Source organism: Prunus avium, chromosome 2, assembly GCF_965620075.1.
Source record: "Prunus avium chromosome 2, drPruAviu1.hap1.1, whole genome shotgun sequence".
Taxonomy (NCBI): domain Eukaryota; kingdom Viridiplantae; phylum Streptophyta; class Magnoliopsida; order Rosales; family Rosaceae; genus Prunus; species Prunus avium.
Window position 1 is genome coordinate 40330247 of NC_142285.1, and position 57097 is coordinate 40387343.

The following is a 57097-nucleotide window of genomic DNA, read 5'->3' on the forward strand; positions in this document are numbered from 1 at the left end:
CTCTAACTAGTCACAACTATAAACAATCTTTGTATGCAATTTCAAATTTGAACAACTAAAGCATCACCCATTCTTATTACGTACCCATGAAAGATACCGGTTTGTAACTCATACGTTTCCACGTCTTGACTTGATGGAAAAATCTAGAAGCAGTAAATAATATTTGTATGCAGTCTATAGTCGGAGGTAAAAGTACGTTTTAGAGTCCCAACAAAATCCTTCATAATCCACATCAACATTCAAATAGGGGAACCCAATACAAGAAGTACCAAAACCAATAAATTATAATAAAAAAAACTTTAAAGAAAACATAAGATATATTGGGTTCAAGAGCATTATAACATAAAATAGATTTAAGTGAGAAAATATTCTCTCATAACACATTTGACATGTTATGCTAACATTCAATGTCTATATTAACATCATACATGATATCATAACATGTCAAAATATTATGAATTTGGGTACATAATAGATAAGTAATAGGGGCTTGACATACATACATAACTAATTAAAGTATGATGCACCTAAATAATCATGATTAATCATTTTACACCGGAGGAACAAACATTTTAAATAATCATGATTAATCTTTAGGTCAATTTGTATTTATTTGTTATGACATGAATTTTTTATAAATATATTTTATATATTCAAATATGTGTGTTTGTTTTTCCTTTAGAACTCTAATTGATGCTATTGTTATCCTTGAGTAAAAAAAGATAACCAACGGTAAAGTTATCTGGACTCCCGAAATATTATGGTCGCTCACAAATGTGGAAATTTATTTACAAGGGCTTGCGGCTATTAAATAAGCCAGAGACAAACAATTCGGACAAGCCTACCTTTAGAGAGCAATTTGAGACATTGGTTGAAATGATCCTTCATGATCGACATGACTCGTATTTGGAGTTAGATCATTTTCTCAAACTAGTCACTGCCACTAAAAAACCTGAGTAAGCAAGCTCTCTATCTATCTCTCTATATAGTATATATTATTTTATTATTTTCTCTGACTAGTCACAATTATAAACAATCTTTGTATGCAGTCTATAGTCGGAGGTAAAAGTACGTGTTAGAGTCCCAACAAATCCCTTCACAATCCACATCACCGTCCAAATTGGGGAACCCAATCCAAGAAGTACCAAAACCAATAAAAATTACAGTAAAAAAAACTTTAAAGTAAACATAAGATACATCGGTTTCAAGAGCATTATAACATAAAATAGATTCAAGTGAGAAAATATTCTCTCATAACACATTTGACATGTTATGCTAGCATTCAAAGTCTATATTAACATCATACATGATATCATAACATGTCAAACCACTATGGATTTGGGTACATAATACATAAGTAATAGGGCTTGACATACATACATAACTAATCAAAGTATGATGCGCACGAACAGGACTCACGACCTATCAAAGGCAACAATTACATGCCGAAGGCAATTGCTGAAACTCTTAAAAATTACAGAACCTAGAATCATGGACATGTGTCGCCACCACAACAACTTGTACGAAGTCCCAAATCAAAACTTTAGACAAACTCCCATTTTCACTTTTCTATAAAATAGGAATAGTGCCCAGGTAAAAAGGGGTAACTATTTTTTACCTTTACCGTTACTTTGCCAAAGTTACCACTTACTCCACACAAGCCGACTGAAGTATCGAGAGCCTTCGGCAGGCACCACATCGGTGTCCGAAGCTTGACGATCGCTCCTTCTTCATTTTCTTCTGCAGAACCCCTCCGTACCAAGGATTTTAAACTTTCTTGCCCTACCGAAGATCTAACACTCCATCTAAGTTCACCTTCCCAAAAAGTGCATCAACAACATCAATTAGAGTTCTGAAGGTAAAAAAAACAAAAACAAACACACAGAGTTCAATATATAAAATATATTTATAAAAAATTCATATCATACCAACTAAATAAAAACTGACCTAAAGATATTTTTATATTGATATGTTATTCTATCATTCTTTAAAGGATCCTCCCACCGCTTATACATCTTTGTCAGAGCCTCCAGATTGCACCTCGTAAGTTGTTTATTCATATCGCTCAAAGGTTTGACCTTTTGTGAAATAATATAGGCATAACTTTTCCTTGGAGCATCGGCACCTCCGACCATATTATGAGGTAAAGCTGCGTGATAAATAGGAAGAAACAGAAAAACCAATTTGCGATTAGTATCGAAATAATCTTAACCAAATATGAAAGAAGTTGCCCGAATTTAAAGTTTATAGTAATAATAACAAACTAATTTGCAATTTACACTGAATTTGGGTGGGCTTTTTAATTCTTTAAACCAATTTTGAGTTTGCATAAACAAGTAGGGGATTGCAAAGCGTATGAAAAATACAAACTTAATCAAATTAGAGTTAGGAGTTCCTAGGCTAATGTTGAATGATTGAATCTGAACTGCTTCAAATTCACAATTCCACAAAACAGACGACTTAAGTTGAAGGCACATCAGATGAACAACATTTCATTAAAAACCCTAACTTAATTTAAACAAAAACCCAGAGAAGGCAACATCAGCTGCATAAACACTAAGGTTAAAATGATAGATCTAACCTTCGCTGGGTTCGGGCCTGTCTTTTGATGTTTGGATAATTTTTGTCTTGCCTCTATTTGGGCACTCCCTTGCGAAATGGCCAGAATCACCGCATTGGTAGAAGCCATCGGAACCACAACCACTGCAGGAGCCGCCCTCATAGCAGTCCCTAGACATATGCCCAGGCTCCTCTGCCACCTCTACCCACTCCATCGTTAAACCCATACCCACCTCTGCCACCTTGGTCCCTACCACCACCACTACCTCCTTTGCCACTTCTACCCACTCTGCCTCTTCCATCGCCATCGTTAAACCCATACTTGCCGCCACCGCCTAGGCCCCTACCACCACCATGGCCTTCACCATAGCCATCACCGCCATACCCACTGCCTCCTCTGCCACCTCTACCCATTCTGCCTCTTCCATCGCCACCATTAAAACCATACTCGCCGCTACCTGGGCCTCTACCACCACCATGGCCTCCACCATAGCCATCGCCGCCATACCCACCGCCTCCTCTACCACCTCTAACCACTACACCTCTTCCACCGCCACCACAGCTTCCCTGAACGGGACCCTCCTCCACCCGAGTCACGTTAACGGTCTTTCATTGGATCTGAAACTCCCCGTCGCCGCCATCGTTGGAGGAGATGAAGCCGAACCCCTTATGGTCATTGAACCAGTTCACGGTACTGCTCAGCCTCTCACTCATCTTTGTCTCTGAAATTTCTCTATGTGACTCTTAAACCCTAACCGTAACAAATAGGAGGAATATGTATGCCTTTTCTTTCTGGTCTGAAAGAGTACATATGTATGAAATATATTAGTGGAAATGGGTAAAAGACAAGAGTCATTTCCTGTCCATACTGGTAAGAAAAATAAAAAAGATGTCCTAAATTTCCCCATAAATCAAGCAATGATGTCTTAAATGTCCTAAATTTCCCCAAATCACCAAAGCACACTAATGAAATTATTATTAAAACAAAATGACAAAGAAAGGCTTAGCACACCTAGATCAGGTGGATATAAAGAGCGATGAAACCTCTAAAACCAAACCCCAAGCCGAACCTTGAATCTGCAAATGTAAAACATAAACCAGAAATTCAGACCTACAAAACAAATTGAAAATTATAGGAAGAAGAGATCAACAATTAAACGAAGAAAAGAGGTTTACATGCTGTGAGCCTGAAGCTTATAGGGAGAGGAGTGCGGTCTGTGGCTAGTTAAGGTTTTTGGGATCTTAAATGACTTTTGTTTGGCCACTAGTAAATCGACAACGCAGATTGGATATTGCTTCCCTATTAGCTATGTAAAAGTTACCACATGCTCAATTCAATTTCGTGTTAATGTTTAGAAAGAATTATATACTATCCATGGGAGCAAATTTCGTCCCCGAGAATATTCGATCGATTGATTCCCCTTTCTTCTTCGTCGTCTCTTTCTCCCTACAAAATAGATTGGAATAAGAGGACCACACTCGGGGGGTGTTGGCCAAAGGCCTTGCGATGCCTAAGTTAGTTCAACTGATTCGTAGAGAAACAATAGCTAAAAAGGGTACATAGATATATGTATGGTGTGAACCAGGAGGTCGGAGCCATGTGTGGTGGCATGTAGGAGATGAGGATTGATTGTTGGGCAGTCCAACTGTGTCTGGGCTTCCTTCTTGGATTTGGGCTACCAATTGGAGTGGGCTTTTAACTATTCTTGGAGTTGGGTTCCCAGTAGGAATGGGCTTGCGACTCCTTCTTGACCTAGGATGCCCAACCTATATAAATGCAAGGCTTCTCTTCATTCTTCTTCACATCGCAAACTTAACTTCTCTACTTTTTAGCTTGAGAGAGATCTTGGAGAATTTGTACTGGTTGTCGAAGAGAGGAGTTGCTGTGCATCCCAAGTTAAGTCGAGCAAGTATATTTTTCCTTCGTCTTCTCTTTTTCGCGGCGAGGACCAGCTGGGTGGGACTAGGTTGGTTGTCGTCGTGACTGGTGGCTGAAGACGGTTTGAGCAGCGGTGGCCGCTGGCGGTTGCTGAGCGAGTATCGGGAGGAAGTTGGTGGTCTGCCCCCTGCCCAGGATGTTGAGAGATGGAAGCAGATGGTCCATACTCTGATGATCTACTAGCTAGGCAGGAGGAGTGTTCTGCCGGACTCCCTTAAAAAAGGAAGGTTGATTGCAAGTCTTCAAGAAATGGAGTCGCGACTTCACGTGCGAATGATGTATCTCCGTTGAGGAAGAAATAAGTAGGAGTTGCTCCCCCTTCATCTGATAGGGTTAAGCACCTCGTTGGCGCAGAGAACAAGAAGGTTGGCGCTATGCGAAACACTCGGGATGTTCCACTCAAGCCTCCTGTTGACAAGCTTGGAAACCGTGATCTGCTTCATGAAGTGGTCCGCTCGCGAACTAGTTCACCTGCCGAGAGGCAAAGAGATGTTGGTATTCCTCTCCGAAGTTCGAGTCATCTGCACCAGTCAAGGGATGAAGATCGAACTGGGAGGTGTGCTCATCTGCTCAACTATCGCGATCCAGCTGTTGAGTCACGAGCAGTCAAGTGTGGAGTTGATTCAACATCGTTCCAAGGATGGCAAAGGCTGGAGATTTTTCCAGCATCCTCATCGGCGCGTTTCCTGCGACTGGTGGCGGAGCTCCGTATCGACGTCTGCTGCTCCGACATCGTTGAGTCTGATGTTGTTGTCCGTGAGGTCAAGCGACGAACAGAAGTTGTCGATTTGACTATTGCAACATTTGGTAGTGTCGCGCTGGTTGCGGATTGCACAGCCATGGGTGCCTAGAAAAAATTCCACCGGGTTGTGGTGATTGTTTTTGGCTTGTTTTTCTTGGTGGGGCCTCTCATCATGATGATTTGAGGATTTCAGAAGAAACTGATGATGAGAATGAAATGGATTTTATTTTTTATTCATGTATGATGTTAGAATAATTTGTTTCCTTTTTTATTTTATTTTTTGGGTCAAAACACCGGCCAAGATGTCAAAAATCCGGGGATAACTCCTATTCTTGTTGGGAAATCATATATTCCTTCGGTAAATAGGTTTGACGCTATAAAACTAAAACTTTATGCAAACAGATTGTTAGTAAACTAATTTATAGCGTCGAAACCCCAATGTATTTTGGAAAGATAAATAATAAAAGAAAATATTTTCCTAGTCAAGTAAATAATTATCTTGATATATTATGACAAATGAAGTAATTATAGTGTAGAAAAATTTATATGAAAAAAGAAAGGAAAAAGAAAGTTTAGATTGGTTTCCGGTTTTAATTATAAGAAGTTCAAGTTGGAATATGGAACCGACTCCCTAACAAAATTTGATTGCATTGAATTGAAGAATCGTCGATTCTGTCCTTGCTTGGTAAGTTTTGGTGAATCATACTCCTATTTTTGTTGGGAAATCATATATTCCTTTTGTAAATAGGTTTGTTTTCCTAGGGCTCGTTTAGTACGTTAGATTGTACTGACTAATTTATATCGGATAGTATTAATCTGTTCCAGAGAGTACTGACTATTTATCCATAATATTATAAGGTGTTCGGTGCTGTTCCGAATAAATAATCTGACTAAATTATACTGTGTTTGATGCTGTTCCGGATAACTGGAGAAGAGAGAGAAATTTCAATATAAAAGCCCAAATATATGCTTTCTTCACCAATTTTGTTTCCTAATTGCATTCTGATTTAAACCAAACAGAAATTTTCCCTAATCAGATTAAAGATAGTAGTTATCTGATTAGATTAGTTGTGTCATTAGTTACTGTTGTAACTTGTAAGTAATTAGTTAGTGCTGTTGTAACAGCTAGTACAGGTGGCTTTATCTATTGTAAAGATTAGTCAGATGCTAAGCTGTCAAGGCTAATATAAAAACGCTTTTGTAATGATTCTTTATTAATCAATCAATCACAATTTCCTTTATGGTATCATACGCCGCCTGTTCGATCCTCTCCAACTTTTCTTCCAAACAGTGATTTTCCCATCAACCAAACAGTTTTCTTCTGCTCCAATTCTCTTATAATCAACTTCAAAATGCTTAAGTATTCAACAAAACTAAGAATCGACAAAATCAAATTGAATACATGGGTAGGCAAAATCAAGCATTAAACCTGAAAATTGAATCAAATCTGATGCAAAGATTCTAATGAGCAACTAATGTAAGTTGGGAAGGGTGAAATTGGGCATGTATCACTCTTTTTAAAAGTATTATTTTCATTAACTGCAGATTCAAGTTTAGGCAACTCCAATGGCATCCACTACTGTTATCATCCACTGAAAGGCCCCACTTATTATACAGTGTGTTTATTCATCTCAACATGGAGGAAACATCAAGTTGGACAGAGGACTTCAGACAGATGATACAGAGGGATGTTGAGGTTAGGGACACAGTTCTTGGGGTGGATTACTTCTCAGATGTTTACAACTTGAAAGGACCCCAGTACTTTGAAGAGAATGCACTGGGGGCATTCCTGTATTCTGCAAATGCCATTTCGGATCTGAATGATTATATCCGGAAGGCCTTCAAGCAATATATGGTATACGAATATTACTTTGTATAATGCAATTAGTTTGTTTAATTTATTTGTATAATATTAATTGTTATTATTCAATCATTGCAGAAAGAGGAGGAAAAACAGAAGAAACTTATGGTATTAACATAAACCTATAAATTGATTTGGTTTTTTTTTTTTTTTAAATTTAAAATTTTAAAATAATAAAATTATATATTAATGTCTACTAATATCAGCCTAATATGTGCTTTTATTCTTTTATTATTATTATTATTTTTTTTTTCAGACAGTGGAGCAAATATTTGATATGCTCATTCCCTTCTTCCCGCACGTGCTTATTGATGTGTATGATTTCCTCGTAAAGAGGGCCATTCCACTTTCTTCATTTGAATTAGTAATAGGTATATATGTATAGAGTGCTGATTTTCTCACTTCCCTTTCGTCCATTTACACTCACTAAACATAATGACTTGGATCCAAAAAACCTAAACACAATGGCTGCCTGTTTTGAGTTTAAATACTTGCTATTCCATATATAAACTGTCATTTTGAACAATATCATGTAGGCGACGACCACCAAGTCATTATAATTCTCTTGAACCCTTTCAGCAGCAGCAAAGGTTTGTCCTGCATCCGTCTTCCTCCCTTGGAGACATCCGAGACTCACTTCGAGGGATCAGATGGCATCCGATCCCCCTCAAAGGTTATGTTGAATCCGGACGCATTCTTCCCTGGTGACTAGCGTATTTTTTTCACTGGATATGCGACATGGTGAATTGCAGTTTTTTTACAGAGGCCAAGTCGTCTATGCAGCTGATTACTATTATGGAGCGATTATATCGTTTGGCCTTAATTTGTGTTGTGAGCGATTATATCTTTCGGCCTCAGTGAGTTGATGATATTTTGGGTTCTTTACATATGATTCTCCGAATTGTGTATTTAGCAATTTTATAAGTGTTATCTCACATGTCTCGAATGTTCTCCTTCTGCCAAAAAGCTAGAACAAATTTTAGTTAAAAACATGATATCTGATAAATATAAATTGAAGCATAAAAAGAATGGAATATATAAATTGAAGCATAAATATGAACTGTACAAATTTTAGGTCACTACTTGTTTTAGCAAAGAAAGTGTACCTGTGTTTGGCACTCAGCTTCGACTTGCTATCAATAATCTTTTACCATTCACGCAGTGTATATCCGTACGTAACAGCGGAATATCTCAGATTTCTAATTCCTTAACCAAGTAGAATTTTCCTTTTATTGGTAGTAATTTTTTAATTTCAAAGTATCCATTTTGTTATAGTTTTTAACTCTTCGCATTGCTCCAGGCTGATAACTGGAGCTCTGCAGGTGGCTGAGGGTTCACACTTGATCTTTGATGAGACCCAGCAGTTGGAAGCTAGGACTCTAAACTCTGTAGGGGTTGAAAATGCAAGAGTGCTTAAAACTCTATGGAGTTGCAAAAGGTGATTTTTCTGTTGTAGTTTTCTTTATGTATTTACCGCTTAGTGCACCAAGATTGGAAAACTCTGCTTTCGTGGTAAACAATGCATTCATTCCTGAGAATTTTAAAAGATTTGTGCTTCATGAGATTATTAGGTCGTCCATATGTAGCAGTACTTGATACAATTTTGAAAAATAAATTACCAGTTTTTTCATACATCTTGCAAAATAAATGACCAGGAATGATATTGTTTGTTCAAAATCCATTTCAGAGACTTGCGTTTGATTAGTTTGTACTTCTTTTATCCACTTTCAGAAAATGACTTATATGGCAAACTTAAGATTTATTATGGCCCCAAATTTTAAGAGCACCAGAAAGTTCTTATGAACTCTATTTGCAATCAATGCCTATCTTTGGTCAAGTGGTGCCGGAACTAGGAGCAAATTCAATTCATGATCAAGGTTCTGCTCCTATACATTGATCTGGAAATGGTAAACAACATGATATGAGATAAATATAATGTTGCCAGTACATCTTTGCGCTGCAACACACATAAAATAAGCAAATCAAACTTCTACATGAATATTGAAGTAGATGAACTTTCTTGTCTAATTCCATCTAACACTTTTTTCATACATCTTTCAAATTAAGATTAATGTGTCAGTCATTAATCACAACTGACAAGTTAAACCTATCCCACTCCATTCAACTACTTGTATCACTATCTCCGCATTTAAGCACCAGGTCTTCAATCTCTGTTTTGTTAAATAACATAAGCTGTAACAGACAAAAGTTTCCTACATTAGGTCACCCAAGTGTCTTAAGCATGTCAGGATACTGTGTGGGGTAAGGGAATACAAGTTTAGGCTTCAAAACTTGTACAAATTTATAGCTTCAAAACCCTAATCTATTTTGGAAAGATAAATAATAAAAGAAAATATTTTCCTAATCAAGTAAATGATTATCTTGATATATTATGACAAACGGAGTAATTATAGTGTAGAAAGATTTATATGAAAAAAGGAAGGAAAAGGAAAGTTTGGATTGGTTTTCCGGTTTAATTATAAGAAGTTCACGTTGGACTGTGAAACCGACTCCCTAAACAAAATTTGATTGCATTGAATTGAAGAATCGTCGATTCCGTCCTTGCTTGGTAAGTTTTGGTGAATCATACTCCTATTCTTGTTGGGAAATCATATATTCCTTTCGTAAATAGGTTTGTTTTCTATTGTTCTAGGGAATATGTCTGTATAAGATAGTCTTTTCGGGGTGAAAGAAAATCATAACTTTGAGGGTGTGTGAAGTGAAAAACCCTAACTAGCCAGAGAGTAGCCTCACTACAATCACACTGCCGCCCTCCTCTCTCTTCTCTCAGTTCCTTCACTTCTTCTCCCAATAAGCTTCCGGCTCACACCAGGTAAATCTCTTGTCTTCATTTAATTGTTGATCTCTTCTTCCTATAATTTTCAATTTGTTTTGTATATCTGAATTTCTAATTCTTGTTCTAGACAGAGTGACGGTTCGGCTTGGGGTTTGGTTTTAGAGGTTTCCTCTCTCTTTTTCTCTCCCGCTGACCCAGGTGATGAGCCTTTGTTTGTCGGTGTGTTTTAATAATAATTTAATTAGTGTGCTTTGATTTGGTTATTTCTGGCCTTGTTTGACTGTTTTAATTTGTAATTTCCTTTCTTCGCTTGATTTCTCTCCCGCAAATTAGTTTTTTCTTTTTCTTACCAGTATGGATGGGGAAGGATCTGCTTCAGGAAGTGGTAGTGCGCTACCGATCTTTGATTTGAATGCTCTACTTGGGAGGCGTACGCTGAATAAGCACTTCGAGACAGAGAATCCCTTTGATAATAATAAAATCACTCCCTTTTATCAGAGAATTTTTGGGTCAGTTTATTTTATTTTATTTATCAGAAAGGCATGCGTATATATTATTAACTGTGTGTGTGGGTGTTTTTTTATACTCCAGATCTCTCATTGAGGCTATTTCTATAATCGAGTCAAGCGGGATCACTCGTGGTTACCTCCAGCCCGATCAAATCATGGTTGGTGGTGGCCCGTGTACGAGGGCTTGGCTGTTAAATGAACCAGAGGAGGACAATCCGACCGCGCCTACCTACAGAGAGCAGTTTGATTCCCTAGTACGGATGATCCTTGGTGAACGAGACTTCTCGAACTTGGAGTTGAATCATTTTCTCCACATCACAGCTTCTGCTGCTTCTGGACGACAGAGTTTGTAAGCAAGCTATTTAATAACTTTTTTCTTATATTTTATTTAAATCTGTTCATATAGGAGCGTGCACTAAGTAGGCCAAAGCACACACAAAGACAGATGAAATAAATAAACCCGGAAAAAATGATACGTAATTCACCTTAATGCATGAATTTCAATATAAAAGCCCAAATATAGGTTGAGGGCACATGCACATGCTTTCTTCACCAATTTTGTTTCCTAATTGCATTCTGATTTAAACCAAACAGAAATTTTCCCTAATCAGATTGAAGATAGTAGTTATCTGATCAGATTAGTTGTGTCATTAGTTACTGTTGTAACTTGTAAGTAATTAGTTAGTGCAGGTGGCTTTATCTATTGTATAGATTAGTTAGATGCTAAGCTGTCAAGGCTAATATAAAAACGCTTCTGTAATTATACGCCTGTTCGATCCTCTCTAACTTTTCTTCCAAACAGTGATTTTCCCATCAACCAAACAGTTTTCTTCCGCTCCAATTCTCTTATAATCAACTTCAAAATGCTTAAGTATTCAACAAAACTAAGAATCGACAAAATGAAATTGAATACATGTGTAGGCAAAATCAAGCATTAAACCTGAAAATTGAATCAAATCTGATGCAAAGATTCTAATGAGCAAAATTGAAAAAGAGAAGACCAAATCAGAACACAACAATCAAGTGAACTACTTGAGCCAATTAATGTAAGTTGGGAAGGGTGAAATTGGGCATGTATCACTCTTTTTAAAAGTGTTATTTTCATTAACTGCAGATTCAATTTTAGGCAACTCCAATGGCATCCAGCACTGTTGTCATCCGATGAATTGCCCCAGTTAGTATACTGTCTGTTTATTCATCTCAACATGAAGGGAACATCAAGTTGGAAAGAGGACTTCAGACAGATGATACAGAGGGATGTTGAGGTTAGGGACACAGTTCTTGGGGTGGATTACTTCTCAGATGTTTACAACTTGGAAGGACCCCAGTACTATGAAGAGAATGCACTGGGGGCATTCCTGTATTCTGCAAATGCCATTTCGGATGTGAATGATTATATCCGGAAGTCCTTCAAGCAATATATGGTATACGAATATTACTTTGTATAATGCAATTAGTTTGTTTAATTTATTTGTATAATATTAATTGTTATTGTTCAATCATTGCAGAAAGATGAGGAAAAAGAGAAGAAACTTATGGTATTAACATAAACCTATAAATTGATTTGTTTGTTTGTTTGTTTTTTAAATAATAAAATTATATATTAATGTCTACTAATATAATTTTTTTTTTTTGGCAGTCAGTGGATCAAATATTTGATATGCTTATTTCCTTCTTCCCGCACATGCTTATTGATGTGTATGATTTCCTTGTAAAGAGGGGCATTCCAATCGACACTGTAATTTGATTGATGCAGGGGCAAAGTTTAATGTCTAGGAAATGAGTCTTTATAGTTTCTTCTGAAGATTTATGCTACTTTTAAGTCTCCATATGTGTATTAATATGGATCCTTCCAGATTCAAGTACCAATTACCGAGGGGCTACTTTGTAAACTTCCAGAGGTTCTTCTGTAAACTTTGTTTTTCAGAATTTAGACTTCAAGGCAATAGACCCGAAAAACATATTCCGCCCTTTTTAATTCTTGCTTTTGTGGCGTGCTTTCTAACATATTCTAGTAATTTCTGTAAGAGATAATTTCACTTGTCACCACATATTGTTTGTGGATCGTATCTGACTAGTAGCTTGATAAGATTTCTTTTTTGTTTTTGCTTTTTTGGTGAGATGTACTTTCTTCATTTGAATCAGTAATGGGTATATATGTATAGGGTGCTGATTTTCTCACTTCCCTTTCGTCCATTTACACTCACTTTGAAGCCATACAATAATGTCTGTTTATTTCAACTTCTACCTAAAACATAATGACTTGGATCCAAAAAAACTAAACATAATGGCTGCCTATTTTGAGTTTAAATACTTGCTATCCCATATGTAAACTGTCATTTTGAACAACATAAAATTATTGCCAGGAAGTTGATGAGTACGGCAGCTTTTACAAAGGAAATATGGTTTTAATAATATTATCATTATTTAATAATGGAATATGCATTTATTATTTGGTATGATTCACCAAAAGTTACCTCTCATGCTCATGATCCCAAACCAATTGGCAAAGTCTAAACAAACACTGTTCTATAGCGTTTGTGAAGGAAAAATCTACAAGAATATTCAGACTATTGAATTCCCAGAACCAATGCCTAAAACCGACATTAGAGAGAATAGGTACTTTTGTTGCCCTGGATTTGGTTGGTTGGCCATTGTAGATTGTTATCATGTAGGCGACGACCACCAAGTCATTATAACTCTCTTGAACCCTTTCTGCAGCAGCAAAGGGTTGTCCTGCATCCGTCTTCCTCCCTTGGAGACATCCGAGACTCAATTCGAGGGATCAGATGGCATCCGATCCCCCTCAAAGGTTATGTTGTCCGCTGATCCAGCTTTGAATCCGGACGGTTTTACGGTTATAGCATTCTTCCCTGGTGACTAGCGTATTTTTTTCACTGGAGCAGGACGGAAGTATTTGGCGTGATATGCGACATGGTGAATTGCAGTTTTTTGACGCTACTTTTTACAGAGGCCAAGTCGTCTATGCAGCTGATTACTATTATGGAGCGATTATATACCTTACTTTGTGGTGGGAGCCGTCGAAGATGGAATATTCTGTTATACGCAGACGTTATCCAGCACAATCTTATTCCAAAACCATGACTTTTGTCCACCATGTATGTTGTGAAATCAACTAAAGGGGACCTTTTACATGTTCGAAGATTTTGCGAATTGAAGAAAGACGACGAAGGATCCTCCTCCTATGGGGTGTACATCACCACACACTTGATGGTTTTCAAGGTACTACTCAACCATGAAAATGAAGATCAATTTGTATTGGAGGAACATGTGGAGTATGTTGAGCTGAAAAGCCTTGGGGATGAGGCTCTCTTCGTCGGGGACAATTATTTGTGTATTCGTTTTGGCTTCCAACTTTGGTGGTTGTCAACCAAACGACATATACAATACGGATGATTCCACCAATTTAGGATGATATCTGATGAGACCAAGTTGGAAGCTAGGACTCTCAACTCTGTCGGGGTTGAAAATGCAAGAGTGCTTAAAACTCTATGGAGTTGCACCAATTTTGCAAAATATATGACTAGTTTTTTCATACATCTTGCAAAATAAATGACCAGGAATGATATTGTTTGTTCAAAATCCATTTCAGAGACTTGCGTTTGATTAGTTTGTACTTCTTTTATCCACTTTCAGAAAATGACTTATATGGCAAACTTAAGATTTATTATGGCCCCAAATTTTAAGAGCACCAGAAAGTTCTTATGAACTCTATTTGCAGTCAATGCCTATCTTTGGTCAAGTGGTGCCGGAACTAGGAGCATATTCAAGTCATGACCAAGGTTCTGCTCCTACATTGATCTGGAAATGGTAAACAACATGATATGAGATCAATATAATGTTGCCAGTACATCTTTGCGCTGCAACACACATAACATACGCAAATCAAACTTCTTACATGAATATTGAAGTAGATGAACTTTCTTGTCTAATTCCATCTAACACTTTTTTCATACATCTTTCAAATTAAGATTAATGTGTCAGTCATTAATCACAACTGACAAGTTAAACCTATCCCACTCCATTCAACTACTTGTATCACTATCTCCGCATTTAAGCACCAGGTCTTCAATCTCTGTTTTGTTAAATAACATAAGCTGTAACAGACGAAAGTTTCCTACATTGGGTCACCCAAGTGTCTCAAGCACGTCAGGATACTGTGTGGGGTAAGGGAATACAAGTTTAGGCTTCAAAACTTGTACAAATTTATAGCTTCAAAACCCTAATCTATTTTGGAAAGATAAATAATAAAAGAAAATATTTTCCTAATCAAGTAAATGATTATCTTGATATATTATGACAAACGGAGTAATTATAGTGTAGAAAGATTTATATGAAAAAAGAAAGGAAAAGGAAAGTTTAGATTGGTTTTCCGGTTTTAATTATAAGAAGTTCACGTTGGACTGTGAAACCGACTCCCTAAACAAAATTTGATTGCATTGAATTGAAGAATCGTCGATTCCGTCCTTGCTTGGTAAGTTTTGGTGAATCATACTCCTATTCTTATTGGGAAATCATATATTCCTTTCGTAAATAGGTTTGTTTTCTATTGTTCCAGGGAATATGTCTGTATAAGATAGTCCTTTCGGGGTGAAAAAAAATCATAACTTTGAGGGTGTGTGAAGTGAAAAACCCTAACTAGCCAGAGAGTAGCCTCACTACAATCACGCTGCCGCCCTCCTCTCTCTTCTCTCAGTTTCTTCACTTCTTCTCCCGATAAGCTTCCGGCTCACACCAGGTAAACCTCTTGTCTTCGTTTAATTGTTGATCTCTTCTTCCTATAATTTTCGATTTGTTTTGTATATCTGAATTTCTGATTCATGTTTTACACAGAGTGAAGGTTCGGCTTGGGGTTTGGTTTTAGAGGTTTCCTCTCTCTTTTTCTCTCCCGCTGACCCAGGTGATGAGCCTTTGTTTGTCGTTGTGTTTTAATAATAATTTAGTTAGTGTGCTTTGATTTGGTTATTTCTGGCCTTGGTTGACTGTTTTAATTTGTAATTTCTTTTCTTCGCTTGATTTCTGAGGAAAATTAGGACATCTTTTTTCACATTTGGTCATGATTATCTCGGTGCAAATTGCAAATTAGTTTTTTCTTTTTCTTACCAGTATGGATGGGAAAGGATCTGCTTCAGGAAGTGTTAGTGCGCCACGGACTCTTAATTTCAATACTATATTTAAAAATAGGCTTACGCTGAATAAGTTCTTAGAGACAAAGAATCCCTTTGATAATGATAAAATCACTCCCATTTATCAGAGAATTTTCAGGTCAGTTTATTTTATTTTATTTTATTTATGAGAAAGGCATGCGTATATATTATTAACTGTGTGTGTGGGTGTTTTTCTATACTGAAGATCTCTCATTGGGGCTATTTCTGAACTCGAGTCAAGAGGGATCACTCGTGGTTACCTCGAGCCCCATCAAATCATGGTTGGTGGTGGCCCTTATTTTGAGTCTATGAAGGCTTGGCTGTTAAATAGACCAGAGGAGGACAATCCGACAGCGCCTACCTACAGAGAGCAGTTTGATTCCCTAGTACGGATGATCCTTGGTGAACGAGACTTCTCGAACTTGGAGTTGAATCATTTTCTCCACATCACAGCTTCTGCTGCTTCTGGACGACAGAGTTTGTAAGCAAGCTATTTAATAACTTTTTTCTTATATTTTATTTAAATCTGTTCATATAGGAGCGTGCACTAAGTAGGCCAAAGCACACACAAAGACAGATGAAATAAATAAACCCGGAAAAAATGATACGTAATTCACCTTAATGCTTGAATTTCAATATAAAAGCCCAAATATAGGTTGAGGGCACATGCACATGCACATGCTTTCTTCACCAATTTTGTTTCCTAATTGCATTCTGATTTAAACCAAACAGAAATTTTCCCTAATCAGATTAAAGATAGTAGTTATCTGATTAGATTAGTTGTGTCATTAGTTACTGTTGTAACTTGTAAGTAATTAGTTAGTTAGATGCTAAGCTGTCAAGGCTAATATAAAAACGCTTCTGTAATTATACGCCTGTTCGATCCTCTCTAACTTTTCTTCCAAACAGTGATTTTCCCATCAACCAAACAGTTTTCTTCCGCTCCAATTCTCTTATAATCAACTTCAAAATGCTTAAGTATTCAACAAAACTGAGAATCGACAAAATCAAATTGAATACATGCGTAGGCAAAATCAAGCATTAAACCTGAAAATTGAATCAAATCTGATGCAAAGATTCTAACGAGCAAAATTGAAAAAGAGACCAAATTAGAACACAACAATCAAGTGAACTAGTTCAGCCAATTAATGTAAGTTGGGAAGGGTGAAATTGGGCATGTATCACTCTTTTTAAAAGCGTTATTTTCATTAACTGCAGATTCAGTTGTAGGCAACTCCAATGGCATCCACTACTGTTATCATCCACTGAATTGCGCCAGTTAGTATACCGTCTGTTTATTCATCTCAACAGGAAGGGAACATCAAGTTGGAAAGAGGACTTCAGACAGATGATACAGAGGGATGTTGAGGTTAGGGACACAGTTCTTGGGGTGGATTACTTCTCAGATGTTTACAACTTGAAAGGACCCCAGTACTTTGAAGAGAATGCACTGGGGGCATTCCTGTATTCTGCAATTGCCATTTCGGATCTGAATGATCATGTCCAGAAGGCCTTCAACCAATATATGGTATACGAATATTTCTTTGTATAATAGTTTGTATAATGCAATTAGTTTGTTTAATTTATTTGTATAATATTCATTGTTATTATTCAATCATTGCAGAGAAATGAGGAAAAAGGGAAGAAACTTATGGTATTAACATAAACCTATAAATTGATTTGTTTGTTTGTTTGTATTTTTTTAAATAATAAAATGATATATTAATGTCTACTAATATTAGCCTAACATGTGCTTTTATTCTTTTTTTTTTTTTTTTTTTTTTTTTTTTTGCAGACAATGGAGCAAATATTTGATAGGCTTATTTCCTTCTTCCCGCACTTGCTTATTGATGTGTATGATTTCCTTGTAAAGAAGGGCCTTCCAATTGACAATGTAATTTGATTGATGCAGGGGCAAAGTTTAATGTCTAGGAAATGAGTCTTTATAGTTTCTTCCGAAGATTTATGCTACTTTTGGTGAGATGTACTTTCTTCATTTGAATCAGTAATACCCTATATGTGTATAGGGTGCTGATTTTCTCACTTCCCCTTCGTCCATTTACACTCACTTTGAAGCCATACAATAATGTCTGTTTATTTCAACTTCTGCCTAAACATAATGACTTGGATCCAAAAAACACTAAACATAATGGCTGCCTGTTTTGAGTTTAAATACTTGCTATCCCATATGTAAACTGTCATTTTGAACAACATAAAATTATTGCCAGGAAGTTGATGAGTACGGCAGCTTTTACAAAGGAAATATGGTTTTAATAATATTATCATTATTTAATAATGGAATATGCATTTATTATTTGGTATGATTCACCAAAAGTTACCTCTCATGCTCATGATCCCAAACCAATTGGCAAAGTCTAAACAAACACTGTTCTATAGCGTTTGTGAAGGAAAAATCTACAAGAATATTCAGACTATTGAATTCCCAGAACCAATGCCTAAAACCGACATTAGAGAGAATAGGTACTTTTGTTGCCCTGGATTTGGTTGGTTGGCCATTGTAGATTGTTATCATGTAGGCGACGACCACCAAGTCATTATAACTCTCTTGAACCCTTTCTGCAGCAGCAAAGGGTTGTCCTGCATCCGTCTTCCTCCCTTGGAGACATCCGAGACTCAATTCGAGGGATCAGATGGCATCCGATCCCCCTCAAAGGTTATGTTGTCCGCTGATCCAGCTTTGAATCCAGACGGTTTTACGGTTATAGCATTCTTCCCTGGTGACTAGCGTATTTTTTTCACTGGAGCAGGACGGAAGTATTTGGCGTGATATGCGACATGGTGAATTGCAGTTTTTTGACGCTATTTTTCACAGAGGCCAAGTCGTCTATGCAGCTGATTACTATTATGGAGCGATTATATACCTTACTTTGTGGTGGGAGCCGTCGAAGATGGAATATTCTGTTATACGCAGACGTTATCCAGCACAATCTTATTCCAAAACCATGACTTTTGTCCACCATGTATGTTGTGAAATCAACTAAAGGGGACCTTTTACATGTTCGAAGATTTTGCGAATTGAAGAAAGACGACGAAGGATCCTCCTCCTATGGGGAGTACATCAACACACACTTGATGGTTTTCAAGGTACTACTCAACGATGAAAATGAAGATCAATTTGTATCGGAGGAACATGTGGAGTATGTTGTGCTGAAAGGCCTTGGGGATGAGGCTCTCTTCGTTGGGGACAATTATTTGTGTATTCGTTTTGGCTTCCAACTTTGGTGGTTGTCAACCAAACGACATATACAATACAGATGATTCCACCAATTTAGGATGATATCTGATGAGACCAAGTTGGAAGCTAGGACTCTCAACTCTGTCGGGGTTGAAAATGCAAGAGTGCTTAAAACTCTATGGAGTTGCAAAAGGTGATTTTTCTGTTGTAGTTTTCTTTATGTATTACCGCTTAGTGCACCAAGATTGGAAAACTCTGCTTGCATGGTAAACAATGCATTCATTCCTGAGAATTTTAAAAGAATTTGTGCTTCATGAGATTATTAGCTCGTCCATATACATATGTAGCAGTACTTGATACAATTTTGCAAAATAAATGACCAGGAATGATATTGTTTGTTCAAAATCCATTTCAGAGACTTGCGTTTGATTAGTTTGTACTTCTTTTATCCACTTTCAGAAAATGACTTATACGGCAAACTTCTTACATGAATATTGAAGTAGATGAACTTTCTTGTCTAATTCCATCTAACACTTTTTTCATACATCTTTCAAATTAAGATTAATGTGTCAGTCATTAATCACAACTGACAAGTTAAACCTATCCCACTCCATTCAACTACTTGTATCACTATCTCCGCATTTAAGCACCAGGTCTTCAATCTCTGTTTTGTTAAATAACATAAGCTGTAACAGACGAAAGTTTCCTACATTAGGTCACCCAAGTGTCTTAAGCATGTCAGGATACTGTGTGGGGTAAGGGAATACAAGTTTAGGCGGTCTCACCAATTATCCCATTTTTGGTCCTCTAGATATAAGAATTTCTCCATAAGCGACCTTTTGTTCAACTTTTATGGCATCGTGGGTAGCAAGAACTGCAGAGATAATATGCTCCCATCTCAGTTTCTTATTAGATTAAATGGTGAACATAAATCATAGTAGTAAAAAGGAGCACAAAACATCAGCGCAGGGAGAGGAAAAGACAAATATATATGGATAGGTACCACAAGTCTTATAAAAGAAGATAGCTGCTTCTTTTCGAGTCCTTCCAGCAGTTAGGTGGTCCAGGGATTCTACTTGAGGGGCTCCCGCTGTGTCGAAATGTGATTTCAATAACCTGCAAGCATGTAGGTACAAGGAGAAGATGCAATCATGTAACCAAAACTGAAAGATACTTATGGACCAGGCAATGCAACATATCTTAAGGACTAACATACCTTCTAATAGAATCAGTTGTTTTGTCAAGAGGCTGATCGTTGATTGGTTTTTGGGTTTGTGTTGGTCCCGTTTCCACAAAGAAATCTGCAAAAATGGTCATGCTAGCTGGTGATTGAAATCCTACTCAAACATATCTTAAGGACTAAACCCCTAGGTTTAGTTGCTGCAACAGTAAATGATTGGTAGGTCAAATACCTATCTCTGATGTCGGGCCATGTTCATGTAACCTTGACAACTCGAAATTTACATCAGGGTGATTCACCTCAAATACGGGTTCAAGTCTAACACTGCTATGTCCAGATGCAGAATAAGGCCTTTTCCGGTTGGATCTGTTCACAGTCAGTACTTCATCACAGGGTTTAAGAGAAGCAAAAAGACTATAATTGCATGTGACATATCAAGATATACCAAAGAAAGAATTTATCACAGGGTTGATAGAAATTTTTTGCTAACCTTCCTGAATTGGCTTCTGAAGGAATTGCCTGCCCAGATGCTGAGCTCGGGATGGATCTTACATCATCTTTACATTCCAGAAAAAGCAAACTAGTTAAAATATCAGTGCATATGCTTGAAGTACTTCTCAAAGAGAAGCAAGGTATGCAACGTATTAAATAAATTCAATCGTACCAGAATTTCCAGGGGTTACCATTGGGTTAGCATCAGTTCCCCCTAAACCATTGTTCTCAAGATTGGCTGTCAGTCCTTCCAGGACTACCTGTGCTGGGTCACTGTTGCCTCTTGTCATACCAGAATGTCGTCGTTGCTTATCTATAGAAGTCTCTAAGGACTGGGAGCCAACTCCACTATAATCTTCAAAAGGCTTCACATTTCAACACATTGCAACTTGTTAGACATGAGCTTAATTGATTTCTTAGAAAACGAGAAAAGTAATAGAAGGTGGATTTGCTTAGATATCCTACTGGATCTTCATATTGTTGTCTTCCAGGCAGTGTTGATGACGATGGTTCTGGGGGCAGGGGTGGGGTGGTCCGTTCTGCACACAGATTAATAGTTAAGGTATTCTTTCTATTACTTGAATAATTCATGAGGAATCTCTCAAAATGAACTACGACTATAACTGACCAGAAGGAGAGGCATGGGGAGTTCGGGTACTTTTCATCCACAGGTCGAGGAGAGGACGTGGATAATATATGTCTCTACTTCCAGTTGTAAATAAATCACCAATTAGTACAATAGGTGGCAGCTCCATGAGGTTAACTATCTTCATAGTTGCCATTACATCTGTCCGCTGCAACACACATAGCATATGCAAATTAAAGTTCTTACATGAATATTGAAGTAGATTAACTTTCTTGTCTAATTCTATCTAAAAGTTGTTGCATACATCTTTCAAATTATGATCAATGCTCATTCCATTAATCACAACTGACAAGCTAAACCTAACCCAGTCCATTCAACTTTTAGTTAGTATGCATGCATGTAGTTTCCCCTGCTTGTCACATTAAGCTTGGTGGTTAAACTTCACCTGTAAATAGAATGGGAGACCGAAGATCAACCTTAGAGAGCAAGGACAAACCTTTCGTTTTCTTCCTCTTCTCGAAACTATGTCTGAAGAATTTTGAAGCCAAGATTGGTATAAATGACCAGGAATGATTGTTTGTTCAAAATCCATTGCAGAGGCTTGCGTTCTTCTTGTTTTCCTTCTTATAGGCCCCTGTCTCTCTTGAACCTGCTTCATCCGCACTTTCTAAATTGATTAGTTTGTAATTTTATCCACTTTCAGAAGAGATTTATATGGCAAACATAAGATTTATTATGCTACCTGTCTAAATTCCTGGCATTCCTCTGGCTGATTGACCTGTTGTTCTGGATGTTGATCATCTTGGATTGTATCAGCTGTGGGAGGTCTTCAGATTAGCATGCATATATAACTAAACCTTTCCCCTAATTTCTATGTTGGAATTTCTTTCTCAAGTACAAGAAACTTAAAAAGTAACCAAATGCAGGCACCAAGTTGATAGACATTAAAAGAATCATTTTAAGTGGATGAATAACAGAATCATGTGAAAAGTATCTAATTCAAGCTTATTCCCATACAAAATACTACTAGAATGATAAGCAGGTAGCAGTGTAGCATTCATGAACATAGTTTTCTTACAAGATGAATTTATAAACTGAGGGACAAGAATTTCATATTTGCAATTACGTAACTTGCATTAACCTAATTGCACAATGAAATATATAGACATTTAAAACAATGTGGAAAAGGAAAAAGCTTCAGGTCGACTTACTTGTCGGTTGCCAATTTCTAAATTCATCTATATTCAGAAAATTGAAAAATTACCCTCTAGGTAAAGGAATGTGCTGACCTTTTTGATGTTCATCTCGAGGAGGTGAAGGAGGAATGTGAATCTGTGTGTGCTCTCCTGACGTGAAGTTCAACTGTGTCTCCTCGTCCCCTTCAATGTCAAATCTGCCATTTACATAGAATAGAACTATAAGACAATGACTACGAAAGCATGGGGTTTTGTGATTCAAAAAGGAAAACATGGGGTTTTGTTGTAGGAGGAATGAAACACAACTCACCTCTCCAAGCGACTGTACAAATATGCATCAGCCTGACATGAGTCAAAACGTTCAGGTAAGGTGATATTCTCGGCCTCAGCTGAATAAGAGGATGATATAGGTTAGCATGTAAGTAAGATTTGGAAATACGTGGTCAAAAGACTCAAAACTTAGACCACTATGAAGAAGGCATATTAAAAGAATGACAGAACCTTGATGGAACTGTTGAGGTGGATCTTCCTCGCCTGCATCATTGTTAACATACTGTTCGTCCACACTATCAAGTCGCTGCAAGGGTAGCACAGAATAAGTAAATGAGTAACTGTTTCTTTAGAGGACTCCATCAATTTAGAAATTTCTGTATGGAGTTCATACGTAGGCATCTTCCTACCACATATAATAACTATAAGCAAAACAGTGGAGACAGCATGTCCTTTCTAATGTAACTACATCAACATGAGGGTGAGCCTTGTCGCATCAGAATAGGAACAAAAACTTCAACTAGGTGTCATTAATAGTGGTATAACCTCCATCGAACAGAAACTACATTTCTCCCTAGAATGTCACATCATCACTCAGGTAGCAGGTCTAGAAGCACAAATTATTAACTGCGCATTGGTTATGAAGGAGAAATGCTTCTATGAAACTTATTTTTATTCACTAAAGAATTGCAATTGCACTCTCCAAATTACTTATGATCCACAGTTAAATCATAAAAGACAAACAATGAAAATAGTTTAATAATTAGCGCACATGAACTTGGCAAAAGAATGAGCTCTAGTAGCACTGGCACCACTCGAAAGGGAAAAAAATGAGAGCTCAAAGGCCATGAACTTGAAAATATTTCGTCATTTGGATGCTTGCAGAGTTTTTCGATACTTACCATAGCAAAATAGGAGGTTTGCTGGAACATGGTGGTGGCGCCGTTGGAAAAATTAAGCATTCCTTCAATATCTATGTCTTCATTCTCAGGCAGAGTTACAGCTTCTTTCCTACAAACATGGAGACGCACCCAAAACAAAACCCACAGTTAATCGAGTTAATTGACAATCCTACCCTCCAGCATGGGTGTGGTGGGTACGTTCTACTTTGCAATACCACGAAACATGGAGACACACCCAAAACAAAACCCACAGTTAATCGAGTCAATTGACAATCCTACCCCTCCAGCATGGGTGTGGGTACTTTCTACTTTGCAATACCACGATAAATCACAAGTTGGTAGTGAAATAAAGAAAAACCCAAAAGCCATTCTAACATGGGCCATTTCTAACATGCGCCGTTTCTAAAACTTTTGGCCATTGAAGAAGAAGACGACGAAGCGGCGACTGACCTGGCTTGAGATTTCCCTTTGGGGAGGACAGTGGGGTCCGCAACAGATTTCGCCTTCCATGCTTCGTTTATTTCGACCTAGAACAACACCGATAGGAAAAATCAATTAAACAAACATAGAATATAATGCCATTGGTTAATCAGAAATAGGAAGATATTTCCAGTATTTACCAGAAGACGAGTCACGTCATCTGTACGGAAAAGAGAGCAATACAAAAATATAAGTCAGAAATAAATATTCAGAAACTGGGAATCAATATGTTCAGAACTTAAACCAAAAGAAAAGAAGGATCGGACGGTCACCGTAGAGTAGTTTAACTTTTCGTTCGTACACGATGACGACTCCACCTGAAAACGCATTTGACGAAATGAATTGGTGAGCTACTGGATATGGAAGCAGAGACTAAAAACGAAGAGAATACAGAGAGAGAGAGAGAGAGAGTTTGGCTACCCATGAGAATGCCGGAGAGTCTGAGAGCCATGGGAACTGAAGGATTCAAAATCTCCTCGCTGCAAACAAAAAATCATGAAAATCTACATCGGATTTAGCTGAATGAAAAACAGTGAAAACAATTTGAAAAACTCAAAATTAATAGAAACAAAAACTAAACCAGATCTTGATGATATCGAGCTTATCGAGCTTCCTCCGGTTGATTTTGGCGTGCATTGTCGCCGCCATCCTTCGTTACAAAACGAAGAGAGTTCCATTTGCAAGCGCAATTGTAAATCCAAAGAAAAGTTAATTTCTAAAACAAACGACATGGGAAAAAAAATCCCAGAAACAAAGAGGTTTACTCGAAGAACCCAAACAGACAGAACGATCAAAACGCATGAAAAACAGAGCTATGAAGAAATTCGCATATATTTAAACAATAGATTCAACGAAACTCGTGTGCAAAATGAATGAAGCAGATAATGCATTACCAGATTTGGCCCAGAGGAGCTTTACGAGCTAGTAGCTGATGCGAGTAGAACATTTTGCCGTCGGTGAGAGAAGTACGACGGCAAAAGAGAGAGGTAACGAGTAAGACGAAGCCGAAGAGATTTTAGAGAAAAAGGTTATGAATGAAGATAGAGATGAGAGAGATGAGAAGGAAGGAGCTAAGCCAGAATGGCTGTGGGTGTGAGTGTGTGTGTGTGTTTGAGTGTCCTTTGGTTCTCTGAATATTAACTGATTGTATGCGCGCCAGAACGCGGAGGCAACTTTTGCAGGGGAGAGCCCGATTTCGTGTGATGTTATAACTGATGAAATGACCTATAGGTGTTGGCATTTTGCGTGCTACAACAGTGAAAACGGACAGATGGACGGATTGAAATTACGATTTTAAACTCGGTTGTGTAAATGTTGATTTTTTATGTAAGTAAGCAAGTGTTGCTAGAAAAGTCGGTTAATATGGAACCCAAAGAATCATCTAGTAACTTTTACACGCTAGTTTCTTATTTATGTGCCTTCATTGCCACGTGGCTGATCTGCCAAATCCTTAGGCTTGGGCTTGGGTCATCACCAACCACAAATGGTTTCAAAAGCCTAATACGGGCCATGATCCATGAAGATGACAAACAAGCCCTAACACACGGGCACACCCACCCAGGACGAGCACGAGCTAACCATCTCGACTATTCTAACGAGTAATTTTTCAATGTGACTGTAACACCATCGCGAAAAGCATTTTGGAAGTGTTGTTGATGGAGAAAAATTTAGTTGTAATGAGGATAACATTATTTTGTTGTTCCCGATCAATAATACCGTGATATATGGAAGTATTGTCACGAATATCACAATATTATTAATCAGAGATAGCAAAATAGTAATATCCTTGTTTTATTGAAGTCTTTCTTCACTTAACAATATGACGGACTAGACATACACAAACCTTCATTAAAGGTCCGACTCATTTAATGAACAATTTCACTCTGCAAACTTCTGAAAGTCTCTCTCTCCACCTTATTCTATGAGATTGTAACCTACTCGCCAATGACTCTTTGACTGACACCACACCTCATATTGCTTTTCTTTATATTTTGCAAGGAATTTTGGATACTACGACATATTTAATTCTAACAAAACTATTATTATTTTTTATTTTACATATATATAAACTAGTGTATTTAAAAATTATTGTATAACCCCCTCATTTGACATCAATAAGGCTTGATATAGGAAAGTAAGCATCCTCCAAATTTGTTAAGTTGGGTTGTTTTCCCAGGCTTGTTGAGTTGTGAAGTCTTTCCACATGCTAATTACCAAATTTGTTAAGTAAGCATCCTCCAAATTAGTTAGAAGCCTTCTAAAACTTTTGATTTGGGAGGTAGGCATGAAGTAGAGAAATTATCAAGGCCACTGTTATATCGACATATGATATTATTAATTTATATATTATAATATGAGTGAAAAATAAAATTAATATGTCATGAATTTAATATACAATATTAATAAATAAGTACACATGTAATAGTTACACTAAAAATTTTCCTGAAGATTATCTTACAATTATTTTTCCCATTTGGCACCAACTGCTTCCATATGTACTGACGCTTATTAGTGAACTTGATGTAGGATGAAATATGGTCACTTATGGCACTAGGAAAAGAAAGAAGGCGTATCGTTGGGATTTTCTAATTGATTGAAGAAGAATTAGAGTGAAGAAGAATTGGAGCGAAGAAGTGAAAAGGGACATAGCAGGAATTTGCAGATTTTTCGTCCGAGCTCCAATTAGGACGCAAAATACCATTTCGGAAAGGGAACGATGCCACGAGTCAAACTCACAGCTTTGCTGTGATGTATGATGGATTTTGGCATTCTGAGGTCGTTTGGCCTTCCAAAACTGCATTCAAAGGTTCGTAGTTAATTTTCGGAATAAATTCTTTTTTTCAGTTTTAATGTAATAACTCCCCTAGCAGTTCAAAGGTTGAGAGTTGTGTATTTAGACAGGTTTGTCTAACGTTTTTGAACATCTCAGATTTTAATCAAAATTATCCCAAGAGAATTTCTCTTAGTTTCTGGTGGAATCCAGATTTCTTGTTACTCAAGGTTTTCGTTTGAAACCTTTGTTGCTTGTGCTGCGTCAAGTGGTATCAGAGTGGGTCTCTCCCGTCTCGGTATTATTGGTTTGTCTTATCAGAGTAGGTTTTGCTTGACTCGAGGTGCCTCCAATGGCTCGTCCAGACGAAGAAGATAGGACCCGTGGAGACAGGGAACCAATCACTCTTAGAGAATTTGATGTTGCAGTTGTTCCATACTTCATGGGGAGCGACTGGATCGAAGGCTTTCTTCAATGGGTTGCAGACATAGAGGAAATATTTGATTCAATAGCGATCCCAGAGGAGAAGATGGTGGAAATTGTTGCATCCAGTTTAGAAGACGATGTTGCTTTTTGGTGGGATCAGTTGCGAAAATCTAGGAAGCAACAAGGTAAAAATTCTATCAGTTCTTGGCATTGGATGAAGAGACTTCTTGTGAAAAAATTCTTTCCTTTTGAATATAATATATATTTATTAAGGAATGGTTACAAGATTGTTCAACCCAATATCATGGTGGGTCTAGAAAAGATGGAGGAAGTTCTCGAAAAGGAAGAAACTGTGATGGATGCTATATTAATTGAAGATCCAATCATCCATAAGATGAAGGAAGAGATTCAAGAAAAACAAGATATTGAGCTTATTGAAACTCCTGTTGTTGTTGAAATATATATTTCAAAAGATGAAGAACAACAATTGGATTCCTCTGAAATTAAAGGCATGGATGAATGATTCATCATGAATCTGTATTTGGAGAAGAAAATAATTCATACAAGGAGTTTGATTCTCAACTAGCATATTCTAATCTTGTTTATGGAATTAATTATATGATTATTCCATCCAAATATGAGCAAGTCCTAATTCTACAAATTGAAGAGTTTATCTACACATCAAGTTCTATGCCTACTCAAGTTCATTTTAACGAGAACTCGAGGTCGAGTTCTTTACAAGTGAAGGAGTCTGATGTAGGACGAAATATGGTCACTTATGGCACTAGGAAAAGAAGGAAGGCGTATCGTTGGGATTTTCTAATTGATTGAAGAAGAATTAGAGTGAAGAAGAATTGGAGCGAAGAAGTGAAAAGGGACATAGCAGGAATTTGCAGATTTTTCGTCCGAGCTCCAATTAGGACGCAAAATACCATTTCGGAAAGGGAACGATGCCACGAGTCAAACTCACAGCTTTGCTGTGATGTATGATGGATTTTGGCATTCTGAGGTCGTTTGGCCTTCCAAAACCGCATTCAAAGTTTCGTAGTTAATTTTCGGAATAAATTCTGTTTTTCAGTTTTAATGTAATAACTCCCCTAGCAGTTCAAAGGTTGAGAGTTGTGTATTTAGACAGGTTTGTCTAACGTTTTTGAACATCTCAGATTTTAATCAAAATTATCCCAAGAGAATTTCTCTTAGTTTCTGGTGGAATCCAAATTTCTTGTTACTCAAGGTTTTCGTTTGAAACGTTTGTTGTTTGTGCTGCGTCAGAACTCTCATAATTTAATTATCTTTTGGCTGTCACTATATGTGTTTTATTTGTTGATTTTTTATTTGATTGATGTTTTATTTGTTGATTGATTGTTAAATCTTCCTTTTAACTTTTTAGTACCCACCCTATATAAATATTTATCGTTGGCGAGGCAAAGGACAAAAGCCCGTGAATCCAACGACGTGGTTGAGTGGTGGGACCCACAGAATCACGTGAGTAACCGCCTGTATGTGCCAGCGCAAATGCTATTGTCCTTCTCCTCCTCGCACAGAACTCCTCCTCCATCATTCAGACAATTCACAAATCTCCAGCCCTGTTATCCAATGGAGAAAAAACTAGTACAAGTTTCAGAGCAAGAGGTTCGCATAGATTTTGCACTCAACTGCAAATGCCGAGCTAACGTGCGCCTGACCTCCCTCTGCGCCACCGCCCCCGTAGCCTTCAAGGTCCAGACATCTTCGCCTCACAAGTTCCTCGTCAAACCACCCACCGGTTTAATCCCTCCGTTATGCCACGTTACCGTCCAGGTCATCCTCAAGGCTCAGGCCCAGCTTCCGCCCACCTTTCCTCGCTCGCCGTCAGACCGATTCCTCATCAGAACCGCCGAGTTCACCCGCGACTCCGAGTCCGAGTCAATCAACCAGTGGTTCTCCTCCTGTTCCCGCGGCTCCACTCACGACCTCAAGCTCAAGGTTGCCTTCGTGGGCCCCTTTCTTCTGCGCCACGCTGTCACTTGCGGGGACTACGACGCCGCCCGGAATATAATCAAGCGGCAGAGAACGATTCTCGCCGAGTTTCCACCCGAAGATGCTGATTCGCTCCTTCGAGTTGCGACCGAGTTGGTGAACCCGGAGGACATGATTAACTTGCTACTCGAAGCTGGATTGAGGATCGACGCACGTGCAAGGTCCGATCAAGTAAATTACGAGGTGGATTCCAAATGGGCATCCAACGGACACGAGGAGCCACACGTGGCAGCGGCGTGCGATCGATTGGATTATGGTATTGGGTGCAGGGATGGAGTATGTGATCACCGCCGTTCGATCCAAGATGCTGCTTGTTGTGATAAGGATGTAAGTAGGTTTACAAAAACAAAAACCTTAATTTTGTTGGGTTTGATTTGAGCCCAAAGACATGGGTTTCGATTCTGGTTAATATGAGGCCCAATTGAATTTCATATGGATTTTGTTCTTTTTTAATTGAAACAAGCCATAGTGCGAACCATTTTAAATTAACTAAGGTGAAGGGATACGAATTTAGGTGCAAACGGGCGGACTATGTGACGAAGAATAATGCTTTGATCTTTGATTATGATACATTTTTGGCCATGCAGAAGCTAGAAATGGGAGAACTAGTATTGATGGCGGCAAGACGAGGAGATTTGAAGCAAGTTGAAGTGCTGTTGCAAAATGGCGCGGATATAAACTGCTGTGATCAATATGGCTTGACAGCCCTGCACGCCTCAGCCATTAAAGGCCACAAGGATATAGCTCTGATGCTCATCGAATTTGGGTTGGAATTGGAATGCCGAGACAGCGAAGGGCATGGGCCCTTGCATTTGGCTGTTGTTGGCGGGAGCTTGGAGACCGTTGAGATGTTGGTTCAGAATGGGGCTAACGTCAATGCCAAGAGCAACAGCGGCGCCACCCCTCTGTACATGGCGACGGCGATGGGGTATGATGATATCACCGAGTTTCTTATTAGCAGAGGAGGTTAAATAGTTAATGGAGCAAATGATTGGCAATTAACATCTTAATTAGAAAATGGTTTGCAATTTACATTTATTTAGCATGCATACTTGAATTAGGACATTTGTTCTATATAGTGAGTTCTACCGAAGCTTGACTCCCTATAGAATAATTGGTATAAATAAATGAATAAAACATTTCATTATCATGCCCTGTGTTTCAATTAGATTAAAGGAAAAAGATGGACGGAGTCAATTTCATAGTATTGGCGCTATTAACTAGGAAACTTCACTCTTTTGTATTTTTTTCAATTTGCTTTTGATTGTTTATTGTGAATTTGTTGCAACTAATTTCATAATTTCTGATTAAAATAAATAAATATAGATAAAAGCCAAATAAAATGAAATCTCCCTGCAACCGTTATTTTGAAGTTGACCTCTCACTCCACTGCACTGACTGCTTCGCAAAAATGTACGCCTTACTCCTCCTGCTTCTCCTGTTCTTCACAAACCCAGCCTCACCTTCCTCCTTCCCAGATCGTTTTACCAAATCCCTATCCGCCAATCTTCTGAAACACAAATCCCAAGAATACCTCGAGGTGGGCCATCCCCTACCGTTCGATCAGCTGACCCCATCCTGCTCCCACCGAGTCCTCACGCACTCCTTCGCCAACACCATGAATGGCCCTGCCTTCTCCACCGACTACTCCCCGCCATTCGATTGCCCATCTCCCTGGTCCCACATCGCCCTCGAGTTTCGCGCCAAATGCAAAGGCGAGCAGTACGACCGGATAGTCGGCTTGTGGCTCGGCGGCGCGGAGCTCCTCCGCACCAGCACGGCCGAGCCGACAGAAAAAGGAATCTTCTGGAAGGTTCGAAAGGACATCACCAGATACTACTCTCTCCTCGCGCGCTGCGACCTCAACCTCACGATGATGCTCGAGAACGTCGTTGACCACGTCTACACCGGCGTTTACCACGTCGAAGTCCATTTCCTCTATTACAACCAAAACGTCGCCGTTACGCTTAACCCCGTGATGAGGGTTGCTTCGATAATCCCATATCAAAATTTGGGAACTGTTGCTTACGAACCGGCCGATTTGATCTTTCCGATATCCGATAACGGAGATAAAGGATGCTGGTTCCGAATCGAGAGCGAATCGGATTTCCACTCCAAGGAAATCCGGATCCCGCGGAACACACGACGACTCGTACTGGAGCTGTACGTGTCGTTTCACGGAAACGACGAGTTTTGGTACTCGAACCCGCCAAGTTTATACATCACAACGAACAACTTAGCGACCGGGCGCGGCAACGGAGCTTACAGAGAGGTTTTCGTGACAGTCGACGGCGAATTGGTGGGTTCGGAAGTTCCATTTCCGGTGGTGTTCACCGGCGGCATCAACCCTTTGTTTTGGGAACCGGTGGTGGCGATCGGAGCCTTCGACCTTCCTTCGTACGATTTGGAATTGACGCCGTTTCTGGAGAAGCTTCTAGATGGGAAAGCTCATAGCTTTGGAATTGGAGTGGCTGATGGGATTTCATATTGGCTTGTGGATGCCAATTTGCACATTTGGTTGGACCATCAATCAAAAACAGTGAAGGCCAAATCAAGCGTTTTGCCTCCGCCTCCTGCTATTGTAGTGAATCGAGGTACCCAGTTTAAACAGCTTGATGGGGTTTTTAAGATCAGAGCAGAGAGAAGCAGTGAATTTGTGGGATGGGTTAAGTCCAGTTCAGGCAACTACACCACCACATTCTCCCAGCGGTACAATTTCAAGAGCTCGATTCGATTCGCAAAGAACGGGACTTATAAATTGGTGAAGCAGAAAGTCAAGGCCAAAAGGGAAGTGAAGGTTGTGAATGAGAAAGGTGTGGTGGTGCTTAGGAACAGAGTTAGGAGGAGGTACCCTATCAATGTCATCACCGCTACTTTACCTGGGTCTCACAAGGACACTTATGTGTTAGTCACAAACATGTCACATTCGATGAAGGAGAAGAGCTTGCATGGAGACTATTCGACTCGGGTTTATAACAGTCAGGATTCAAGAGGGTGGATGGAGGTGAAGGATCACTCTGTTCTCTCTGGAACTGCAAATACTGAGCAGAGTTTTCGTTACAGTGGTGAGTTTGGTTGTTATTCAAGAACTGTTGGTACAAGTGATGGCAAACTCATCAGGGATAACTCCACCTTCCATTGTTTGTCTGTCTCATGATGATTTTGTTTCCGTTGGCTATCTTTCTCTGTTGCAAGTTTTCATGGCTTCCAACTCCTATCCATGTATGAGTTTTTTTCTTCTTTAATCTTTTCCTCTTAGCCACTTAGTCACATTGCACAACAAGGTACATTTGGTTTATGCTTAATAATGTATAAGATTTAGTCATCTGTGTCTGTAATATGCCTTCCATTTCATTTGTATCTATCTCAACAAGAATGAATACAAGGCTTAGATTGTAAAAATGCCTGAAGCTGTGTCATTACCACTATGGAAATAATTTCTTCTCTATGACCGTGGACGCTTATTTTGGGAGTCAAAAACTAAAAATTCAAAACCTTCTACTTCTATCTTACAATTGATTAATATATGATATAAGATTTGATTGTACAGGCGAAAAAAAGATCAGAACCTTCAATCATGATTTACTTGAACCTCTTCCTGGACGCCAGAAACCTTTCTTACCAAAAAGAAACTGATCTTTGTGGAGGGCTGTCGACCAGTGAAGCGAATGCAAAATTGGCCTCATCTTGCTTATCATTTCCATTGTGTCCTGAACCACTAAATACCCACCAGGCCTTAATATGCGATCCATTTCCACCACTACATCTATCATGTCGCATCTGACAAAAAGCGAAGACTAATTATAACCAAAATTGTTGACCGTGGCGTAGATGAAAATAATATTGACATGCTGTAATCATGTTTCAGTGTTTCTTTCATCAGATGTTCTATAGCAGGTAGGTGCTAGCAAGCAATCAAAAGGTCACAATAGTAGTGTGAAATTGTATTGTACCTTTGCGAAAGGTTTTCAAAGAGAAAACTGGAATGCAGTAGATCATATGTTCGAGGGTAGGTATTCAAAGACTCGCACCAGTCATGGTAAATTCCAATCAACCCTCTGTCGAAAATGACGGACAGAGTATCTGGTACATGAACGGGGACGACATTCATTACCCAGAGAAGTTGATCGGTAAGTGCCGCAGCAAATCTGAAAGGCACCACCCGAAAAAGAGGATTGGATTAGAGTAACAACAATAAGCATACTTCCAAAAATAATAAGCACTGGAATGATCATCTAACACCAATGACTAAGCAATGATGATACAACAAAAATAAAATATGGAAGTAGCAACTACTCATTTGCTAAATTTACCCTCCATAACCAGCATTCATATCCATTACATTCCGCACGCTTGACCAGTTTATAGCAGCATTGTTAACATAGGCATCTGACACAAGTGCAGACCAATGTATGGTGTCCTTGTAGAACATTTCCTCAGCTTCTGGGTTAGTAGCTAGGCTCGGAGGTTTACTGGTAAGCCTGTTGGGCCAGGGTAAGGGCCAGCTAGATCGAGGTGGTAGGGTAACACAAGTACTGAGTGGCACATACCTGTAACACAAACTTAGACAAGATTTAGGACAAGTCTAAAGAGTACTCTGCTTAGATAAGCAGTAGCAGCAATACGAGAGGAGATATCCCAGAAAATTACCATGAACTGTTTTTCCTGTCTTTAGGACCACAAATAGGTGGTTTATTTTCTTTGCGTTTAAAATATCGTACAAATGAGATAGGCTTCCGATATATTACAAGCCCAATTCCAGTTGAATCAACAGTCTTAGCGACAACATCCCAGCACATTGATCTTGTCAGAGCCACCATAGCTGGAAGAAACATGCATGTACATCCAACTTAGATCGGCTTAAAATATCTTCACTTTTTATCGTAAATATTGCTGCTAAACTCTACACTAATTATATGATGGATTTAGAAGCTTCCATGAAATGTAGTCCAGTAAAGAAAATAGAAGGTGACCAGATGGATAAGTGAAAGAGAGAGATCAGATTACGAACATTTCCATACACGCTTATCTCTTTCATCATCACGATAAACCGGTGTAGCAGACCATATGAAAAAACCTCCAGGCCTAAGAATCCTGTTGAGCTCCAATAGTGGTTTCCCACCTACACTAACCAAAACCATTAAATTAACAGAGAGAATAAATAGGACAGAGAAGAAATGAAATAAGAAAGAACTTCAAACTTGAAAGTGATTTATTTAGACAAAGTACCATCTGCATCCCAGTGAACCCTGCACCTTGCACAATGAATCAAATCATATGCATTGTCGGGAAATGTCAGCCTCTGTGTTCCAATAACCGAGAGAGTAGCAGGAATTCCCCTTTCAAGAGCAAACTGTATCTGAGCTTCATGTTCATCTTTTGGGGCAAATGACATGGTAATAACATTTCTGTCCAGCAAATAGCCACCAAAGCTAGCAACACCACAACCAACATCTAAAACAACCCTTACATGCCTCCCCCATTCAATAACTGGTAAAGTCTGGAGTGAAATAAAAAACCATGTAACAAATTTCAAAACCAATGTAAAATCAGAAGTGGCAAAGGCGGGTAACCCTGTACCTTTTCGATGAAGTCAGTGTAGTGATTAACTCCTTCCTTAAACTGAGTACCACCGCCAGGAAAAATAAGATAATCATCAGACATCTTTACCCAATTTTGGTCCTTCTTGTACTCAACAAGCTTTGGGTGAGGAACATTGTCATACCATATCTAAAAACAGAGAAAATCACCAATACATTATTGAATGCTGCAGTAATCAGGACATGCCACCAACTTCACATTTCCATAAAATCACTTTCCCAAAAAGGAAAATCATGAAAGTTTTTCTTGAACAATTAGATGTTAAAGTCGACTGCTTAAAATATCTACAAGCTATACCCTTTGGATTTGAATCTTGACATAACATAGTAACACACCAAAATACCCACCTTCTTCATTGAAAGCAATAAACCCATTTGAGAAAAACCAGAAACAAATCTTACCAAAGTATAAATCTCACCATGTCCCTGCTCTCAGGCCACGGAACCGGCACCTTGTAACCTTTCGGAAGCGGCTCCAGACACCTGGGGCTCGGCTGCGGGCAATACCGCTCGCGATGCTCCATATGCCTTCTCGACTTCAAGGCCTTGATCGCCTGGAAATTGTCCAAGCACGGTATGTAATCAACAGCCACCGATCCCGTACAGAGTCTCCAATTGAAATTCACAGAAACAGGGATGCTAGTCTCATCCCAAACGGGACCGTTTTGGATGGGCGGAGCTGTGATGGGGTTTGATGCTTGCGCGGGTAGAGGAGAAGCGATGACGATGGGTTGTGCAGACGACGACGTTTGAACATCGGAATAGAAGAAGTGAGGGTCAGGGGTGTTGGTGTTGGTGAAGAGAAGGACTGTGAAGCAGACGAGCAAGAGTGAGAGAGTGAAGATGAAAGGGAATTTTCGCTCTTTGAAAAAGCTTGGGACTGAGATGCCCATTTCTGAGAGCTCTGTTCCTCTCTGCGCGTTAAAGCTTACTTTGTTGAATGTGAAAGAGAAAGGGACGTATATTTATACGGTGCAGGTCAGCTGATCAAGATTCAAGATCGAGAAGAGTACGCGGTATTTCTAGCAGGATTTCGAAATGTCGTTATCCGACGAAGAGAAGACACAGGTTTTCGACTCTGCAATTATTTAATAGCACTCACTACGATTACGATTTTGGTTAGAGTAAATTAGAGTATTAGTTTCTGAATTTGATTCTTATATTAAATTCCTAGATTACTTAGATTAAATTATTTAATTCGGTTGGTCCATTTCAGTTTAGTTATTAATTATGTTAGTGTCGGAATGTAACGTGCATTTAAAGTCCGCAATTTCTTTAAATTTATAAATATCATAATAGGTTTTTGGTTTAAATTTTAAGAAGTAAGCTGAATTATGCCCACTCCTAGTTAGCTATGGGTAGGGAACATTTGGTAAACCAAATTGTGCTCACTCCTAGTACAGAATTGTGCCCACTCCTAGTACAGAATTGTGCCCATGCCACATTTCCGCAATCACTTTCTCCAAATGAGAAATTATGAAATGTGCTTAACACATACCAAACCAAATATGAAGCACCACTACCCACCTTGCCCATTCAAAGCAGTAAAAAAAACCAGAAACAAATCTTACCAAAATATAAATCTCACCATGTCCTTGCTCTTAGGCCACGGAACTGGCACCTTGTAACCTTTGGGAAGTGGCGGCAGACACCTTGAACTCTGCTCCGGGCAATGCCGTTCACGACGCTCCATATGCCTCCTCGTCTTCAAGGCCCTGATTACCTTGAAGTTATCCAAACATGGTATGTAATCAACAGCTCCCCAACCCGTACAGAGTTCCCAATTCAAAGTCACAGAAACAATAGTGGCTCCATCCGAAACGGCACCTGCCTCGAGGTACGGTGCTGTGATGGGGTTTGAGGTCTGACCATCGGAGTAGAACAAGAGAGGAGAAGAGGTGTTGGTTTTGGTGAAGAGGAGGATTGTGAGACAGAGGAGCATGAGTGTGAGTGTGAATATGCATGGCAGCTTTCGCGTTTTGGAGAAGCTGGGGACTGAGCTAATTCCCATTTTGCTAGCTCTGTGTTCGTCTGTGTTAAAGCTTTGTTAAAAATGAGATGGAGAAGGAAAGGGACGTATATGGTGTGGCCAAGCAGCTTATCAAGATTCAAGATCCAAAGGAGAAGGCTGTATTTCTATCAGGATATCACAAGGGTCGAGACAAAGTATAAAACTGGGCAATTGTTTTATTTCTATTTTCAACAGCTCGTCTGAAATTTATATGAATCATTTAAAACAAAACAAAAAAATCATTTAAAACCCAAAAAAAAAAAAATCATTTAAAAATTAAAAATAAATAAATAAATAAAAACAACATGAGAACCACCAGAGCCCATTTGCTCACCAATACGCGCACACGAGAGAGAGAGAGAGAGAGAGAGAGAGAGAGAGAGAGCAAAAAATACACACGGGCGGGGGGGGCACAAAAGGTTTCTCCATTACTGTTTTAAAGTATTGAACTATTAAGTTGTCAAGTATCCTCCAAAAAACTCTGCTCAATTCGGTAAATTGCCAAAACATCTCGATGATACGATACTTTGAAATTGGTTTTATACAACTGTTAAAAAAGGAACTTGCTTGAGGAAAATGGTAAGCCACTATCTATCCCACAAAATTCTTCTTCAATCTACAATGCCGGGCCCCGCACCTTCCACGTTAACTTCTCCCATTCCTGTGTCTTCCTCTTCCTCACTACCCTCATCACCACTGACCTCCTCATTCTCCTGGCGGAGCTTAATCATGTGTTCAGCAAGAAGTTTGTCATCCCGTTCACTCACCTACATCAGTTCACCATATTAGACACAAAAATGAAAAAAATTTATATGCCAAGTCAATTAAGATTACTATAGATTTGAAATTCAATGCTATGAGGTATCGAAAATAAAAACTTCTGCTAAAAGATTGATAAGCATTCAAAGTCAGCTGAATATAAAGAAACAGATGGAAAACCAAAATACTTATAAAAGAGACAAAATATAAAGAAGAGGGTTGACACTCACCACTCTGGGTGCCTCCTTCACTGCTAATTTCCCCTTGTGATGTTCTATCTCTTGCGTGCAAGCTTCAATTGCATTGCTTAGAACTGCTATCCCTTGCTCCTACCCAGACAGAACAGAAATTATAAAATTCGTTAGCAAAAGCAGCAAGCGGCAACTATCATCGTGCTTCACAACTGCCTTCAGGGAAGTCAGCAGAAGCTTCTACATTACTAGCCTACTGAATATAGTATCTTTAGCAGAGAAGTAGTAACTAATGCTTTGTGGGCAAGAATCGGAAAAATTGATGATACAAATCAAGCAATGAATAAGAACCATATCATTATGTAGAAATTAAAATAGTGCTAGAATGGCATGGTTGAATAGTCCCATAACTACATTCGAAGTTGAAATTGAAGCTACAGACTACTAAATGGATATTGGCCAGACCATAAACCTACAACGCAATATAGCACCAGTGCGGGAAAAAAATGGGGGAAAAGGTTGTGATCCTCTGAGCAGCCATCAGGTAAAATCTTAACTAACTCAAATTCAAAGGTTCAAGGTACAAAATTTGAACACTCTTAACTTGGGGAAATCAGTGCAAGGAGGAGATATATTCTTAGGACTAATGTTTTTTCTTTGGCCAGGCAGGAAAACAAACATTTATAACCTGAATATCAAACAGTTTGCTTCTTGACAAAAAAACATGTCATGTTGATAAGGGACATTATCAATATGCCACTATCTTGCTTGGTGGATGATCAAGCTTACCGCATAGTAATCATGCAGTTGAAACAATAATTGATCAACTCAAGATTTAAATCAGTGTCAGCAAACCTTATTAAGAGTCTGTGTGGTAAGAACATAAAGTGGAGGTGCAACCAATTTAATTTTCACAGGACAGTCATTATTGCCTGCAGCTTCTGCTTTCCGCATGGCATCCTGCAAAAACAAGAACAACATGCATGTAGAAAATCAAAATCCAGCCATAGAGAAAGCATCATGAAAGAAAAATAAGCAGATTCCACAGAAGGACAACACAAAACCTTAATGTGAAGAACACCATCAAATTGGAAGCACTTCATTTCAATATCAGCTCGGATCTTCAATGGTTGTGGGGTCATTCTTCTCCTAATATTCTTCACCAAAGACTCTTTCACTTCCTCTGACACAGCAGGAACCACCTTAGTGACCTGCAAATTAAGATGTAAGGGAGTATCACACCTATGCATATGCGACATAAACAGGAGAATATGAACCAAAATCCTCACACAAACAGGCATTACCTCTTGTCCATCAGGGCCAGTCTCTTTGACCTCACGTGTGAGGGCACTAAGAACTGAATCAGGATCGGTAACAATTATTTTGAAAGCCTGCACAAAGTAATAATTCATGTTCACTACTGAGAATTAACACCACAAACATACATTGAAAGATGGTGAACATCCTCACCTCAAAAGCATGACCATATTTCCGGTATAACGGCCAGGCAATATGGACATACAGCTCCTGTAACAAGTAAAGTCAATTAGTGATAGGGTAATATCCTATGAAAACAACAGATAACAAACAAAACAAGGTAACCACCAGTCAATCAATAATTTGTTTGAGCATGCCTCTAAATAGAAAACATGCAGTCCCAATTAACGCTATCTAAACAAACCGAAGCATCTACCATTACACAAAACGCAATTAACACTTACATAATATCGAATATTGCATTCAAATATGGGTAGTATAAAAAAGGTACGCATAAATTTCTAAGTCTAGTCTAGTGGTGCTAATGCTACACATCAGACCGGCATAAAAAGCCTGATTTTCTTCTCCAAAGGTAGAATACATACAAAATTCAGAGAATTCAAAACAGCACAAAACCAAAACAACTGAAATTACACCAAAATACCTCCAAATCGATGCCCAAAGTCTCGGCCACATGGCGCATGATGGAGTGGACGAGCTTGCTCTTGTTGTACCTCTCCTCACAGGCCTGGATATCCTCCTCGGAAACCCTCCTCTTACTCAAATCAATGTAGCCCTTCTCCTTGTCGACCCTGAGGACCATGACGGGCTCGATTCGGCCCACCTTGATGAGGCTGCTGACACTTCGAATCCGACGGCGGGAGAGCTCCGAGAAGAGAATCATGCCCTCGATGTTGTTGTACTCGAGGAGCGAAACGTAGGCGCCCATGTCGGCGATGTTCTTGACCTGGATCATCACCGCCATGTCCACCTCTGGGTACCTGGCCTCGTACATGCGGCACTCCAAGTTCGGTGCGTGGGAAGCCATGGATGTTGCTTCGTAGATTGACTGGTTTAGGGTTTAGAGAAAGTGTGTGTGTGTTTGTTTCTGGGAAATCAGTGTGCTTGGCGCGCCGGAAAATGGGGGGTTAGGGTTTTGAGCAGAGATAGCGTAGATGTCCAGAAACTCAAGTTAGTACCGGCAAGGGGTATTTCTTGAGCTTTCATTTGTTTTCTTATTTTTTGTCGGCGGGTATAGCCCATCAGGGACCAAGGCCCAAATTTAAAAAGTACCAAAAAAATAAAATAAAAAAATTAGCGTCGACAGCAGGATTCGAACCTGCGCAGGCAAAGCCCAACAGATTTCGAGTCTGTCTCCTTAACCACTCGGACATATCGACTGCTTGAGCTAAAATTCACTGGAGCTGAGTATATAATCAAATCATTTATTTTGTTTAAATACTTCTTGAATCTTGACATATGATGCATGGGATCTTTTGCTTATTACAATTAAAAGCATTCTGGAACTTTAGTACAAGATGCATCAATGCAAGTAACTATGATTAATTAAAAACAAAAACAAAATTATTTGTTTGTTTGTTTTACCTATTATTAGTCTGCATTTGAATATGTATTTGGTGCTATATATATATTGCACTTTTATTTTATGACAACAGTCATCGGTCCATTTCCTTCCTTCCAAAGCAAAAACAAGAAAGAAAAAGATAGAACCGTTTGATAAAAAAAGCATTCACAACACACAAAGCAAACAAAGTTGCACCACCATTGCTACCAAAGAGAAAAAGAAGAAGAAAAGCAAAAGATATGTCATTTGCATTTTGTCCACATAATACTTCCTTAGTCCTTTGTATCAATATCAGTTTTCAAAGCTTCCAGAATGGCAAGCTTGGCTTCTGCTCAGGCATCATCAAGTCTAGACGCTCTGAGTCTCACAAACACGATCGTATCCTTGGCTCGAAACTCCAGGACACACCGCCACAACTGCGGGCAGCTCGCTGAGCACGTAGGGATGATAGGAAACTTGCTCGAGAAGATTAAATCAACGGACCTGATTAGGGGTGAGCATCGGTTCGAAACCAATGGTTTTTTACCAATCCAATCCAATCCAATCTTCCATTGGATTACAAATTTTACAATCCAATCCAATGTGTTTGGATGTCAGGATCCAATCCAATCCAATCCAATGTACATTGGATTGGATTGGATTGGATGATCGGTTTGTATGAAAAAATAATTATGATAAAAAAAACTTCATAATCTTTCATAACATTTAATTCAAAATTCAATATGATGAAAGATATGACATTAATATATTAATTTTTAATATAAATTAATATAATATTATATTTAATGTGTTAATGTTTTGATTTTTTCGAAAGTAAGATTAATATATTAGTGAGAAACAAGATGAAATGTAAATATTATACAATATGAAAGTATATTAATGTGTATATTGGATTGGTTCGGTTTAGGTTGGATTTTCAATTCTTGATCCGCCATCCGATCCAATCCAATTGGATTTCTATTTTTCTAATCCAATCCAATCCATCAATGTTGTCAAAACCAATGAAAATTGGATTGGATTGGATTGGATTGGTCGGTTTTAGTGGATTGGTTTGGATCCTGCACAGCCCTAGACCTGATGAAGCTCCCGGCTACAAAGGAGCCGTTGGTTGGTCTTGAAGAGGCTCTTGAGAAAGCACTTCAATTAGTGGAGAGTTGCAGAGACAAGAGCTGTCTCTACATGCTTGCCATGGGGTGGAGTGTAGTGTATCAATTCCGCCAAGTCCAAGCTGAGATTGACCGCCACCTCAGTCTCCTAGTCCTCCCCATGATTTCTCTGCTTCATGAGTTTCGCCTGCAGGTACGTCTTAGTAACGCGCTTTCTTATTAGACAATCTGACATGTGATTTTACCATATATCATAATATATAGATTATTTGACAAGGTAACATTTTCGACCAACATAAACAGGCTTGATTAATGGATAACTAATTATAATTATTAACTGGTTTTGTGACTGTGAATCCAGAATTTGAAGGAAGGCCTGCAGGCCATTGAAGAGGATCAAAGAATGTATACACTTGAGGAAGAGGACATGGAAGCCCAGAATGTGGTACTGAAACCTGATAGAACCAGGAAAGATGCAGAGATATTAGAGAAGTCATTGTCTCCAAAATATCCTAACTTGACTTTCAGTGAGGCACTTCAAGAGGAGATGGAGAAGCTGAACATTCAATTGCAGCGGTCAAGAACAATTAACGACGACCCGGATCAGTGCAGAGTGATTGAACATCTTATTGATGTAGCAGAAAATGTGGTCAGTGTTGTGCTGCCGGGGAAGAAAGTTGAGAAGCTTCTTGTCAATGAACCAAGTTATGTGGTATCAGGGTAAGTGTTTGAGAAACTGGGAGCTTCTCTGGCTTGTTATTTGGTGGGGTTAAACCATTTTATGGCACAGGTACATAACCAATGCCAAATCCATCCATGGAGACCATGGCTTACGGCTAGAGAACGAAGGGCGGTTCGGGTGGCAGGCTGATCTTTTCGGTTGTTGCAGCGAGCCTTGTCTAAGTGAGTTTCTCAGAGCCATTATCTTCCTTCTAAACTCTCTCTTTTCTCACTGTGTAAGTTACCATGTTTCAATAGGCCTGAAGACCTGCGTCTACCCTTGTGGAACATTTTCATGGATAGCCAATGTGGTCTCAAAAGGAAAAATATGTGAGCTCTCAACATCTGAACATTTGATAGTGTGATTCCATGTGGTTCTTCTAATTGATTTGATTTTAACTATTTCAATTTTACCACAGCTCGTGAACAAGCAACCAATAACCTAATAGCATGCTCTGTTTTTGGTGGCTGTTGCTGTTACACTTGCTTTGTAAGAAGGAAATTGCGGAAACTTTTTAACATAGAAGTAAGTATTCATAATTCATGTTCTATTTCACTACTAGAAGATTAGGGTTTTGCTATCATTTATCTTAACTAAGATTTACTGTTTGTTTACAGGGAAGTTCTTGCGATGACTTCTTCACTCACCTCATGTGCTGCTGCTGTGCCATGGTTCAAGAACGACGAGAACTTGAACTCAGAAACTTCGAAGGTAGGTGCCATTAGAAGTTTTTCTTTGTCAGTCTCCTTGAAATATTTGTAGCTCTGGCTGAGCTTTGTACAAGTTGCTGGTTGCAGGTTGCCGAGGAGCAAATATGATCGTCCCACCATCATTACAATGCATGAATGCTTGAAGCCTTAGGTGCCTTGTACTACGTCTTAGATGTATGTAAATCAATTTATGATTCCAATCCAACAAATTGGCATGAATAACCTGTTACATCTTTTTGGCTCAAGTTCACGTATAAAGCTCCTAGACTGGCCCACATGCTCTATAATTTTCATGAACTTTGGATCATGTTTTACCGATATTAAATCCACATAGTTTAAAACGAATGCTCTGGAACACAGAAAAGTAAAGATGTGGTTCACGCAGAAAGAAAATATCATCCAACTCTTTGCTCCTTTTTCATCTTTGCCCAAAAGAAAGTTAAGAGTCTCTCCTTCTTTGGTTGGCATCGAAAATGCTTTAAGGACAATAAAATTGATTGATCCCTTAGTCAATACTTTCCATTAGAATAAAAACGAGTAAAAACAAATGTGCAAGCTACTCCAGAAGTAGTTAATACGTGTATGACATCCATCTCTCCATGAACACATCAGTCCCAGCAAGGCAGAAAAGCTGTTTTGTTATAAGCGAAACTACAACATGACAATGTTACAAAATTCACAACTCTACCGCCAGCCTCAGATAATTCAAACTGCAACAAGACGAACGGATTCTGTATTAGCAATTGAATCAATCCAAAACAGAGGTCTGCCACAAGAAAGACCTGCTGTGAATCCAAGTCACTCAAGGTAGTGCAAGAATTATCCCTTCCGCACTTGAAAACAAGAAGAAACTACAATTCATCGAGGGAACTTTTATCACCATTCCCCAGTGAGAACATCCAACGGAACAGTTGAGATAACTTACTAGCAACAGGCTTCTGCTCCTGTTGTTCTAGTTTTACATTGCACACAGAATTATAGTCATGCTTCAAATGAGGGGCAACAATTCTTTCCTGGAAAAAACACAAATGGTAAAATGAGAATGAGCTGAATGATCATATCTATTAAATGTGAGAGTAGGGTAGAAAGAAACAGTACCTTAAAAACATCAAGTGGACAGAAATCAGTACCATCACAACCCTAAACACCAAAACATTATTATCTGAGAATTCAATACGAGGAAAAAACAGAGAGCTACGCATTACGACTGAAACAGCTGGCCATTATTCGCCACTAAAAAGATGTATGAAAAGAAATTTGTAATCCGATACCAATTGTGTTCCTCACGAAATCTTCTAAGTTCAAAAGTGAAACCAAGGTCTGGAATCCGAAAATGTTCGAGAAAGTTAAAATTAAGTAAAGAATGGGGCCTTACTGGCATTGGAATGGGATTTTCATTGTGCAGCACTTGCACAAAGTGCTTGTTTGATGTGTTGGCTGGACAACTGTACAGAACCAGCATGTTATTCCCACCAAAAGGTGCCACTGTATGGCCCCTCCAATTTCTCTTCTGGGGAGGCTTTGGAGGGTGTGGCAAGGCCTGTTCCCTCTGTATTTTTTCAAATTCTGAAACATAGAAAACATAACCCGTACTATGAGAACAGAATATAGAAGAATCCATATACATGAGCATTTAGATTCCCACTTGCACATAAACCAAGATCATGCAACCGAATTAAGAATTTACTGAAGAAATCACTCACCAGATCCGTCAAGAAAAAGTCCGAGTAGGCATGAAAATGGAATGACAGTTTCTGCATGTGCGAACCTTAGTCTCGCCTTCTCATAACTACCAGGAGCATGTTTTTCTACAAAGAAAAGGGGAGGGGGAGAGAGTGAGTGAGAATTGGAATACCAGAAGTCATATAGCTTACACACAACTACATAATGCAAAGAATTCCACATTTAAGTGTAGTCCAAATAGACACTGACATATCCATGAGGTTTAATAGTCCTCAGTGACAGTATTATCCAGTTATAACTGCACAGTATTGGGTTACCTTCTTCAGCCTTAATAGCCTGCTCCATGGACTGCACAACATCTTCAAGTAAGGGCACACCCATTCTATAGTTTATTGATTTACCATATCCCTTTAATATAAAGGCCTCCAAATCATCTGTCCATTCCAGCAAAGAAACCTAAACACAGGAGACTTTTTTCATGTAAATAAACTAACAAAAAACATTATGATCATGTAAATCTGTGTTTACTGATATTACTAAACCACATCAAAGGGGAGGGGGCAAATTACTCTAATGCATTCTTCAAAGAATTTTTTTTTTTGTAATTCAATTTCAGCACCAATTCACTTGCTGTGCCCTCTCCATTCATAGATGTAACTACAAGCCAAAAAGGCTAGTATTCATCATGTAACTAGTTTCAGTCATTTTAGTCGTCTTCACAGTATCGGAGTCATGGCGTAATCATATATGTTCACATATCATATTCAGGTTCAAACGAAAAATGTTATACAGAATAACCTGATTATCATGGAATAATATAAGAAATTTGGTTAATCTTGACAATAAAAAATTATGCATACCTCAGAAGGGCTGAAAAGTGCACAAGCTTGATCAACTATATTCAACAAGGACGCTTCCTGCCAAATAGAACAAACCACAGATAACCATAAAATCAATTGCACTTCAGGGATAATTAATTCACAAGCTCAATCCACGAGAGCAATAAAATGAGTTTTGTGTATGAAAACAGAAAGAAAGCAATTACCTGTTTGCACAGAAACCAAAGAGAAGTTGTATCCTGCCTTGTAAAATTCAACCTGTAGCGCCTTCTTAATGCAGAAGTTATTTCATCATAAACGGGTTCCTTAAGCTTATCAACAGCAGGCTCCTGACTTTTCTTAAATGCCTACAAGCATAAAAGTCTTCGTCAACCAACATATACAGCACAGAATTGCAGATAAACCAATAAAAATAGGGGTTATGGCAACCCAGTCCAGCTCCACCCAATTCCACCAACTAAGAAAGTGTAATCAGATTGTGTGTGTTGCACGTGTTCAAAAATCAAGGAAAAGATCAGGACGGCAGAATACCTTGTAGTTTTGGCAACAATCATGAAACCTTAGCTTTGTATCACTTGCACGGCTTTCACTGGTTACAGCAAAAGCTCGATGACGCCCTGGTCCAAGTCTTCCTTTCCCACTAAACAATCCCATGCCAAATGCCACAGCACTGGCTGATGCCCGAGGGACCTATCACATTATAAAAAAGATGCATAAGATGAAAGATTCAAACAGAACTGACAAAAATCTGAGGCTGATATTCACAGCCAGAGAGATATAATTAACTTCGATCAGCTTAAAGTCTCAACTTCAAAATAAGAATTACTCCAAACATTGCAATAGAAAATTTCCAAGTTAATAGATGACTATTATGCCAAATTCAAAGTTACCAACAACCTATAAAACAAGGCTGAACATGGCCATAATTCATCACATATAGGAAAAACATACTTGAATGCTCTAAACAAAAAGAGAAGAAAAAAGCCCTAGAACAAACAAATCTTACCTGTGTTGCCTTTATTGCATAAACATCTGGATGGTAATCATCATTAAACAAATTTGGAAATCTTGCTCGAGTCCTGATCCCAAGATCATAGAGTTCATCCTCTCCTTGGATAATTAATTCTCCACCTTTCAGTTTTCCTTTCCAAGGAGATTTCCAACCCTTTAACCAACCAGGAAGTTTTTCCAAAGACAGGTTCTGTTCTTCAGCTTCTCTCAGTAACACCTCCAGATGAGTTGCGAAGTTGTCCAACTCTTTAATCCGCTTTTTCGTAGGAGAACGAGTTCCATGCCTTGCCTGATAATAGAAGTTGCATCAGGAGCCATAAATGTGAAACTCTCTAGTTCAGGCATTTAAAAATAAATGTAACTTGTGGAAAGCCAGCAAGCTAATCTTAACAAACGGGGTAGGAGTCATGCTTAAAAAGAATCACATCTGATAACTAAATATGCAACCAGAATACATACATGCATACTTACACACGCGAACACAAAGTTCATACAAATCTGAGTAATTCCTGATAGCAAAATTTATTATTGCCTCTTTGTCTAATTGAAGTTTGAAACACAAACACTGAACATACAAACAGTTGAAACACAAATGGAAATTTGGAAATTGGCAATGACAATATCAAAAAAATAAATTACCACAAGATTTAAGTGGATAGGAGTACATCCATTTGGAATCTTCGATGGAACAAATGAACTGTCCGCAATGCCTTTAACGACACCGTATCTGCAACAAAAACCCATTAGTTATTTCTCTTTCCATGATAATTCTATCCTCTATTGCTTGAAAATATTATTTCTTTAATTTAAATATGGAAAAAAATTGCAACTAGAAACACTTTCTGCAATTTACTCTTAACCAAGCAGACGGCTAAGCAATAAGAACCAAAAATCTAGTAACAACATATCGATTCACGTAGAACACACTTAAATATAAATAAAAATGTAATAAATTCGTAATCAAATTAATGGAAAATTTTAATTTTGTGAGAGAGAAACCTGGAAACAGTAGAAAGGTGTTGGCGAACATCGAAAGCTTCTTCTTCGGCATTTGAATTAACGAGTAGCGATAATAATACTAGCAGAACAGCCGCCACGGCACGCTTCATCTTCTCCGTCTCAGTTTGTCTCTCTGCGTTAAGAACTTGAAGAAAGGTATAATCGGGAAATGAAATGATCAATTCTCATTTAAATAAAGTGTTGATTTTTTTTTTTGGCGGTCCATACTGCTTCAAAGTCGGCAGTGGCGCAACTGGCCCAGTCTCTGAACGCCGCGTGGCTAAGTACCCAAAATGGGCCAGCCCAAAATCGGATACGGGCTTAGGTGGAGCAGTAAGTTAAGGCCCAAGTAGCCGTTGGTCACTTGAAGCACACCATGCAATCCAATTCTATAGGGTTTTAGGAGGCGCTACTCTCTCTCTCTCCCTCTCTCTCTCCCTGTCCCCCTCTCTCTCTGTGCAGTGTGTGCAGAGCTCTATAGCTGCGGAGGCTCAGATACTCCCGGAGGTCAAGCTCACAATCCCAAAATGGTACTTGCATCCCTCTCACCTGTTTTTTCTTCATTGTGCAATTTTTTTATCTCCTCGTTTCTATTTCTCTTTTTCCCAATCGTCTTATTATTATCGTTTTCAAATCCGTATAATATGTAATACCCAGATCTAGATTTTCATGTTGGGTCTTTAACCTCTTTCGGCTTTGTACTGTAAATTCCGTTTTCGTGATTTTCTGCATTGCCTGAAAAGTGAAATAAGCTCAAATTTCAGCTATGCTGCTTGGTTTTGGTTCTGGATGTTATAACGTTATTTCCTGTATAGATTTGAGAGCAAGAGAGTCGAAAAGATTTTTTTTTTTTTGGCAGGCTGAGTTATATTCTCTTTTACAAATGGGGTCATTTGGGTTGTTGAACTTTATGCTTGTGGCTTTTGCAGGCAAGAGGGTTGAAGAAGCATTTGAAAAGGCTCAATGCCCCGAAGCATTGGATGCTTGACAAACTTGGCGGTGCTTTTGTAAGTTGAAGATCTTATTTTTGTCTTCCTTTTTATGTTGATACTTGTGCAAGCATCCTCCTTATTTCCCATTTTTACTCCTTACATTCTTCTTTTATTTTTCTTCCTCAAGCGCCCAAGCCTTCATCTGGGCCTCACAAGTCCAGGGAATGCCTTCCTTGGTCATTATCTTACGAAACAGATTGAAATATGCTCTCACTTACTATGACGTCATTTCCATTTTGATGCAAACGACATGTTCTGGTTGATGGGCTGACAAGACATATCCTTCGGGTTTCATGGGTATGCTCATCCTATCTTCTAACTGAATCATTTTTTTTTTCGTTTTTCTTCTAGGCCTTGTTCTGTTTTCTTGTCCATGTGACTTGTATTTTCATGAGAACAACTATCCCATAGATATTGCTGTAGGATGATTTTTTATGTTTTCTTATCAAGGCACCCATATTTCCCCAGTTGTTCGGTGCTTTGAAAGGAACATTAGATTTTAGGGTATTTAGTAGCCAAATGATTATATAACAGTATTCAATTGCTTCAAGTGCGTATGTTCTTTGGATGTGTTCTATTTGTAAAAAATCGCATTGGTACTGGGAGCTGTGTTCTATTTGAAATTTTTGTAAATCAATTTATGATTCCAATCCAACAAATTGGCATGAATATCCTTTGTATCAATCCAAACAGACGTCTGCTACAAGAAAGAGCTGCTGTGAATCCAAGTCACTGAAGGAAGTGCAAGAATTATCCCTTCCGCATTTGAAAACAAGAAGAAACTAAGGGCATGTTTGGTATTCAACTTGAATCCAACTTTTTAAATTCAAAAACAGAATTTGAATCCAAAACAAAGAAAACCTATTTGGTGGCCCTATTTTTAAAAACTCAAACTTAAGAACAACTAAAAAAACACCCCAATTATTAAAAACAAAAAATATCTGTTTTTTCAGTTTTTTTCTAACAACTCACAAGTTCTCAAATTTTTAAGATTTGAAAACAATTTTCAAGTTGCATACCAAACAAGTTTTTGAATCTTAAAAATAGATTTAAGAACTCCTTGTTTTTAAGAAAAATCAAAGTTTTTGAATTCCCTATTTGAATAGGATACCAAACGCCCCTAAAATTCATCGTGGGACGTCTGTTCATTGCACACATAATCATAGTCATGCTCCAAATGAGGTCTAACTATTCTTTCCTGGAAAAACACAAATGGTAAAATGAGAAGGAGCTGAATGATCATATCTATTAAATGTGAGAGTAGGGTAGAAAGAAACAGTACCTTAAAAGCATCAAATGGACAGAAATCAGTACCATCACAACCCTAAACACCAAAACATTATTATCTGAGAATTCAATACGAGGAAAAAAACAGAGAGCTACGGCATTACGACTGAAACAGCTGGCCATTATTCGCCATTAAAAAGATGTATGAAAAGAAATTTGTAATCCGGTACCAATTGTGCTCTTCATGAAATCTTCTAAGTTCAAAAGTGAAACCAAGGTTTGGAATCCTAAAATGTTCGAGAAAGTTCAAATTAAGTAAAAAATGGGGCTTACTGGCATTGGAATGGGATGTTCATTGTGCAGCACTTGCACAAAGTGCTTGTTTGATGTGTTGGCTGGACAACTGTACAGAACTAGCATGTTATTCCCACCAAAAGGTGCCACAGTATTGACCCTCCAATTTCTCTTCTGGGGAGGCTTTGGAGGGGGTTCCAATGCCTCTTCCCTCTGTATTTTTTCAAATTCTGAAACATAGAAAACATAACCCGTACTATGAGAACAGAATATAGAAGAACCCATATACATAAGCATTTAGATTCCCACCTGCACAAAAACCCAGATCATGCAAACCAAATTAAGAATTTACTGAAGAAATCACTCACCAGATCCATTAAGAAAAAGTCCAAGTAGGCATGAAAATGGAATGACAGTTTCTGCATGTGCGAACCTTAGTCTCGCCTTCTCATAACTGCCAGGAGCATGTTCCTACAAAGAAAAGGGGAGGGGGAGAGAGTGAGTGAGAATTGGAATACCATAAGTCATATAGCTTACACACAACTACATAATGCAAAGAATTCCACATTTAAGTGTAGTCCAAATAGATACTGACATATCCATGAGGTTTAATAGTCCTCAGTGACAGTATTATCCAGTTATAACTGCGAACTATTGGGTTACCTTCTTCAGCCTTAATAGCCTGCTCCATGGACTGCTTAACATCTTGAAGTAAGGGCACTCCCATTCTATAGTTTATTGATTTACCATACCCCTTTAACATAAAGGCCTCCAAATCATCTGTCCATTCCAGCAAAGAAACCTAAACACAGGAGAATTTTTTCATGTAAATAAACTAACAAAAAACATCAAGATCACGTAAATCTGTGTTCACTGATATTACTAAACCACATCAAAGTGGACAAATTACTCTAATGCATTCTTCAAAGATTTTTTTTTTGTAATTCAATTTCAGCACCAATTCACTTGTTGTGCCCTCTCCATTAATAGATGTATGTACAAGCCAAAAAGGCTAGTATTCATCATGTAACTAGTTTCAGTCATTTTAGTTCTCTTCACAGTATCGGAGTCATGGCCTATTGTATACGTTCATATATCATATTCAGGTTCAAACGAAGAATGTTATACAGAATAACCTGATTATCATGGAATATTATAAGAAATTTGGTTAATCTTGACAATAAAAAATTATGCATACCTCAGAAGGGCTGAAAAGTGCACAAGCTTGATCAACTATATTCAACAAGGACGCTTCCTGCCAAATAGAACAAACCACAGATGACCATAAAATCAATTGCACTTCAGGGATAATTGATTCACAAGCTCAATCCACGAGAGCAATAAAATGAGTTTGTGTATGAAAACAGAAAGAAAGCAATCACCTGTTTGCACAGAAACCACAGAGAAGTTGTATCCTGCGTTGTAAAATTCAACCCGTAGCGCCTTGTTAATGCAGAAGTTATTTCCTCATAAACGGGTTTCGTAAGATTATCAACAGCAGGCTTCTTACTTTTCTTAGATGACTACATGCATAAAAGTCTTCGTCAACCAACATATACAGCACAGAATTGCAGATAAACCCATAAAAATGGGGGTTATGGCAACCCAGTCCGGCTCCACCAATTCCACCAACTAAGAAAGTGTAATCAGATTGTGTGCGTTGCACGTGTTCAAAAGTCAAGGGAAAAGATCAGGACGGCAGAATACCTTGTAGTTTTGGCAACAATCATGAAACCTTAGCTTTGTATCACTTGCACTGCTTTCGCTGGTTACAGCAAAAGCTCGATGACGCCCTGGTCCAAGACTTCCTTTCCCACTAAACAATCCCATGCCAAATGCCACAGCACTGGCTGATGCCCGAGGGACCTATCACATTATAAAAAAGATGCATAAGATGAAAGGTTCAAACAGAATTGACAAAAATCTGAGGCTGATATTCACAGCCAGAGAGATATAATTAACTTCGATCAGCTTAAAGTCTCAACTTGAAAATAAGAATTACTCCAAACATTGCAATAGAAAATTGCCAAGTTAATAGATGACTAACTATTATGCCATATTCAAAGTTACCAACAACCTATAAAACAAGGCTGATCATTGCCATAATTTATCACATATAGGGAAATCATACTTGAATGCTCTAAACAAAAAGAGAAGAAAAAAGCCCTAGAACAAACAAATCTTACCTGTGTTGCCTTTATTGTGTAAACATCTGGATGGTAATCATCATTAAACAAATTTGGAAATCTCGCTCGAGTCCTGTTCCCAAGATCATAGAGTTCATCCTCTCCTTCGATAATTAATTCTCCACCTTTCAGTTTTCCTTTCCAAGGATATATCCAACAACCCTTTAACCAACAAGGAAGTTTTTCCAAAGACAGGTTCTGTTCTCCAGCTTCTCTCAGTAACACCTCCAGACGATCTGCCAAGTTGTTCAACTCTTTAATCCGCTTTTTGGTAGGATAACGAGTTCCATGCCTTGCCTGATAATAGAAGTTGCATCAGGAGCCATAAATGTGAAACTCTCTAGTTCAGTCATTTAAAAATAATTTAACTTGTGGAAAGCCAACACAAACACTGAACACACAAACAGTTGAAACACAAATTGAAATTTGGAAATTGGCAATGACAATATCAAAAAATAAATTTACCACAAGATTTAAGTGGATAGGAGTACATCCATTTGGAATCTTCGATGGAACAAATGAACTGTCCGCAATGCCTTTAACGACACCGTATCTGCAACAAAAACCCATTAGTTATTTCTCTTTCCATGATAATTCTACCCTCTATTGCTTGAAAATATTAATTCTTTCATTTAAATACGGAAAAAAATTGCAACTTGAAACACTTTCTGCAATTTACTCTTAACCAAGCAGACGGCTAAGCAATAAGAACCAAAAATCTAGTAACGACATATCGATTCACGGAGAACACACTTAAATATAAATAAAAATGTAATAAATTCGTAGTCAAATTAATGGGAAATTTTGATTTTGTGAGAGAGAAACCTGGAAACAGTAGAAAGGTGTTGGCGAACATCGAAAGCTTCTTCTTCGGCATTTGAATGAACGAGTAACGATAATAATACTAGCAGAACAGCCGCCATGGCCCGCTTCATCTTCTCCGTCTCAGTTTGTCTCTCTGCGTTAAGAACTTGAAGAAAGGAATAATCGGGAAATCAAATGATCAATTCTCATATAAATAAAGTGTTGAACTTTTTTTTTTGGCAGTCCATACTGCTTGAAAGTTGGAAGTGGCGCAACTCGCCCCGTCTCTGAACGTTTAGTTCGAGCGGTGGCGCGGTCTAACGGGCCACCTCAACCGCGACCCGAGCTGCAAGCGGGCCAAGTACCCACAAATGGTGCTAAAATGAGAGTATGGTTTCAGTTGTATGTCTTTGCATTACTAATATAAGAATTTATACAAGTAGGGAAGGCTTGCTAACCAAGCTATGTATTAATTACAATAGGCAGTAGATGGCAGGTGGCAATTGGCAGTTGGCAGGTGGTGTCATTAATGCCATGTTGAGTTCCCAACTTCTACTAGAGATGTGCAGCCTCCTAAAGTCAACATCATTTAATGCATTCAAAAAGACTTTCACAAGACTAGCCAACATTCTCCCTCAAGTTGGTGCAACAATATCACACATGCTCAACTTATCAAGCGAGTCATAGAAAACTATATTGGATACGTCTTTTGTCAGAATATCAACAACTTGAGTTTCTGAGTTTATGAACGGAAACTTAATCACACCACTTTCCAATTTTTCTTTGATGAAGTGCCAGTGAACTTCAACATGCTTAGTACAATCGTGTTGTATCGGATTGTGTGTTAGCTCGATAGCGGCTTTATTGTCACAATACAGGTTTATGGCTTCCGTCTGTTTCAATCATAGATCTTTCAGTAATCTTTTTAACTAGAGCAATTCACACTCCTTGAGCCATTCTCCTAAACTCAGCTTTAGCACTTGATTTAGCCACAATATTTTGTTTCTTACTTCTCCAAGTAACTAAGTTGCCACCCACAAATGTAAAATATCCAGAAGTAGAATATCTATCTGTGATGGAACCTGCCCAATATTTAGCATCTGTGTATCCTTCTACATTCATGTGTGTATGTTTGGAGAATATCAACCCTTTGCCAGGGGCAATCTTCAAGTATCTCATCATTCGCGTTACTCCATCTATGTGTGCTACACTGGGTTCATGCATGAACTGACTTATCACACTCACATAATAGGCTATGTCGAGGTGTGTGTGAGATAGATAAATCAGTCGTCCAACTAATCTTTAATACCTTTCTTTATCAGTAGGTGCCTGATCCGGATATATCCCCAATTTGTGGTTATGTTCGATGGGGGTGTCCGTTGGCTTGCAATCCAACATTCTGGTTTCGGTTAACAAATCCAACACATATTTTCGTTGAGATAGAAATATGCCATGTTTTGATCTAGCAACCTCTGTGTCAAGAAAATACTGTAACTCACCCAATTCCTTCATCTAAAATTCACTTGCAAGGAGCTTTTGTAGATTCTTCATCTCTTCACTGTGATCACCGGTCACAACCATATCATCAACATAGATGATTAGGGTCGTAAGTTTACCACCACGAAGCTTCAAGAATAAGGTGTGCTCTAAGTTGCTATGAGTGAATCCAAAACGCTTCATGGAAGTAGTGAATCTCCCAAACTAGGCTCGTGATGACTACTTCAGCTCATATAATGACTTTCTCAGTTTGCACACTGTATTGGAAGTGAATGTCTTAGGGATCCCTGATGGTGGATCCATATACACTTCTTCTTGTAAATCTACATGAAGAAATGCATTCTTTACATCATACTGCAATAGTGGCCAATCCAGATTTGCAGCTAAAGAAAAAAGAACACGGATAGTGTTGATCTTGGTAACAGGTGCAATCGTCTCGTGATAGTCGATCTCATAAGTTTGCATATATCCCTTAGCCACTAATCTGGCTTTGTGTCAATCTATGGAACCATCAGCTTTGTATTTAACGGTGAATATCCAACGACATCCAACGGGTTTCTTCCCTTTTAGTAGAGGCACCATTTCCCAAGTGGAATTTTTATTCAGAGCTTCCATTTCAATTGTCATAACTTCTGCATATTTGAGATCTGTCACAGCATCCTACCACTTACTAGGAACAAATACAATATATAATTAATTGACAATTGATACATATGACTTTGACAACCTATGAGTGGACATGTGGTTATTAATAGAATATTTTGACTTGGCATTAAGATCAGGGCAATATTGAGGTTTAGGTTTTTCCCTATTTGCTCTTGGTGGAAGTGTATATGGTGCAATATTAGGTGATTTAGAGACTACCTCAAGTGTTTCTCCATCACAAGATGATGAAGAAGATGGCAGGGCATGAGGGGTTGAATTTTGCAAATGCTCTTCGGAGACATCAAGAGTCACTTCTGGCACCAAATCCTCATCGGGGTCTTCTCTGCTTGAAAATGACCAATCGCATATAGGAAGTCGACCGATTGAGTCACATGGGCTTTCAGTATGTTCTTCTCGGTTCAAGAACGACCGGTCGACATGACTAGTTACTTTCTCTCGGCTTAAAAACTATCGATCGACATTGCTAATTGTTCTTGAGCCTTCGTCTCGGGTTGAAAACGATCGGTCAACTGGAACATGTCGACCAGTCGACTGCCGTAATTCTTCATTGTCTTCTTCAAAGCACGAGTTCTTCTCTTCACTCCTCCTTTCCCTTTGGTTGCGGTTGTATCCATTTTTATTGGAGCCATAGCCAACAAACACACAATGGAGGGCATAAGGATCCAACTTACCCCGCTTATGAGAGGGAACATGGGCATAAACAACACAACTAAACACGCGAGGACGTAGCTTGAGGATGGTAGGAAGAGAAATGTGACGAGCCAAATATCTAATTAAGTGTGAAAGTCCATAACACTACTAGGCATTCAATTAATCACATAGATTGCAGAAAGAAGAGCCTGACCCTATAAGTAGTGAAGGACTGATTTAGGGTGCATGTAGGCACGAGCAACCTCGAGCAATTGGCAATTCTTTCATTGTGCGACACCATTTTATCACGAAGTGAAAGAGGTGGAGGTCTGATGAATGATGTCGTGATCTCGGAAGAATTGAGCCAAGGCATTGTTCACATATTCCCCACTATTATCGGACCAGAATACTTTGATGAAGGCTTGAAACTAAGTGATGATCATAGCATGAAATTCACGGATGGTGGAGGTAACATCACTTTTATGGGCGAGTAAATACACCCAAGTCATGCGGGTGTAGTCATCAATAAATGTAACAAATCATCCCTTGCTAGTGGAAGAGACTTTAGGGGGACCCCAAACATCATAGTGAACCAAATCAGAAGGAAATTATGTTTTATTATCACTTGAGGGAAACACAGTTCGATGGATTTTGGCCAATACACAGGTTTCACACTGAAACTTAGGATTAACTAAACCACAAAATAAAGATGGAGACAAACATTGAAGATAGCCAAAAGATGGATGTCCTAAGTGAAGATGCCAAAGCCAAATCTAATGGTGATCGCGAACACGGGAGCTTGGAACATTGGAACGAGTATGAGCTGCATTTGGCAGTGATGAGCCCGTCAAGGGAATACAACTCCCCTTCCCGTTAACCATGCCCAATCGTCTTGTGAGTCGTAAGATCCTGAAACTTACAATGAGAATGATAGAATGTGGCATAACAATGATGTGAGTCAAGTAATTTCCTAACCGACAATAAATTGCAATTAATAGAAGGAACAAGTAGTGTATGAGGTAGGTATAAGGAAAGGGAAAGAGGTATAGTCCATTCATTAGCAATATTAGAAAGAACCTCATTGGAACTAGTAATATAGGGATGATGAGACTTAATGGACAAGGTAGAAAAAAAGTTAGAGTAAAAAGTCATATGATCAGTTACATGTTGCATTCCTAAAAGGACACAAATTAATGTGCAAACAACCAATTAAAAATACCCGCAAGTGCACGAATCT

The 57097-nt window shown here is 38.6% G+C and overlaps 10 protein-coding genes, 1 non-coding gene and 1 pseudogene across 20 annotated transcripts; 6 read left to right on the forward strand and 6 right to left on the reverse strand.

The window, feature by feature from the left end:
* Window positions 1–9516: 9516 nt before the first annotated feature.
* On the forward strand, window positions 9517–12588 carry LOC110749715 (uncharacterized). Of its 4 annotated transcripts, none has more exons than XM_088248123.1 (8): window positions 9517–9670; window positions 9755–9934; window positions 10026–10096; window positions 10232–10407; window positions 10490–10756; window positions 11522–11831; window positions 11916–11945; window positions 12047–12588. In XM_088248123.1, the coding sequence occupies exons 4-8, from the start codon at window positions 10253–10255 to the stop codon at window positions 12152–12154; spliced, it is 870 nt and encodes a 289-aa protein (XP_088104249.1). In that variant the 5' UTR covers window positions 9517–9670; window positions 9755–9934; window positions 10026–10096; window positions 10232–10252; the 3' UTR covers window positions 12155–12588. The 4 variants fall into 4 exon arrangements, with proteins under 4 accessions (XP_088104249.1, XP_088104248.1, XP_021805570.1 ...); XM_088248122.1 differs by having other exon boundaries at window positions 10030–10096; XM_021949878.2 differs by having other exon boundaries at window positions 9518–9670; window positions 10252–10407.
* A 2041-nt stretch (window positions 12589–14629) lies between these two features.
* On the forward strand, window positions 14630–17678 carry LOC110749716 (uncharacterized). 3 transcript variants are annotated; one of them, XM_088248157.1, is made up of 8 exons: window positions 14647–14902; window positions 14987–15166; window positions 15262–15328; window positions 15515–15693; window positions 15781–16056; window positions 16794–17103; window positions 17200–17229; window positions 17371–17678. In XM_088248157.1, exons 4-8 carry the CDS (start codon window positions 15536–15538, stop codon window positions 17476–17478), a joined length of 882 nt encoding a protein of 293 aa, XP_088104283.1. In that variant the 5' UTR covers window positions 14647–14902; window positions 14987–15166; window positions 15262–15328; window positions 15515–15535; the 3' UTR covers window positions 17479–17678. The 3 variants fall into 3 exon arrangements, with proteins under 3 accessions (XP_021805573.1, XP_088104283.1, XP_021805572.1); XM_021949880.2 differs by having other exon boundaries at window positions 14660–14902; window positions 15535–15693; XM_021949881.2 differs by lacking the exon at window positions 17200–17229 and having other exon boundaries at window positions 14630–14902; window positions 15535–15693.
* Window positions 17679–17944: 266 nt separating this feature from the next.
* LOC148297030 (uncharacterized) lies at window positions 17945–19146 on the forward strand (annotated as a pseudogene).
* Window positions 19147–19303: 157 nt separating this feature from the next.
* On the reverse strand, window positions 19304–25057 carry SYN1 (Rad21/Rec8-like family protein). 2 transcript variants are annotated; one of them, XM_088248078.1, is made up of 21 exons: window positions 24771–25057; window positions 24458–24526; window positions 24298–24356; window positions 24150–24194; window positions 24018–24037; window positions 23848–23924; window positions 23398–23506; window positions 22727–22802; window positions 22536–22614; window positions 22319–22422; window positions 21772–21845; window positions 21526–21678; window positions 21072–21237; window positions 20909–20982; window positions 20616–20808; window positions 20442–20508; window positions 20184–20317; window positions 19988–20072; window positions 19775–19887; window positions 19557–19645; window positions 19304–19457 (listed from the first exon to the last, which is right to left on the reverse strand). In XM_088248078.1, exons 1-20 carry the CDS (start codon window positions 24821–24823, stop codon window positions 19560–19562), a joined length of 1836 nt encoding a protein of 611 aa, XP_088104204.1. In that variant the 5' UTR covers window positions 24824–25057; the 3' UTR covers window positions 19304–19457; window positions 19557–19559. The 2 variants fall into 2 exon arrangements, with proteins under 2 accessions (XP_088104204.1, XP_021805630.1); XM_021949938.2 differs by having other exon boundaries at window positions 19304–19645.
* A 3516-nt stretch (window positions 25058–28573) lies between these two features.
* LOC110749729 (protein VAPYRIN-like) lies at window positions 28574–30122 on the forward strand. The gene is made up of 2 exons (XM_021949895.2): window positions 28574–29419; window positions 29680–30122. Exons 1-2 carry the CDS (start codon window positions 28589–28591, stop codon window positions 30061–30063), a joined length of 1215 nt encoding a protein of 404 aa, XP_021805587.1. The 5' UTR covers window positions 28574–28588; the 3' UTR covers window positions 30064–30122.
* Window positions 30123–30297: 175 nt separating this feature from the next.
* Window positions 30298–32494, forward strand: LOC110749727 (Peptide-N4-(N-acetyl-beta-glucosaminyl)asparagine amidase A protein). The gene has a single exon (XM_021949894.2). The coding sequence runs from the start codon at window positions 30435–30437 to the stop codon at window positions 32247–32249; it is 1815 nt and encodes a 604-aa protein (XP_021805586.1). The 5' UTR covers window positions 30298–30434; the 3' UTR covers window positions 32250–32494.
* Window positions 32422–36771, reverse strand: LOC110749726 (S-adenosyl-L-methionine-dependent methyltransferases superfamily protein). Of its 3 annotated transcripts, XM_088249458.1 has the most exons (9): window positions 36281–36771; window positions 35112–35246; window positions 34673–34822; window positions 34322–34592; window positions 34104–34214; window positions 33743–33914; window positions 33406–33642; window positions 33046–33240; window positions 32422–32872 (listed from the first exon to the last, which is right to left on the reverse strand). In XM_088249458.1, the coding sequence occupies exons 1-9, from the start codon at window positions 36701–36703 to the stop codon at window positions 32668–32670; spliced, it is 1899 nt and encodes a 632-aa protein (XP_088105584.1). In that variant the 5' UTR covers window positions 36704–36771; the 3' UTR covers window positions 32422–32667. The 3 variants fall into 3 exon arrangements, with proteins under 3 accessions (XP_088105584.1, XP_021805585.1, XP_021805584.1); XM_021949893.2 differs by lacking the exon at window positions 35112–35246 and having other exon boundaries at window positions 36281–36766; XM_021949892.2 differs by lacking the exon at window positions 36281–36771 and having other exon boundaries at window positions 35112–35800.
* A 335-nt stretch (window positions 36772–37106) lies between these two features.
* On the reverse strand, window positions 37107–40144 carry LOC110749749 (eukaryotic translation initiation factor 2 subunit alpha homolog). The gene is made up of 7 exons (XM_021949926.2): window positions 39575–40144; window positions 39124–39180; window positions 38958–39044; window positions 38718–38864; window positions 38509–38613; window positions 37693–37791; window positions 37107–37470 (listed from the first exon to the last, which is right to left on the reverse strand). The coding sequence occupies exons 1-7, from the start codon at window positions 39956–39958 to the stop codon at window positions 37315–37317; spliced, it is 1035 nt and encodes a 344-aa protein (XP_021805618.2). The 5' UTR covers window positions 39959–40144; the 3' UTR covers window positions 37107–37314.
* Window positions 40145–40228: 84 nt separating this feature from the next.
* Window positions 40229–40310, reverse strand: TRNAS-CGA (transfer RNA serine (anticodon CGA)). Its single transcript has one exon. It is a non-coding gene; the product is annotated as a tRNA-Ser (tRNA).
* Window positions 40311–41572: 1262 nt separating this feature from the next.
* LOC110749721 (protein MID1-COMPLEMENTING ACTIVITY 2-like) lies at window positions 41573–43339 on the forward strand. The gene is made up of 7 exons (XM_021949886.2): window positions 41573–41794; window positions 41963–42321; window positions 42392–42504; window positions 42580–42651; window positions 42741–42847; window positions 42940–43033; window positions 43120–43339. Exons 1-7 carry the CDS (start codon window positions 41573–41575, stop codon window positions 43173–43175), a joined length of 1023 nt encoding a protein of 340 aa, XP_021805578.2. The 3' UTR covers window positions 43176–43339.
* Window positions 43340–43506: 167 nt separating this feature from the next.
* On the reverse strand, window positions 43507–47848 carry LOC110749720 (uncharacterized). 2 transcript variants are annotated; one of them, XM_088248745.1, is made up of 12 exons: window positions 47565–47848; window positions 47205–47292; window positions 46561–46854; window positions 46086–46244; window positions 45761–45901; window positions 45576–45632; window positions 45033–45171; window positions 44736–44840; window positions 44408–44598; window positions 44131–44172; window positions 43958–44045; window positions 43507–43742 (listed from the first exon to the last, which is right to left on the reverse strand). In XM_088248745.1, exons 1-12 carry the CDS (start codon window positions 47672–47674, stop codon window positions 43738–43740), a joined length of 1419 nt encoding a protein of 472 aa, XP_088104871.1. In that variant the 5' UTR covers window positions 47675–47848; the 3' UTR covers window positions 43507–43737. The 2 variants fall into 2 exon arrangements, with proteins under 2 accessions (XP_088104871.1, XP_088104870.1); XM_088248744.1 differs by having other exon boundaries at window positions 43507–44045.
* A 145-nt stretch (window positions 47849–47993) lies between these two features.
* On the reverse strand, window positions 47994–53461 carry LOC110749723 (uncharacterized). Its single transcript, XM_088248746.1, has 11 exons — window positions 53089–53461; window positions 52729–52816; window positions 52264–52560; window positions 51785–51943; window positions 51460–51600; window positions 51276–51332; window positions 50741–50879; window positions 50446–50550; window positions 50117–50307; window positions 49839–49880; window positions 47994–49754 (listed from the first exon to the last, which is right to left on the reverse strand). Exons 1-11 carry the CDS (start codon window positions 53196–53198, stop codon window positions 49677–49679), a joined length of 1407 nt encoding a protein of 468 aa, XP_088104872.1. The 5' UTR covers window positions 53199–53461; the 3' UTR covers window positions 47994–49676.
* Window positions 53462–57097: the final 3636 nt, after the last annotated feature.

Coding starts and splice junctions, on each gene's coding strand:
- LOC110749715 (XM_088248123.1), top strand. CDS start 10,253: ATGGATGGGGAAGGATCTGCTTCAGGAAGTGGTAGTGCGCTACCGATC. Junction 10,408..10,489: donor TTTTATCAGAGAATTTTTGG/GTCAGTTTATTT, acceptor TTTATACTCCAG/ATCTCTCATTGAGGCTATTT. Junction 10,757..11,521: donor GCTTCTGGACGACAGAGTTT/GTAAGCAAGCTA, acceptor CATTAACTGCAG/ATTCAATTTTAGGCAACTCC.
- LOC110749716 (XM_088248157.1), top strand. CDS start 15,536: ATGGATGGGAAAGGATCTGCTTCAGGAAGTGTTAGTGCGCCACGGACT. Junction 17,104..17,199: donor AGGCCTTCAACCAATATATG/GTATACGAATAT, acceptor CAATCATTGCAG/AGAAATGAGGAAAAAGGGAA. Junction 17,230..17,370: donor AAAAAGGGAAGAAACTTATG/GTATTAACATAA, acceptor TTTTTTTTGCAG/ACAATGGAGCAAATATTTGA.
- SYN1 (XM_088248078.1), bottom strand. CDS start 24,823: ATGTTCTACTCGCATCAGCTACTAGCTCGTAAAGCTCCTCTGGGCCAA. Junction 23,925..24,017: donor ATGACGTGACTCGTCTTCTG/GTAAATACTGGA, acceptor GTGTTGTTCTAG/GTCGAAATAAACGAAGCATG. Junction 23,507..23,847: donor AAAGGGAAATCTCAAGCCAG/GTCAGTCGCCGC, acceptor CCATGTTTGTAG/GAAAGAAGCTGTAACTCTGC.
- LOC110749729 (XM_021949895.2), top strand. CDS start 28,589: ATGCTATTGTCCTTCTCCTCCTCGCACAGAACTCCTCCTCCATCATTC. Junction 29,420..29,679: donor CTGCTTGTTGTGATAAGGAT/GTAAGTAGGTTT, acceptor TTGGCCATGCAG/AAGCTAGAAATGGGAGAACT.
- LOC110749727 (XM_021949894.2), top strand. CDS start 30,435: ATGAAATCTCCCTGCAACCGTTATTTTGAAGTTGACCTCTCACTCCAC.
- LOC110749726 (XM_088249458.1), bottom strand. CDS start 36,703: ATGGGAATTAGCTCAGTCCCCAGCTTCTCCAAAACGCGAAAGCTGCCA. Junction 33,241..33,405: donor ATGAATGCTGGTTATGGAGG/GTAAATTTAGCA, acceptor GGTGCCTTTCAG/ATTTGCTGCGGCACTTACCG. Junction 32,873..33,045: donor TTTGAAAACCTTTCGCAAAG/GTACAATACAAT, acceptor GCTTTTTGTCAG/ATGCGACATGATAGATGTAG.
- LOC110749749 (XM_021949926.2), bottom strand. CDS start 39,958: ATGGCTTCCCACGCACCGAACTTGGAGTGCCGCATGTACGAGGCCAGG. Junction 39,045..39,123: donor AATATGGTCATGCTTTTGAG/GTGAGGATGTTC, acceptor TACTTTGTGCAG/GCTTTCAAAATAATTGTTAC. Junction 38,865..38,957: donor CTGGCCCTGATGGACAAGAG/GTAATGCCTGTT, acceptor CTTAATTTGCAG/GTCACTAAGGTGGTTCCTGC.
- LOC110749721 (XM_021949886.2), top strand. CDS start 41,573: ATGAAGCTCCCGGCTACAAAGGAGCCGTTGGTTGGTCTTGAAGAGGCT. Junction 41,795..41,962: donor TTCATGAGTTTCGCCTGCAG/GTACGTCTTAGT, acceptor CTGTGAATCCAG/AATTTGAAGGAAGGCCTGCA. Junction 42,848..42,939: donor GGAAACTTTTTAACATAGAA/GTAAGTATTCAT, acceptor GTTTGTTTACAG/GGAAGTTCTTGCGATGACTT.
- LOC110749720 (XM_088248744.1), bottom strand. CDS start 47,674: ATGAAGCGTGCCGTGGCGGCTGTTCTGCTAGTATTATTATCGCTACTC. Junction 47,293..47,564: donor CACCTTTCTACTGTTTCCAG/GTTTCTCTCTCA, acceptor TTTTTGTTGCAG/ATACGGTGTCGTTAAAGGCA. Junction 44,599..44,735: donor ACTTTTTCTTGACGGATCTG/GTGAGTGATTTC, acceptor TCTATGTTTCAG/AATTTGAAAAAATACAGAGG.
- LOC110749723 (XM_088248746.1), bottom strand. CDS start 53,198: ATGAAGCGGGCCATGGCGGCTGTTCTGCTAGTATTATTATCGTTACTC. Junction 52,817..53,088: donor CACCTTTCTACTGTTTCCAG/GTTTCTCTCTCA, acceptor TTTTTGTTGCAG/ATACGGTGTCGTTAAAGGCA. Junction 50,308..50,445: donor ACTTTTTCTTAATGGATCTG/GTGAGTGATTTC, acceptor TCTATGTTTCAG/AATTTGAAAAAATACAGAGG.